Here is a 72,089-nt window from a genome sequence, read left to right on the forward strand (position 1 = left end):
GAGAACAACACCGACGACAACACCGCCGACAACTCCGACGACAGCACCGACAACGACGACGACGACGCGGCCAGACTTGAAACTTTTACCGCTGCCCAGTGAAGTAACTTGGGCGTACGCCCACCGCAGCCTCACTACTCGACGAAGCCGAGATCGGACACTTAAGACAACTTACAATACGAGAACGCGAACAAGTGACCTTGAAGTTACGGCAGACGGTCACGCGGTTACTGCCTTAGTCGACACTGAAGCTGACTACTCTGTCATGAGTGGCCCACTCGCTGTCCGACTCAGGAAGCTAACAACAACTTGGGATGGCCCGCTGATCCGCACCGCAGGTGGTAACCTGATTACGCCGTCAGGACGCTGCACCGCGAGAGTTACTGTAAATGGGAGAACCTATGCGACAACCTTCCTGATCCTACAGCAATGCTCGCGAGACGTGATTTTGGGAATGGACTTCCTGAATGAACATCGAGCGATCATCGACCTTCGATCTAAGTCGATCATTCTTTCCACGGACAAAGCCATACCTGTGCGACGAGCGCGACTCATAACATTGACTTAAACGTCCTCGACGAAGCATTGAGCGTGCCGCGCCGATCAAGTGTCCTCGCCTGCATAGGTACTGGAGACATCGAAAATGCCGAAGGCGTCATCGAGGGGAACACCCAGTTACTCCTGGATCGAGGATTGGGCGTCGCAAGCGGAGTTGTTGAAATCCGAAATGGCCAAGCCCAGGTGCTGCTAACCAACTTCACCGAAGAATACCGGCATCTAAACAAAGGTACGACGATTGCCTTTCTCGACGAGCTGCCAGACATCAGAGACATATTGCCCTCCCCGACCAACCCGCCGAACCATTTGACCAAAACCATCAACCCACGTTTGACATCAACCCGGCATTACCCCGGAGCAGAAAAGACCAAATACGCAGTCTTCTTCAAAGGTACAGCGATTGCTTTTCATCAGCATCGAATGTGCGACGAACCCGGCTTGCCAAGCACCGCATTGTAACAGACGAACACGCCCGACCACTCCGGCAGAGCCCCTACCGCGTGTCGCCGATAGAACGCCAAGCTATCCGCAAGCAAGTAGAGGAAATGCTACGTGACGACGTCATCCAGCCATCAAGGAGCCCCTGGGCAGCACCAGTTGTCCTAGTGAAAAAGAAAGACGGCACCCTTCGCTTCTGCGTCGATTACCGCCGCCTGAACAGCATTACGAAGAAGGATGTCTACCCCCTCCCCCGCATCGACGACACATTGGATCGGCTATGCAATGCTAAGTACTTCTCATCGATGGACCTGAAGAGCGGCTACTGGCAAATTGAAGTCGACGAAAGAGATCGCGAGAAGACTGTGTTCATCAGACCAGACGGACTCTTCGAGTTCAAGGTGATGCCATTCGGCCTCTGCTCTGCCCCAGCGACGTTCCAGCGAGTAATGGATACGGTACTCGCAGGCTTAAAGTGGCAAATTTGTCTAGTCTAGTTAGATGACGTTGTTGTCTTCTCCTCAAGCTTTGAAGGCCATCTCAGAAGGCTTCAGATAGTGCTGGAAACAATCAAGTCTTCAGGACTAACACTGAAACCAGAGAAGTGCCACTTTGCCTACGAGGAGCTGCTGTTCCTTGGTCACGTCGTAAGATAGGATGGAGTTCGCCCAGACCCTCAGAAGACGGCTGCCATCGCAGAGTTTCCACATCCTAATGACAAGAAAGCTATACGCAGATTCCTTGGATTGCGCGCTTACTACCGGCGATTCGTCAATGACTTTTCGCGCATCGCTGAACCTTTGACCCAAGTCACCAAGGCGGACGTGCCTTTTAAATGGGAAAGGCCGCAAGAGGAAGCATTTAAAGAGCTGAAGCGCCGCTTACAGTCCCCTCCTGTGCTCGGGCACTTTGATGAAAACGCCGAAACCGAAATCCATACCGATGGAAGCAGTGTGGGCTTAGGAGCGGTCCTCGTTCAGAAAAATGGAAGACAGGAGAAAGTTATCGCGTATGCTAGCCGTTCACTCTCGAAAGCCGAGGGCAACTATTCGACCACTGAGAAAGGATGTCTCGCCATTATTTTGGCCGCGTCGAAATTTCGCCCCTCCCTGTACGGACGACCATTCAAGGTTGTGAGCGATCACCATGATCTGTGCTGGCTAGCCAGTTTGAAAGATCCCTCCGGCCGCCTTGCACGATGGAGCCTGCGCCTTCAAGAATTCGACATAACTGTAGTCTACAAATCTGGCCGCAAGCATTCCGACGCAGACTGCTTGTCGCGAGCCCCCGTCGACGCAGCACCGGAAGAGGAAGACGACGACGCTTTCTTAGGACCGGTATCTCTGCTTCCACCCAGCGCATATATTACGGCGGCCAGGTTTCGCAGGTATCTGCTCCTGAAAGGATTCGCAGCACCAGCTCTGACCTCCTCTCCCGAATTCGGGCATCTCCTTTACCCGTGGTGCAGTAAAGGATGGCGATCACGCAAGCTTGAGGTTTCCTTCACGCGTGTACGTTGTCGCGTGCCTGACTTAAACTTCTACCTTTATAGATCTGGTCTGGCGGTCTCCCCATTGTGCCCGTTCTGCGGAGAACCCGAACAATAGATCATTTCTTGTTGACCTGCCGCCGTTTCTCCTCTTTACGGAGCCGCCTGCTGGAGCTTCCGCTACGACAGCTTGGTCTAAGTCTGTCTGCCGGGGTTGCTCTGTCTCTTGGGGCTTCCTCCCTTGGGCACAGCAACTGGAATGTGCTCTCCGCTATGCAAAACTTCCTTACAGACACTAAACGGCTGCCGTCTTAAACTCTGCTCTTTCTCATGATCAATATTTCTCTGGAACGAAAGCTTTCTGAAATGTGGAATATTTAGCCCCGTTCTCTAGTTCAGTCACCGATCGCACAGCATTTGTTTAGCCTATTTCAATTACACATCTGAGATCCTTTCATTTATTTCCTAATTGCTATTATTATCATAATTATTTTATTTTTCCCAACCATTATTTCCTTCTTTAACATTTTGTGCACCTATCAGTTGCCGCCTGTGTCTTGGCCAATCCCCCGCAGTGGGTACGCGCCATTATCTAGAGGACAACAACAACAACAAGCGCCAGCAGTTTCGCGCAGCAGCAGTGCTCGGATCCTGAGTTGCAAAGCCTAGTTGATTACCTGCAAGGCAAGACCGGATCGCCTCCCCGAGGGTTCAAGCGGCAACTGTCGTCCTTCGTCCTTCACAATAATGTCCTCCTGAAGAAGAACTTCGCGCCCAGCAGGACACTGCATCTTCTTGTCGTGCCCACAAATGTCAGGCAAGAAATTATGCAGGCATGTCATGATGAACCAACTGCAGGGCATCTCGGGATTGGTCGCACGGTGCACCGCATCCAGGAGAAGTACTATTGGCCGCGGCTAGCTACCGACGTTTCCCATTACGTGGAAACGTGCCGGGAGTGTCAGCGACCCAAAACGCCTCCGACTAGACCAGCCGGACTCCTGAACCCCATACCACCTCCAACTAAGCCCTTTCAGCAAATAGGAATGGACCTCCTCGGCCCCTTTCCGACTTCGTCATCAGGTAACAAGTGGATCATCGTGGCCACCGACTACATGACCCGCTACGCCGAAGCAAAAGCGTTGCCTAATGCCACCGCAACAAAAATCGCAAAATTTTTTGTCGAACAAATTATCCTGTGACACGGCGCCCCCGAAGTGCTTATTACAGACAGAGCAACGACATTTACAGCGGAGTTGACGCAAGCCGTTTTAAAGTGCAGCCAGACAAGCCATCGGAGGACAACTGCCTATCATCCGCAAACCAACGGACTCACAGAGCGTCTGAACAAGACCATCGCAGACATGCTCTCCATGTACATCGACGCCGAACACAAGACGTGGGACTCTATTGTGGCCAACGTGATCTTCGCCTATAGTACTGCCGTCCAGGAGACAACCAGGTTTACGCCATTTCAGCTGGTATACGGCAGGAAGCCCACGACAACACCCGACGCAATGCTCCCGCACGTTTCCGACGAAGACAACCTCGACGTCGCCGCCTACCTTCATCGCGCCGAGGAAGCCCGAAGACTTGCGCGGCTTCGCATTCATGACCAGCAGCACAGCGACGCCCGACACTACAATCAACGCCGACGAGACATGCATTACAAGCCAGGTGATCGCGTTTGGATATGGACGCCAGTTCGCCACCGTGGATTGAGTGAAAAGTTGCTGCGACGCTACTTTGGCCTGTACAGGGTTGTCCGCCGCATCGGTGACCTCGACTCTGAAGACATCACCGACGCACGACAGCATCTCAGCAACGCCGCATACGCCCGGAAGTCGTACATGTCGTACGCCTGAAGCCATATTATGACCGCCAAAGGACTCGGAGTTTTCATTTTCCGTGTTTATTTTCATTTTAAACCATCGAGACGATGCTTCTTTGAAGGGGGGTAATGCCACGTATCATTGTAGCGTCCGTTCGCGCGGGGCTGCAGGAAAAGGCTGTTATCATTTTTGTTCGTGACGCGAGAAGCGACCAGTCTATTCTCGATTGATCGCAGCCATGAAAGGCTGCATCTAGGTTTTTCCAGATTACTGTAGATGATCTTGCCCTGCTATCTGGAAGTTTCCTCATAGAGAAAGATATTGGTAAAGAGCGGACACTCCCATAGGGCCCAGCGGCCCATTTGACTGCAGCGCACCAAGCGGGCGGAGTCTCATAACATCCGGTTTCGGTTTCAACGCGCGCAGTTTGAATGGCTGCATGCGCTGCGCCTCGCTGCCTGGGACGACTTCCGGTTCCGGTTTCAGGGGCGCGCGGTTTGAATGTTAGCATACGCCGCGCCCCGCTGCGCCGTTGGCAGCGTGTAATTAAATAGATTTCGAGTGCTTTTGACCAGCCATGAACGCAGCTGCATCACAGCCTTTGCCAAATATTAGCACTCTACAAAAGACACCAGGTTTTGAGTGAAATGAGAACATTTATTTTGTGCAACATAAACAAAGCCGTGGGATGCGGAAGATGGTTCCTGGCCTCCTGCTCAAGGTGATCCTGTTGCGGCACCACGGCACACAGCAGGTGTTGCCGACGGGTGGCATCACCTGAAAAATTCGCAAGTATGGTCATTCTCAGTCACCTTATATTGTAACTCTGTAAACAGTGAAAAGGTGCGAAAGCGGCGAGGGAACGAAATTACGAGCGGAGTAAATATGTTTTTGCGAAACTCGCGTGCTGAACGTCGTTGCGCAAAGTACAATACACATACCGTACTACACGGCAGATACCAATCATCTTTTTGCAAGCATTTCTACATTCCCCGACGTTATTGTCTACCTTCTAAAACCTAGGTGGACAGCAGAGTACGCGGTTTGTTCGAGAATATTTCGTACAAAGACGGCCACAACACGGACTACGAACCAGAAGTACGCAATGTGTTAGGAGCACTGAGAAATACACGGGTGCAACGTATGTTTTAAGAAGCATAGAAAAATTAAACTATCGGCGCAACAGTTCTTGGTTTTCAAGCTCTTAAGAGTTTAGAAAGCCCGACGCGTTGCCTTTTCTTGCCGGTTTTCAAAAGCGCATCCCTGTGTTGTCAATGCACGGGCGAAATGTGCGTTTCCACGAGCGCAGATAACGGACTCTTTCACACGTACTACATACATACATATGTACTACAAGAGTAACGTTTTTGAGCTTTTCGTGCGTCATCTTTTTTTTCCACCAGTCTTGAAAACTACGGTCCCGTACTTGCTGCGCGGGAACGGTCGTCTTCGCCGTTCGCCCACTTTCAAAAAAGTACATTTTAACTTTACACCGACAAATGTCACCCATAAGAAGTTACATATTGTCGGGGGCCATACAAAAACGTGACATCCCGAGAAAGCGCGAAACCAAGCAAAACTAACCGCTAGGCACAGCGCGTCGGGCCACAGGCCGTGGGCAGGTTTTTTTTTTTTTTGTTTCTACGCACCGACCGGCGAGGCTGCATCATGCAGCATCATTCCTCCCGCCGCTTCCGCCACGGCGTAGGATGACACAGCGTGCGCGCGCCCTTCACAACTGCGCCGGCGTACTAAGCTAGAGTGCTCGAAATGCAGCGTAATTTTGCATAAAGTGCTTGAAATGTAGCGTACTTTTGCAAAAACAAAACATTCCTTCCTTGACGTTGTCACAAACTGCAAGAATGCCGTGAACAACAGCCGGCTGGCCACAGAGCCAGCGCGCCGCTTCACGAACTGCAGACAGGCAACGGCGTCCGGCGCGGCCGCCTTAATTGCATGCAATACAGCGCACTTCCACAAATAAACATTTCTCACCTTGCCGCCGTCATAAACAGGAAGAGTTCTGCGTCGAAGGGCAAGAGAGACGAAAAAAATTGCGGTCTGTCCGCACGAGCAAATACGCCGCACGCTTTCACGCGCACAAAACAGCCCCCACGAAGCTCCGTTGTCTGCCACTCGGATGGGCATAGAGTAATATAGAAGTAAAGAGCGGACACTCCCGTAGGCCCCAGCGGCCGACTTTTGTGCACAGCGCACCTAGCGGACCCGGGGAAACGCACTGGCCTCAGAGATGATAGGCCTAAGCAGGAATCTTGGAGGCTCTACTGTCAAAACCTGGTGGTGGGCATCTGCCCTTGACGCAGCTTTGTTGCCTCTTTGGAAGTGCTTAGGAAGAGCCGCCGCCGCCGCCTTTAAGGCCGACAGCTGCAGCTTCTTGTTGGACAGTTCACGGGGTGGAAGAAACAACCGTCGCAGCACCACAGCAGTACACAAAACGGACGTGCCCACGAAGCTTGCAGACGCCGCAAAAAAATACAGCCGCTCACACCGTCGGTCCGTCGCACACTGCCGCCTGGGCGTGCTTGCCCGTTGGCTTGACGCACTTAAAAGACGCCGCTGTTGCTGACGTAACTGCGGCCGTAGGCGCGCAGCGCACGTCACTGCAAGCCAAGATATGCCAAGACCATACTCTTTTTCCTTTTTTTATTTGCACGTTCAGTGCCATCTGGCGGAAACGGGGAAGCGCCGAACTCGGCCGCGAAAGGGCCCGAGTGTCCGCTCTTTACTTTTATGTTACTCTATGGGATGGGTCTGAGCCGCCGCGCCGGCTACCCGCCCGCGCGCGCGCGCGCGTTTAGAGACTGGTGGCGCCATCCTGGAGTTGGAAGATTATCTAGTGGAGGAGGAGGATTTCGCGTCATTTCCTGGGGCCAGATTTCGCCGAGTGTCCGCTCTTTACCAATATCTTTCTCTATGGTTTCCTTGCCGGCTTTATATTGAGCGATGCCGCGAGCAGCGGACATTCGTAGTTCGACGACCGACGAGCGCGCTTGTTGCTTACGCCGCCACCGAGTGAGTCAGTTCTTTTGCGGGCGCAAGTCAGCCGAAATAAAGAGCTTCGTTTCCAAGACTGGTTGGTGTCTTCCTGACCGCTGGACTGCCGTCACTACAACGTGACACTATTGTGACTACTTGTTGTCGCGCTGCCAAAGACGAACAAAAGTCCAGCCTCAGTTTCTGCTCTCATCCAAAACAACGAATTCGCATAAACCTTGTGTCTGCCGGCGTGAAGATCTTCACACTACCGCAGTTATTCACGCAAGTGCGGAAACTATAAACGCAGCACACAATAGAGAGCAGACAGAGCGAGCGCCTAACTAAGAATGAACGACGGCAAATGGTTTCAATTCCACTAGTGCATGTCCAAATTTTTCGCCGCTTCACGTTGCAGTACTTGTGCCTAGAGCTATACCAAAAGCAAGTTGCATTGATGTGCAGTAATTTGTAGCAAACCGTTTTATTTTTTCAGTAGGTAATCTACTTTAGCTAAAACGTATTTTATCTGAAGCCTAGAGTAAGTTTCAATGGTAGGAAAACAAAACTTGCCCTCATTCAGGCTCACGCATGGAAGGAGTGGAAGCTCAACCAAAAATGTAAGTCCCTCCCGTATCCATTCGTGAGGCAATGCGGGTACATTCTGCTGCGGAAAAAGGCGAGATAAAAACGGCCTAACGCTTTTTGTTAAGATGTAGTGTCGATGAAAATTGTGCTGATCGAAAAAAAATTACGTAAACCGTACTGGTCGTTAACCAAATATCTTAATAAATATAGCACTATTGTCCGCCGCATATTTAGCATCCTGTGAGTAGCGATGACTGCCCTCAGTAGCGTTCGAACACAATACCTTTTATTGGTCCAGTAAGTTTGATTTCTACAAGCTGCAACGCCTCCTAATTGGAAGCTCGATTGAGGTAGTGGTAAAATTAACAAAGCGCCTTCTTGGTGAATAAAGCACAGGAACTCTCAAAGAGTACAGAAGACACCTTTTCACAGGAGCTTCGAGTACGTGGCAAATCCCAAGTTTTCTAAAGTTCAGCAACAAGGAGAAAATGTGGCGAAGCAGCAGCAGCTGATGTTGGAGTTGAGCCCTTATGAAAGGCTCCGGCCGACGCTTAATCACTATACTAGCACTACGCAGTCATTTGAGTGTATTTTCGTGACACAGTGGTTAGCACGCTGTGCTAGCCTCCCGTCTGCCAACGTTTTGGTTCACTGACTGGTGTCGGCCCTTTACGGAACACTTAGGGCCCTGCGAGACCATTCATTTTATGCTGCTTCTTCTGTGGGGCTGGGCGCTTCCAGAACATACGCAAAGAAATGTTTCAATAAATTGCACTGGGATTCCCACCTAATAGAGATAAAGAAATGGAGAGAATTTCCTAAATATTCCAATTATAAAACGGATGAGGTAATTGTTTCGCTACTATGGTATGCAAAAAATCAAGAAATTTGAAGTGGTCACCGCAGCGGTCGCTTAGTGGTATCAGCATACTCCTCGCATTTGGGAGGTGCGGGTTTCGATACCAGTACCTTCGGGTACCCACCGGTGATGAAATGATTACAAGCTTGCCGCTGCCTTGTGCTCGGCCTCTTTAAAGGGATACGGGTCTTTGACCTCACCTTGTGAAATGCAGACTACCCTGTGCACTGGCGCACTTTGGCCAGAGCTGCTCTTGCGCCATAAAAATGTATCATAATTAAGAGCATTGAAAGGTAACACAAATATAATGCCTGCAAAAAGCAGTAATAATTATTTCTTTTGTCAAGTACCAACTATTTTATCACATTCCCCCCTCAATAAAAAAATAAACACACTGGAGACAATTTTATCGTAAAATTGGTAAACTCTCCCGCCGTCTACTCAATAATGCATCTAAAGCGTTTACCAAAGTTAATGTTCATTTATGTGACAATCAAAAAAGGATTAAGTGTTATTAAGCGTTACTAAGGAATAACGAACGCAATGACTCACCTGCTTGTTCTATATTTGCACCCTCATTCACTTAATCGTTTACCGCTATTACACCTCCCGTGTCTGTCCTCTGCACGGTCTTTTAATTCTTTCATGTTGGGAAATATTTCAGGGCTATATTTTAGAGCTGCTCGAAAAGGACTTTTAAAAGAGCATATATCTGGGGGCCTGATTTTGTTGACTTCTGTTCTTCTCCCTCACCCCATTGGGTACATAAGGATTTTTTTGGCGCCAAAACTCAAATTTTATTAAACAACTTTTATTAGCAAATGTAGATGTCTTCAAACTTGAACGCATCTCTGAAAGGAATTTCAACACGCTAAGCTGCATGCAAATCTTTTCAGGTTCAAGGTCAATATTAATATTTATCTCGATATATTTCGAGTTTGTGCGAGTAAGGCAAGTTTTTTTTATATGTGCAGTCTACGGGCACAGGACTCCTGATCCCTCACCTGGAATTGTCAATGGAAAAGAAACAATCCGGACCTCGATGCCATGGACACTAAGCTTTTGTGGTCGTGGTGTTAATTCTCCAATCAGCTTGCTGTTTAAAACTCCGGTAGTAAAGTACACATGACGGCGTAAAAAAACTTCACAGAATAAACCACTCGAAGCACGCTGCCCACTTTGAACTGTTAGTCGCTTTGCGTTGAAGATATTCATGTTATAAACAGTGTGACAAGGTTTTCCAAGAGCCAAGTAACTGCTCGGATACTGCCTTTCCCAGTCTAGGTGAGCGTTTCAATTTTTTTGCAGGCTTCTAATAATCTCGTAAACTCAAGCCGAAAGCAACACGTCAATAAGACAACTCGCAACTCATGGGAATTATTTTACAATTACGCGCTTTTATGCGCAAAAATATTTTGTATACCATCCTTCATAACATTCACTCCAACTGAAACGGGGCAATGTTAGCTATTTAAGCGAATCCATCATAACCCAGTGCGTTAAGCGTAGACTTACGAATGAAATAGTTCGGAAATTCAACCCCAACCTCCCGAGGCAGTGCAGTAATTATCGTTTAATCAAAACATCCTCTACGCAATCTTTTCAAAGCCAGCTCATGACTAGCATTTTTGTGTACATCTTCAAGCGCGCGTTCCCAGGTAAAGTTGACTGCATATGAAGGTAAAATACAACACTATGTTGGGCGCAGCTGCGAAAACTTCAGGCCTCTCGACCCTGCTGCAGCTAGATCTCAGTCGTGCATACGCGAAGATTGCGATCAGTGGTGTTCCTTCTTCACACAAGTCTTGCCTCACATGCGTGAGACGATGCAAATCTGCCCCAATGCTAATTTCTTACTTCGATGCAGGTGCAGCTCCATATAAAAATACACGTGGACGTGTTTTCTTTTCCAGCGGAAACATTACCACTAACTGACTGATCATAACAGTTGCTCACTGCTTCCGAGTGTGTTACGCAACCTCTCTCATCCAGCCGGAGAATTTATTTGTCTTTTTTTGCCTCTCCTCTATAAATATTTTACGCTAAACTGGGAAGAAGGTGTTTTAGGCACGGCATGCTTGGTCTGCATTTAGAGAATTCTCAGCCAACCAAAAACTGCTTAATTCTGGCTGAAGCTCATGCCGAAAGAAAAAACGAATTTTCATCGCAAAAAGCATACTTGATGAACCTGAGCTGTATGGCAGGCGTCTACCTTTCGGATCAAGAATTGAAGTTAAATACATCGGCATCAGGGACAAATGTGGGCTGGCGGTTGACCCGAAAGCTGAACTTTCCAATTGTGAACGCCTGAACAATTTGCCGAATTGCTATAGACGATCCTGCGGACTAGTTTTGCTTTGGCAAGAATGTTAGTAGCCATTATTTATGTCTTGACATGCAGCAACCACTGGTTCGCAGACACTGTGGCTCAGTCGTGTCTAACCTTTCTTTGAGAAGGAGAAAGCTTCCCGCGCAAATTCGAAACACTGATGTGCCACTGTAGGAAGGAATGATTCATGAGGGCGTGCAAGAAGTGTTATATCACCCTGCGTAAAAGTCACGGATATATTGGGAAAAATCGCGCCACTAAGTAGGAGTGGAGCGAAGTAGCCACATGTGCTATGGGGAGGAGGACCCAGCGCACTATAAAAAGTTCACCTGTGTACCTTAGGAGCGATTGAAGCAATCGTGACGAAATTACACTGATGTTCTTCTCTTTATAAAGGAGAATTATTTCTAAAATGATGAAATCCCCACAGGTAGATATTTCTTCGTCCCAAACGGGCTAAGCAAATTTTTAGGCAAGCCCTATGAACGTGCCTGCAAGGCGCAGCGGCCTAGCGGTAGCAGGTATGAATCAACCAAAGGCAGAGGGGTTCCACTTCCGACTAGCTAACACAATTGTTGTTTGTGCGGCATTAATTTATCTTATACGCCTGCCTGTCTGAATGCATTTGAGCCAAGTTGCTACCTTGTAATGATGTTTTCTGATGCTCAGGCGCGCCTTTCAACTCACCTGACTATCAGGTTGAATGGACAAGAATGGCGACAGCTTGAGCACAAAAACCAGTATATTTGCTCGTATTACACGACTTTCGTCTTCGTACAAGTGGACATCCCCTAGGAACTGTATGTCTGGTGTGAAACTAACAGCAGCGCTACAGTATATATGTCAAGGAAAGCCGTGCACAATGAAGTGGGGATGCAAAAAGGCCAACGGTCGTGTTTATTGCTTACGACGAGTGTTGCATCCTGGCTTTTCTCAAAGCATTGTCTACGCGAACGGCCGCCGCCTTCCATAAGGGAAGCTGCTTCTGTAGCTCCTGTGAGCATGTCGTGTTTAGTCTTCGGAGGCGTTCACTCAGAGGATGGATGAAATGATCCACGAGGCTTTCATTCAGTTTGTACTGAAACAAAAAAAATTGCTTGTTAAATACAAGCACTATTACGAACAAAATATTTCCACTTTTATTGACCTAACTACCCTTTTTCTCTCTAAGAGAATGGTCATATGTAGAATAAAGAAATATTATATTGATGGATGGATGGATGGATGGATGGATGGATGGATGGATGGATGGATGGATGGATGGATGGATGGATGGATGGATGGATGGATGGATGGATGGATGGATGGATGGATGGATGGATGGATAGGAGCGCCCCCTTTGAAACGGGGTGGTGGCAATTGCCACCATGCTCAGCTTTTCTTTATTTATTATTTTTTTTTGTTTACTGTGTTGGCAATTCTCATTAAGATTCTCCATCACCTTTGCCTACGGTTTCCTACTATTCTAACCTTATGCCACATCTCTGCTTTTCAGCCACCAATCCTCCAATCGCTTTTTGCTGACTTCCACTGCAGATTTATTTACATGACCATTGTTATCTTTAAACCCTAGGGCCTCAGAAAGAGTGACTGTGCCTGCATCGACATCCGGATGGATACCATCACATTTGATTATGAGGTGTTCAATTGTTTCCACAGATCTACCACACACTGCACATTGATTTTTAATTTCCCAAGCGCCATCTGGTGTTTATTGCTCAAAACGGATATTTCAGTTTTTGGGAGCGTACTTGGTCTGGGACGCAGACAGTACGTTCCGTACAACATCAGTCTGCTCTCAATTTTTTCACATTATCTAAACACGGCCTCAACCGTCCGCGGTGGCTGTGGTTACGGCGCTCGGCCAGTTGCCCGAAAGACGCGGGTTGAACTCCCACCGCGGCGGCCGAATTTCGATGGAGGTGAAATTCTAGAGGCCCGTGTACTGCGCAATGTCAGTGCACGTTAAAGATTCCCGGGTGGTCGAAATTTCCGGAACCCTACACTACAGCGTCCCTCATAGCTGAGTCGCTTTTGGACGCTAAACCTCAATAATTAAATCAAATATAAACACGGCTGCCATACATTGTTTCCTTTATTTAAGTGGTGTTTTGCATTCCTACCAGCCCACCTCTTATGACTTCGTTTTGCGGAAACTCTGATAAGCCGCATGTTCCTTCGAAGTGGTTATATAAATACCTGCCCAACGGTCCTTATTAGCGAGGCATGCGCTCGCTCTTCCTTCACCCCTAGGCGCAAAGTCAGTCATCACCAACAGCAGGGATGCCCTATTTAGGAATTACGAAGGAAAGGAAAGTGCATGCCAGGCGGAGGATTGTGCAATGTCTCATGAACTCGTATGCACCACAGCGCCCAACATAACTTCCCACAAATACATGACAAAACGTTTACTAAATGCCCGGAAATGTACCGAAGGATGTTCGTTGCTTCTCACTGATAAGTGTGAAAGAAGATATTAAATGCCGGTAATGGTAGAGCAGGCTGTCAGTTTACATATGGATTTTGCATAGGTAATCGAAATCATAATTGGAAATGTTAAGACTGCAATCGAACAACGGAAATGACTGGATTTAGAAACGAGTATTCGTCAGTAGCAAAAATTAAAATCATCAGTCTGTTTATAACGAAATGCACCGAATATAATAATCTCTTATAAGCTGCTTTGGTACATTATCAAAAAGTACATAAGTACATTTGAGTAGCCGAGGTCCACAGCACGACAATGCTGATACCATTATTAACAATAGCCCTGAACCGCCTTATTCCAACAAGTTACCCGACAGCTATTGTCTATATTTAAGTGTGATTGAGGCAGATTATCTAAATTTCAGGGACTCTGTGAAAAAAACACGTTTTCGTTTTAACCTTTTTTTGCTTGCATTCCACGCCTGTATGTCGCCGTACGCGCTTAATTCCCGAAGTTTTTTTTTTTTGTTTTGCATGTTCGCTTGTATGTCATGCCTGTAATTCTGTACTTCGAACTTATTATTTCATACCTGTACTTGTGTACTCCGAGCTATTTCTTCGACGTCCCATAGCACCACAGTGAGTATTCTACAGTCTATATCTACTGCTGCGCCATTCCGCTTCCTGCGCAACAATTTTTATGTTTTTCATATGTTTGCTGTAAAACTGTTCTCTTTTTGTTTTTTGTATGCGCCTCATCCTTGAGTTTTGTCCTGCAGTATTTCCTAAAAAAAAGAAATAGGTAAAACTAGAGATCAACAGGCTGGGAAGGAGACGGCAGGTTACCTACCAATGGCAATGAGCTGATGGTATAGACGAGCGATTATGCTTATAGTAAGGATGGTAGATAGGTAGAAAGCATTTGGCAGGTACTCTATGTTTTTGGAACAGAGAGGGTAGCTTTAAAACATCACTTAGAAAAGGCGATGGCAGGCCGGACTATACACTTACCACTGAAGAAATGCGAATGGGCTGATTAAAAAAGCAAACAACACACATGCGCTAACGTAAAAAAATTGCACAAACAAGCATGCAAACAAAATATAAAGGTCAACTTGTCGGATATTGAAAGGAATAAAAGCGCAAGCAGATTGTTGGCTGAACCCTAATGTCTTCGAGAAAGTTTCATTCCTTATACAGAATGTTTGCCTTCACATCTCTCAGTGCGGCGTTGCCAGATTCCATGCGCTCCCAAGATACCTTTGCCAACTGACCTCTACCACACCCCAAAAAATGCGTGGAATTTGGAAAGCGAAAGAAGTACTTGCAACACAGTCCGCGCATAAATGTTCACAGGTATTCAGACGTAGGGAAGAGGCATGGTTTCCAAGACGAGCTCAGGCGAGTAGTTTTAGCCCTCCTACATCAATTACAGGTGAAAGCAATGATAAGTTCTGGGAGGAAGAAAATAAAACAAATGCTGAAATTTTGTAAAGTTGTGCTTGAACTTGTGTACATTAGGCAGTATTTAACGCTTTGTTGCCTGTTTCCAGAAGGTTTTGGAGGGGTGATAGAATCTCATTTTTTTAGCTATTTCTCCGGATCCTTTGCGAACGCCACAAGTACATAAGAGGCAAACCCAGGCTTACGTTGCCAAAATTAGCTGCGGTTGAACTACTGCTGAAACAGCTTTGAGGGCGAAAGCTACTGCCTATCGATCAACTCTAAGCGGCTTGGCGTACGTAAGGTTGAGTGCGGTCAAGGCATTGGTTAGGCAGCGCACCCGCCCTGCCACCCTGGCAGATGTAGTTAATTGTTGATGTCGACAGTTTTCGTGTCTGCCGCAACATTGTGAGCGCTCACACATGCAGCCCATATCTCTCTCTCTCTCTTATCACCCCACATACAGTATACCTAGAAGCGCGATTCAGGCATCCACTGACCCAGCGAGCAAGTTATGCGCACTTGATTTCCATAAAATTATCGAAGTGTAAAACGTTGTCAAAGCTCACCCCAGTTAGCACAATGAACGCCGCTATCCTACGGATTCACTGCTGCTTTTCTGGTACAACGTTGTCAACATGTCACTATCGCATGTCACTAACATGTAACTACCGCCACATGTCACTACCGCCACGTAACTTAAAGCACCACTGAGGTGCCCACTGTTCCAAGAGGGCAGTTATTCCACTTTGCTTTGCTTTCCAAGCTCCGGTTTCAGTAGTTTCATAGCATAAATCGCGACTAAGGCTTCCACGGTTTCAGGAAGCCAGTTATGCGCCTGTCCTCTGCTCTCGAAGCTCAAGGTCATTCGAAGGTGAAAACCAGGCACCCGGCGATCGATGCACAAGGTCCCGAAGTGAAGCTCTCGCATAAAAACTAGTTTTTACTCCCAAAGCATAGAAAGTTAGTACTGGCGACATAAAGCAGGCTTATCTTTACGTCGTGTTTTTATGGTTGTTGCTGGAGTACTTTCACTTTCCCGCAATCTAAGTTTTCGCCTCTTCCACGAATCGATTCTCATTTCATTCAGTTGCAAATGTAGCATTCCTCCTGTTCCTGCATTTACTGTGTTATATCCGGAAGCTACAATATTTGTTTTCAAATATGGCTGTCCGAATGTTCCCTCAATGCTACATTGTTAAGGTACGCTAGGAACGTGAATAGCAAGGTGCCAGCGTCCTTAAGGTGCCAGCGTCCTTAACGCACCCTTTCACGTCAGCCTAGATTTTACCTTTGCATTGCCCTAAAATGGTGATCAAATATCGCGAAAATAAGAAGTATTGCTTTCCTTTTAAAAGCACATCTGCGTTCTTGCACAGGTTTGTATGCAGAGTGTTGAAGTTTTGACACCGGCCATTCCTTCGCAGTTGCTGGCTTGGTTGGGGAGGAGAAGCTTTTTTGTTGCTGTACAGTATGTGTAAAAATTGTAAATATCCGCCGCGATTTTTAGTACGATGCTTTTTTTGTAAGAAAAGAAATGTTCTTCAGGAATGAAGTCCTGCGAATCAAGTCCTCGGAATCCTGCGTGACTCGTATTTTTATGAAGATATTAGAGCGAGCGAAACAACTAACCTTCTGCTTTAATAAAGCAGAGAACAGAAGATATTGTTTGGGGGCAGGCTCCCTTTTTGGGGGCGGACACCCTGAAAAATATTTCTGGCTACGCCACTGGGCGAAACGATACGGCCAGGCTGCTGTCGAAAAATATCCCTTGCTGCGTAGTGACAAGCCTAGTTAATGGTTTTCCTTTCTCTCGCTCACCTTATTCATGCAGGTCTGGAGTGCTGTAAACGCGGGCTCCTGATTCTGTTTGAATACCAGACGTGAGCCATGGACCAGAGCTACAGGCCTGTCATAGCAGGGAGGCTTCCTCTTGCAGTGCTCGTAGCGGAAGTTCGAACGGCACGTCAGTGCGAAAAGGCGCTCTGCATTGCGCGCAAAGAAAACGTTCAGGATGTCCTGGTCTGCATACATCAACTTCCGCGCAAACTCTCGTTGAATCTCCAGCATGTAGCGTTCGAAGTGGAATGCGCGCATGCGCGTCAGGTTCATCAGCATGAAACCGGCGTTCACACCTGCGCAGAATGCAAGGGCAGCTTCTTACCTGAACCTCTCCTGTTCGGATAAAGACAAGATCAATGCTCTTATCCGCATGGCTACCAAAGCGGCGCTAAACCTACCAAAGAGCACTAGCACGGACAGACTCTTCAAATTAGGAATGCACAACACTGTACAAGAATTTATAGATGCACATCGCTACACACAGTACCTTCGTTTGGCTGGCACGGAAACTGGACGATATATACTGGATTCTCTGGGAATTCGCATACCGGTACACACGACAGACTTCATCTCTCTCCCTCGCGCCATACACACCGCGCTTATCCTGAAACCCCTTCCTAAGAACGTACACCCTGAATACCATCAATACCGCCGAGTCGCGGGAGCCAAAGCTCTCCATAAAGAATATGGCACTTCAGAGGATGTGCGCTGGGTGGACGCCGCGTGTGGTCCAGACCGTTCAGTAGCTGTGGCTTACCATCCAGCAGCCCCCCCCCCCCCATTTACCCATTTCATAGACCCACCTTATACCCCGGAAGAAGCAGAGCAAGCAGCTATAGCAATATCCATTGCCCAAACCAATGCGGCTTATATACTAAGCGATTCCAAAACAGCCATTCTTAACTTCGCCTGCGGACGCGTCCATCCCCCCGCGTGGCAGATATTGAGAGTGTACACCCTAAATCCCGATAGGCGTATTGAGCTCGTGTGGGTGCCGGCTCACTCTGGCAATCTCAGAAATGAGGCCGCCGATAACATAGCCCGAGGACTTATTTGCCGGGCAAATGGCGACCACAGCCGGGATTTCTTGAGGGAGCGGGCACACACGTTCTCAGAATTAACTCAACAAGCACGCCTTGCCCGTCGACTCTATCCCCCTCCCCACCCCCGCCTATCCCACTCCCAACAAATCCTCTGGAGGCGACTCCAGTCCCGAACTCTTCCTACCCCTCAGCGTCTCTCCTACTTCCGCCATGTTTCCCCAGAGTGCACTCTCTGCGGAGAACCGCACGCCACCCTGGACCACATCCTCTTCGGCTGCCCTGCCGATCCTCCCCCGCAGGGATAGCCCACCATCGGTACATGGGAGGAATGGGAGGCCCTCCTTGCGTCGCAGGACCCGGACGCACAACTTCGCTGTGTGAACCGGGGTGCCAGTGCCATGGCCCTACGTGGCCTAGACACATGCGCGTAATGTGAGGGCTGTGCGGTGGCCCTGAGACCTTGTACGGTCCAAACTCACTTGCTTAATAAAGTTCTCCATCCATCCATCCAATTAACAAGGCAAGTAAGGGAAAAGGGTGACTCTCCCACTGATCTTAGTTCAACCGGCTCAAACTATAAGCCCATCTTACCCCTTTAAATTTTCTAATGTATCCTCGTTCCCTGTTTGTCCAACCACCAGCCATTTTTCTTTTTTCTTGCTTCCTGCTCTCTCAATATTTTTTTTTATTTCAGATGGCAGGCCATTTTTGCCCCACGTTGTCTCTCCCCCCTTTAGTAGTGGCGGCATACAGCGTTCAGCGGAAAGTCCTCACAGTTGATTGTTTTTATTTTAACCGGAGCTGTAAACTGTGAATCAGCTGCACTACTACGATATCGCAGGCCCAATCATTCGAACACATCTCCATGCGACCATTTCTTTCTTTCATCCTTGCTTTCTACCTTTATTCAAGTGACTCCCTTATGGTGACGGATGGGAAATAGTTCCATGCTTTATCGGGGCCAGCAGAATGTGCATAACATGAACGTATGTGTAGAAACTACGGCTCCTTTAGCAGTTCGCGTACTTACAGTGGCTGTTTGCGGCTGCATCGTTTACTTCCGGAGAGAACAAAGAAAGTGTACTTAGTCGCAAAGCTCCCCATGAGGAGCATGCGTTGCGGAGGTGTGGTGATAATGCTCTATGGTAACAGTAGAGAACAGCAAAGGAAAAAACCGCACGCTTCACAACAGCACACAAAATACGGACCAGCGACAAAGCTGTAGGGGAAAAATAATCAGGAAAAAAAAGCCTATGATTTAATGGTAAGCTTTCCCAGCTTCATTTCTTTTCTAGTGCTATGATAACCTGGCATCCCTCGGTCGTACTTACCGGACCTGGATTCGCTGTTCGCATATTTTACAGGGGCGTCGAAAAGGTTATACAATATGTAACAAGTAAAAAAAATTAACACATGAGTAAACAAAGGCTAAGGAATGAAAAAAAGCAAGGACACTTGTCTGTATCAAGCACAACATATAACTGAAAAGATTGCTCTCACGAAAAATGGTCCTTTAGCATTTCACGGAATGATTTGCGATTAGTGCATGATACAATGGTGTTTGGCAGGGCATTCCATAGAGCTATTGCGTGCGGGAAAAAAGAAGAACTGAGTGCTAACGTGCGACAGTTGATGCGAGCGATGCTATGATTATGGTTCAAGCGGCTAGACGTCCTATGGGGGGGGTTCTAGTTTTGCGTGGCGTGAGCGCGTATGATAATAGAAATGATGCAGAAGACAGAGGCGAGATATGATGCGACGTGACACGAGCGATGGAATGGAGACGGACTGTTTCAGTGCAGTGATGCTGGTTTTTCTAAAGCGGATGGCGCGGTTCTGTACGGCTTCGAGGTCGGCGGCGAGATAAGCTTGAGATGGATGCCAAATGGATGACGCATATTCTAATTTCGGGCGAATGAATGTCATGTATGCTAGTTTCTTTATTTCAGGGGATGCGGCCTTCAAGTTACGTCGTAAGTAGCCGAGTGTGCGTGAGGCTTCTGCGCAAATCTTTTGAATGTGGGTTACCCATGATAGTGATGGTGTTAGGTGGAGGCCGAGATATTTGTATGATAATGTGGGGTCGACAAGAAGTGAGCCAATGCTGTACTGATGCGGATTCACAGTGCGTTTTCTAGTGAAAGACATAGATTTGCACTTGCTAATGTTTAAGGAAAGTAGGGACTTATTACACCATGAGGCGAGTGTGTTAAGATCGGTTTGTAGTAAAGATGAATCATTGGTCGCCTTAATAACTCGCTGAAGCTTTCGCTGAATCTTGCATTAATCAGTGGTAACTGTCATGTTAACATATTAATGGATTTATCCTCAAAGAACTTTTGCAGGAAGATATTAAGAACACATTTGAAAACTTGAAACCGAGAGAAAGCATTTTTTTCCATACCTGATCATCTCTGCAGCATAACTTACCAACTGGTTCAACAATTGGATGACGTGAAGCATGGAAGTATACGTTGAGAGCAGGATCCTCGGTTTCAGGTGCAATGGCTGCAAGCTTCAGTTCATCCATGGCATAAAACAGCCTCCACACATCTTCAACACGATGCATAAACATCGTATCAGTGTCCGCGTACATCGCAGCATCAACATCTGGAAGCAGTGACTGCAGAAGCGACATTAGTTGCTACTTTTCTTACCTACCATTAGAACATGAGGATCGAAAACATTCTTCTTACACTCAAAGAATTTCAGCTCCACCACAAAGCTGCTTAAACCTTTCAGCATGTAGGTTCTAAACGCGCCCAAATGCGAAGTAAGGTCGGGCACCTACCGTCATGCGGTGTGACGCTTCGTAATTTGGGCTGGAGCTCATAATATGGCCTTTCTCGCAAGGAGGGTGTTAGTGCGCTCCTGATCACGTGATCAACAGATCTCATTCCAAGGTTAAATATTGCTCAGCATGGATGGACTTCGCTTGATTAGAATCTCAGTAAGAGTTTCATTGATTTGAAAGTTTATGTTCAGTAAGCGTATAAGAGAAGAATAAAAGGAGGAGAAAATCTTAGGATGCCTGACTTGTACAAGTCAGAATAGTTCGGGCAGAATTTTTCCACCTCTGTCAATACCTCTGTGAACACAACGTATAAAACGTTTTTGTGTACAGAAGAACATGAGGATATTCATGGGTGGACGGACTGAATGTTCCTCAAGACATGAAAAAAAAATATCTCTACCTTACTGCGCTCTTGATGCGAAATCCCTCAGGCGTGGCTTATTGCTTAAATTAGCCTGAATTCCTGAACGTCAAGAAATTATCTAAAAAATCATATTCTGAAACGGAACGTCTCTAAAACGAAAACTTCACTGCGAGACATTAGGTCTCGCTGCAGTGGAAGTTAATCGCAGACTACATGGCTAATGACATGAAATGTTCACAGGATTCACAGGCTCATTCGAAACCATCCTTATGACTTGGGTGACGTCAAGCAATCGGCCGAGCTTGGGAGTGATGCGACGCTGCTTAAATGCCTGAAATGTTCGGCAGCGCTTGCTGACTTTCGTGGCAGAGTCCAACTGAAGAAAACTGTGCATCTTTTCCGCGATTCCCTTTAGATAGCCAATTCTCTCTGTGGAGATCCTCTGTGTAAGTCACGCACGTGTCAACATGGCACTTCCGATCTCTGGAGCAAGGTCTGCTGTGCGCCTTTCCCTTTTGGAATGGAATTCCCGAAGATGTTCCGGATCTCGAAGCAGTTCCGGTAGCAACTCGTTAAGGACGGTTGGTGATTTATAAATATTATTAGCGCGGCACCGCTAAGAAAGGAAACAGAACTAGCGAATTTAACTGTGGTATCGCAGTGGTTTTAATTGCTCACTCTCTGGTAATTGCCGATATGGTCCGTTGCTAGTGATATGACTGCCAATTGGGCACTGCCGCACCAGGCTGGCGTGTGTCGCTGTCCTGGGTTATTTTCGCGGGTAGCGATGACACTCCAGCGAGTCCGGCTCCAAAGATGTCGAGAGGGTTCCATGGTGATGAACTCAACACCTGCTCCCCACTAATACAAGTTACATTTACAGAAGTGAGTCGGCCAGAGCTTGGTGCCCCAGAATGCAGATGCCGACCTTCTTCTTCGGCGTCCCCACTTCATTGTTCCTTCATAGTTCATATGTTCTCAGTGGTTTGTTATGTCTTAGTGCTATCTTTCTGCAGTTCGTAATCAGTGGCCTCTTAATATTCTTCAACAAGCTGCAAAATTTAGGTGCATTTTACGACGGAACCTGCTATGTTCTGAAGAGATGATCGCACTGGCCAGCCTTGACGGACAGCCTGAGCAACGATAAATATCATGGAACAAATAGTTCCCCAATATAAATGGAGGCTAGCAATGCAGGCCACTTACCGGTACGAAAAGCCTCTGCGTAGTGCACGGCCGAAACATGCTGCTCCATTTTTTCTCGTCTCCTTTTGGGAAAGCCGCTGGCAGCACATCAACACGAACCCTTTTAAGGACGCTGAGTGGCCACGATGAGCACTTGTCGCATGTGAAGAAGGACCAAATTTGCCACGAAGGCGCACATAGAAGAAAAAAAAGGCAGTCAGCACAGCGGATAGACCTGGAAATAAGTCTTGACAGTCAATGAAAATAAACACCACCAGGAGAAGTAACAGCACCCAAACGTGATCATCATCATTATTTTAAATCCCAGCAGCCAAGGATCCAGACACCAAAGGATGAGCTGAGCGATGCCTAGCAAGTGTTTCTTTTTCAACGACCTCATTTATTTCGATTTCTGTTAGACAGTTGCACACATCGTATGACATTGCGCCTGTCCAGACAAAGCCCCCTTAGACTAGTCACGTTCGGTGCCAAGGGCAGAATACATTAATGTACGCGACATGTACAGTGGTGAGCAGCCTTGTTTAGAGCGCTCGGGCGGTGCACTTCCTTGCAAACAAATCCAGATTTTGTGGCAGCCTCTAGGGTCCAGCTGCAACGCTTGCACGGAAGTAGCGCCAGATAGCTTCGTAAACAAAGCAGGCACGAAAACTTTGCCCTGTAATGAGGGGCTGCTCTCTAATTTCGGTTTTTGTTACCAAGTGCGCACTGCTCAAGCGCTCTAGACAAGGCTGCTCACCACTGTACGTCTTGAGTTCTACTAGGACGCCTGGCAAAACGGACTGAAGGCAAAATCCCAAGTGCATTGGTGTCCGAGATAGAGTGCGGCAAATCACGTTTAAACGACAGCCCTGCTATGCACAATGTATGCAACTGCTGAACAAGGAATCCTTTCAGCTGGCATGATGGCAAACGGTCATTTTTCTAATGACCTTTATTTTCGGATGCTCTAAACTACTTTGCCCGAGCCGCATCCCCTCACGCAGTGTTTTCTAACTGGCAGTCTCAAGAACTGCGCAATGAATACCCTCGTCTTCCCTTCCTTTAAATAATTCATTTCACGCTTCCGATCGGTAGTGTTATGGCTGCCTGCACACCCGTGCGATTGAGCCGGCTAGGTTGAGAGACAGATAAAGACAGCCACGTCTCCAACAACTGCACTTTTTAGATGCATATGAAGGCTAGAAGGAGGCCAAACGCCTCTCTAAGGGCGATAAAAGTGGGCTAGCGTTATTACGGAGCAGAAGAGCGAAAGCGGTCAACGACGCTTCGCGCCCTAATCGCCACATTAAAGAGGAGCGGTCCAACACGTGGAACGAAGGCAGCCGCGCTGTAGACATACGAAAGCGCTCGATCGCGGAGGCAGTTCTAGCGGTGGAAGCAGCAAATTTGATGTTGATCAAAAATACACTATCGGGGAAATAAGGTTATTCCGTGTGCACAAACAAAAACCAATGTGTGATCTAAATCTTGTCATGAACTGCGCAAAACAAATGCAGATAATGAAGTAATTTTCTCGCGTAACTGCCGAACCAGTGTCACTGTCACTGAGCGAACACTTTCTTTCACGACATCAAGCGCAGTGGCAAAGAGTTATCTCTTTATTATTTTTTGCCCTCAATGGCCTGTGAAGGCATTTTCTGAAGAATGCATTAGACACGCGTTGAGAGCGGCAGGAATAAAGGCGCACTGCTGGCTAAATGAGCCGTAATTCGCATGCAAAAAGAAAAAAAATCAGTGATCAGCGAAATTGCGGCCAGTAGCAATTGAAGAGGTTTGTAGCTTTTAATACTCAGAAATCTTCGGATTTATTGCTTCCGACGGCAGGTATCTAATGTGATGGCTGGGAAACGTACGGAAAATTCTAAACCAATTTCCAGCTCCAGTTTAGAGATTAAGCGGGTCGACTTACCTATCGTCTGAAAAACGAGGCGTAAACAAGAAGCCGAGCACATGGTGCCGTGTATTACTCGATAGTAGTCAGCGTGAATTCAATGGTGACAATGCTTTTCTTTCTAAGCAGAGCGCATCAGACATGATGGTCATAGAGTGAGCTGAGCGGAAATTCGATGGCGCATGGAATACCTGTGCAGCATGACACGTCTCCACATCGAAAGTTTTCTATGGTCGTGACAAGATATCTTCACAATTAAAACTGCGCGAAGGACAGGACCCAAAGGAGAAGGCACCTGAAACGCTAGCTATCAGCCGTCGATTACAATTTCGTGAAGCTGAGAAACACATTGCTAGGCGGCGGTCAGATTTATCACCAAATGTCGTTAAAACCGCCACGTATTTATACTAGGTAACGCTGCCACTTACAACCGGTGAAGGCAGTGTGTACTGTGGTGTCTGTTCGCGCCGCTCACAAGACACTCTGCGAAGTGCGCATCCGCCGCCGAACAGTTAAAAGCGGAGCGTTGTTTGCGAATGGTCGCTGTTCCTTAGGCATGGAATAAACGGCGTCGTTTTGCCTGGTACCTGTCTGCTCCTTGATACAGCTGTCGGACATGTAAAATGCATCGTGCGGTGAAATGTGGCAGGCGCGCAAGACAGGCGAAAAGTAGAACTTTTCAATTCATAAAGGCTGTCTTCTCACGTTTCGTTCATCGAACTCAGTCTACCAGTAGCCACTTTGTAGGTAGATCGACGAAAAATACCGAGCACGCAGGAGGCTTCAGAGAGTTGCGAATATATGGTAACTGGAAAGCTTCCTTCATGTTGACAACGTTCAGGTTCCGGTATTTGACTCAAAAATTTTGCAAGCAGTCTTCCTTTTTAATGAGAACGACTGGAGAGGACCGTGGGCTCTTGGAAGGCTGGATAACTGAATCTTCGAAAATCTCATTAACCTGAGACTGAAGACGTCACGCTCTCTCGACGAGACGCGTTACGTGTGTTGATGATGGGGTGTACGCCGCTGAATGTCATGGTGCGGTGCTTGGCAGTGGTTGTTCGTCGCAATTTCGACGAGGGGGCGAAACACTCTCTGAACTCGAGCAACAGTACACACAGCTGTTTCTTTTGATGAATGGCACCGCGAAGGTGACTATGAGACTCCCGAGCAACAGAGAAGTCTGCAGCGTTTCAGAGTAGAAACACTCCGAAACTTCAGACATGCGTTCGGCAAATACTACGGAAGTGCCGCAAGAAAGATCCCGATGAAAGTGCGTAAAACTGGTAGAATGTACAGCCTTTGTGGAAAGTATACAGCTTGAACGGTATGTTTCTGGGCTCTGCAACACTGCTCCTCTTACAACCTTGGGGACACTAATCTCACGAAGGCGGGAGGAACTTAAGTCCTCAACGATACGAACCTTAGCACTGTTAAATATGCTTAAAAGCCCCGCTGCACGGCTTGGAAGAAAACTCCTCCGGTTGTATATATTTGACGAAGATTTCACATGTGACTGGCCGTTCTGAAGTTGTTCAGACTGCGGAACACACAGACGACTGCGTCAACACTAATCAAATATCGGTTTCAGTAATGGCCTCATAGTCTGGAAGTGCATCACACTCGACAGTAAAGAGACCATTGGTTCGACGAGGCAGGGTGACAGTGTCCGCTGAAATTTGAAGCATCTGGATTGGTCGCGCCGCATTACTGAGGGCGGCAGACTTCTCATTTGAAGACACGACTTTGCAGCCTCTGAAGTCAACAACCCCTTGTTTTAGCCTCCTTTTTATCAGGGCTCTGGTGTACTGATATGAGGACATGCTGGCGCCACAAGAGCAGGGGATGGACGTAGTTCATCGGTGGGCAAGGGCGGCCAGAGGGCTTGCTGGACCTTCGCTCGGATGACCCTCTCAATGGAGCTGGCAGTCGCGACCGGTGCGCCGTATAGCAGCCGGAGTACGTCGCACACTATCGAGTGGTTCAAATCTCTAATAAAGCGTAAAGCGGCATCGGTGCTGTGCAATGGTAACGCGCGGGGAACGCTGCCGCCCGCCACAGTAGCATCGTACTGGGACGCTATTTTCCTGAAGCACAGTCTGAATGGTGGAAAACTCCGTAAGAAACTCGGCGACAGTTTTTGGGGGACTTCGGACAAGTCCAGTAAAGAGCTGCACATTGACGCCACGCATGAGGTCGAGCATCTTTTATGCGAAGCATATTGCTAGAGCTACCACTCACGCCGTCGGCGTGGGACCCCTAGACGTCACACCACGTGACACCGTGACGTCACACGACGTGACATCGGATGAGAGAGGCGGCCTCCACCTCGCGCCGTCGCCGTGGGACCCCTAGCCGTCACGCCACGTGACACCGTGACGTCGTCGTGACGATGCCATCACACAGACGCCGGAATGTCCTCGAGCGGCATTCCCGCGCATTTCGAACGCACGTTCACACTCGGTGTAGGTGAAACGCTCGCTCCACCGGGCAGGCAGACGCGGCTTCCGTGGCAATCCAGGCGCTCACCCAACGCGCGTCTCGGGGTTAGTCGGCGTTCCGCTGTAGCCATGCCGTTGTCTTCCCCCACGACGCAGGCTTCTAGTGGTTGTATTAAAATGACCAAGTATGCAACCAAGGAAAGCCATGTATTACCAAGCCTAGCCACCAATATGCTTCGAATCTGACTAGGCTTAACCTTAGCTAAGCCTCAGCCATAATTTTTTCCTTTGTACATTGCACGGTTCACGCGCTTGAAGAGGCGTGTCGTGTCCTGGGCGCACGGTGCGATATTCTCGTTTGGGAGCTGAACGCGAGATTACAGACCACGTTCAGTCCGTTCGCGAAGCTATGAGCTACCGTAGTTTTCCTGGAGACGGCGCCAGTACGAACACCAAGAAGCGAGCTGCGCTCCACAGCTTTCGAACCGCTTCCGAGCGCTGTGATCAATTCTTGTCAAGACGTTTCTGAGCTAGTCAGTGTCGACCCAATCTTTGAAGGCGGCAACTCTTTCCTAGATTTTCAACCGTTCTATGATGTCTTCTCAGATGTCGCCGTGGAAGCACTAGGGGGGGGGGGGGGGGGGTTCTGCTGCGTGAAGTTGTGGGTGGTTGTGTCAGGCCGTGTTCCGCCTCCCATACGGCAGATAGGTTCACTCGAATCTAGACGCAGTGTCGCCTTGCTAAACTTATGACCAGCTCTCGGGCCAAGCTGAGCAGTTTGCCGAAGATTCCGTGCAAACTAGTCAACAAGCACGCCACCTCATCGCACAGCACCGGTACAAGCTTCACACAGGAAAGTAAAGCTCATACCGCAAGTATGGGTCTCCTGTCTCCTGCCCGGTTTTGCGACAGACGCACATACAAATTACGGTTGTGAGCTCAGCTTAGTCGCTGGATATGAGAAAAGGTCTGTCGTGCTTTATGCTAACTGGAGCATAACAAGGCAGTCTCAATTCATTAGTGAGAACTTGCATAAATATTAAAAGAGAAACCAGCTTTTTTTAATTCTGTGCTCTGAAGTCACGTCTTTGATGATTGGAAGATCTCGGCATATATGAGAGCGTCAGGTAGCCCTTTGGCCAAGTGTCATACAATGCAATAAAAAATATTGCGTATTTTCCTAGGGCTCAGGCAGATACCTATCGCAGAAAGAGCCTTTTACCCTGCTTCCCCCTCTGGCACATCGAAATACTAACTTGAGCAGGTGGCGGTGCTGCTGTATTCCCGTGCGCTAGCTGTGTTTTATTCGAACGTCAGCGCATGGATGTCGATTAAAAATTACTGAGAATCAAAAACACACGTGCTGCCTGAACATCCCTCAGTGAACTCCTAAATCCGGTTAGCTCTTGCTCATCGCTACCCCGTCAGTTGGATTACAGTCTTTGTCAAAAATATATAGACCGGGGATGAGCTTCGAAGCTGCGTGCCAGATCTCTTTAGCACATCGATAGGTCTAAGCTTCGGAGGATCGAGGACTTAATTTAAGTACTCAAGAGGGGCCGCACGACAGGGCTCCGAAGGTAGACCATTGAGGTGTATACTTTAGATAAAGACTTCTGAGCACGACAGGGCTCAGAAGGTAGATCCTTGTGTTGTATACATTTGATAAAGGTTGTACATCCTGATGCATACAACTGTAATCACTCACGGCAGCACGCGCAGAAGGCAAGAAACTAATCAGCAGGGCAGAAATATTTTGTAAATACCGGCTTTAAGTCTGTAACCTACCTGGTCAACTGCGCTCTAATGTCACCTTAAGCAGTAACAATGCCATCAGATAACCGTAGCATGTGTGGCAGAGGAAACATATGAGTTGCGATGTACAGATAGGGCCATGTACGTTAGATGACTGAGCTCATCAACGACTGAAGAAAGAACACGTCCACACTGCTCGCGTTTTACGTATGGCGCGCGCGCCGCCCGCTGTGCACTCGTCCACGAGCGCCGACAGATGGCGCCTTGTGTAGAAAGAAAGAGCGCACACACAGACTTTGTGCGAGGGTGAAAATATAAGGTCTGTATTGTTCCCGTGAAGTGTTCCTGCATGCATAGGACATATTTCTAGCCCGGGCTATTGATTGTTTATGTATACAGGAGAAGAAACCCATTTTTACGCCATTTTTAGACATCCAGGAAGTGTCGTATAGTTCAGAAAAATAAATCCATCCTAAATCTATTTTACTTTTTATACGGCCGTAAAGCAATTCCGAGAATTGCTTGATCATTTGCCAAGACATAAGATGTGTGCCCATACTCACCGCGTTCTTAACTTTGTAAATATTTTTCTTGTCTGCAAAGATGACTATGCGTATCGGGGACGAGGAGTAAGCCACAGCAGATTTGACAGCAATCATGCCGAGATCAAAGTTATCCACACAGATGGCGTACACCAACGTGATGCTGCATAGAACGGGAAAAACGAGAACGTAAGAGTAAAGGCGTCAAGAATAAACCTACGACCGTAACACATACCCTTAACATAGGGGTCCGGCACACTGAGTCGTGAGAAGAAATAATGCAATATTATATGTATAGAGTACAAGCAAATGAGCGAAAAGTAAAACCCTGAGATATATAAACTTAATAATTGTGCCTGTAGATAATTATGGTCATGATTTGCTGTGCTAAGACAAATTAGCGTCCAAATGTCGACGATCACGATCTTCCGCCCTATAACAAAACAGGAATGCATTTAGCGGCTACATTTTCACATTTACTTATCCGTGATACTATCTCAGCACGTGCTCTGCAAGTATGCGTCAGGCTGTCCGCAAGGGATGCGCTGAGTGCGAACATGCCCTCGTTGCCTACTCTCGCGCAAGTAGCAGTTGCCCCAGATTTGCCCCGGCGCTTGAGGTGGAAGCACCAGTTTCACTCTAATTAGAGAAATTGAAGTGAAATCTGTGCTGATACCCCTTATTAAGTGGTCTATAGACTTTATATAGACTTTATATAGACTCTATAGCCATCCTATAGACCTTTCCTTTAGTTTATAGACAGTTTATATAATATCTATAAAATAAAGTCAATAGCTGCCTCATTTTCCATTTGTCTATAGCCTCTCTATTGACTAAGGTTTATAGGTGCCTCAATTTCCTTTCTTCTATAGACCGACTATCGTCTGTCTATAGACAAATTCTATAGCGGCCTCAATTTCGTTTCGTCTATGGATGGTGTTAGACTCACTATTGACTAAGGTCTATAGCTGCCTCAATTTCCTTTCTTCTATAGACAGACTATAGACTGTCTATAAACTACGGTCTATTGGTGCCTCAATTTACTTTCGTCTATAGACGGTCTGGAGACTCTCTGTAGACTAAATTCCATAACTACTTCAATCTTTCGTCTACAGGCCGTCTATAGATTCTCTCTAGGCTATACACTATTGATAGTCTACTGTCTATATACCAGTCTATAACAATCCTCGTTTTATCTAAAAATGTTCTGTGCACTGACTTTCTACTAAGTCCCGTGCAATGTCAATTTCTTTTTGCAGTGCATGCTGAGGGGACCTGCATCTGGTGACCACAACTATGTCGGCAGTCCTCCACCTCCTTCGCTATAATGGAAATTAAGAAGTATTGTGTGAGCACATTACAACACCCTCCTGTATATTGTTTTCAGAAGCCTTGATAAGCTTGTTTTCGTGATACCATGACATATATACTGTCAATACAATTATGGATTTAATGCTACCAAGTAAGCTGAGGAAATTTCCTCTGCTTACTTGCTAGTATTTGCGGGCGCTCTTACTTGAAAACTGCCTCCCTTAAGGCAGCCATTTTTGAAGTAAGGGCGCCCGCAATCTGTACTACATCGACCGAATACGCTCTCCCTTAAAGGAATCGCTCGAGGCAATTCGATTTCATCTTTCAATCGTTACTCTCCAACACGCTGAAATAAGAAACATTTCATCAGCGGTTCTACATTTCGCTTTAAAACGTCCTGAAAATAAAGAAGGAAAGAGGGGTGTGAGAATTCAAGGATGCGCCCATTCCTTAGAAGCGCCTTAGAATAGTCTCAAAGAGGATGATCCTCTGTGGGATTACCATCTGCCATTTGTACCTTTGCAGTTTGTATTCACGTGAAAAAGTGCTGCGACGCAACAATCCCAAAGCCAGTATTTTTTTCGTTCCAGCCCTTGCACCTGTTGCTTCGCAACCGGTGACACGCTGATGTTGCGCATATCAGTTTACTGAACACCAAAACACGCAAAAACGACGTTATGCTATGCAACATTATAATTATTCTTTAAGAAGTGTACCACATACCATTCAGTGGGAGATTCGGCGCGTATGGACAAGCAATTATATTTGGGTTCTGTTTTCACAGAGTAAAGAATTTAAGCTTATAAACCAAATGCCTGGATACCAGGTCAAGCTGCACACGGCAAGAGTGCGAGCTATAAAGATACAACCGTTAAATGGGTTTCTATTTCACGTTTTGCCCGTTTAACCGCGAGACGGCGGAAAATCATTCGGGATGCAAACAACTGTGTGCGTGGATGCATCGGCAGCGTCGGCATGTTTTCTCGCGGATTATGTTTTCTTCAAAATACAACTTGATCGTCCGCTTACGGTAAGTCTACACGATTATATTTTAATCATTTGGTCTCTTAAACCACTCTAAGCAAATCTGTGTGTGCGGAACAGATTATGTGCGCAGCGACAAACGTCTTGTGTTCGTTTCTTAGCGTAGGATGTCATCGGGTTCTCGACTAATGCCGCTTATCTCTGTGCCGCTGTGTTGACTATCGCGCGGAAAGGAAGTCTGTGCGACACCCTTGATGCCGCTCCTCGCGAGCTGTCGAACAGATTTTTCGTGCTTCAAGGTAGATGCGCGGCCAGAAATGTCGCTTAGCCTGTGAGTGAGGGCTGAAATGGAACTCTGAGTTAGCGCAGTGTGAGCTCGATTGCCTTGGCACCTCCGAAAACGTACGTACACTTGCGTTCTTAAGTGGATTAGATTTATTTTATAATCTTTGTGTTATCGCCTGTCCGTACCATCGAGTGCTGTTCTTGGCGAGGTGTGCATTGCTTGCTACGTGTGGATGCTCACTCGGTGCGCGTCGTGTACGCCGACGTTTCAGCAAATGTGTTTTGTAACGCTATAGTCTGGAGAACGGGTCGTTTGTCAAAGTTGTAGTCAAGTGGCGCTGGAGGAATGCTTATAGTGTGATGGGTGAATGAAGTTCGTTGCGCGCGCGAATGGGCGGCGTCCACAAACACCTCGGAAGAACCTACGAGCTGCATCCCGCCTCCCCGTATGCATTCGTCCGCGTCTCTCATCACAGCCGTTGGCCGCCGCGCTGGCCTGCGAGCACATCATTTTGAAAGCTGATTACAGGTCGGCTTGGCAAGAGATGGTTGACATTTCGTTCCGAGTGGCGCCTTCATGAACCCCACACACGCGTGAACAGATTTCTCGAATAGCATTTGCGCGAGAGCGAAAGTATGTGTTTCTGATTTCGGATTGCTATATTACAAAAGCGCCGATGTAACTCGACCCTTGTTTGCGCCACAAATGTAATTCAAGCCTCGCTGTGTTATTACAGCTGCGCCTATTGGTGCAGACGTTAATTGTTTCATTGAAACATTCCCTACTTTGAGCGTGTTCAATGCTTTCGCTGATTTTTCTAGCAGTGTTAGGTTAGATTACCTCTATGCAAGAAACACCTCTTTAGTGCGTTATTGGGGTTGCTCTTGAAGGGAAAACTAAGTCAATTTCAGACTGTATTTCATCGTGACAGTAATACGTTGTCTCAAGCTCGCGACTGCATTTGAAACGGCGCAGCTGCAGCTACTATGTGCTGTATGAGATTTCTGATTAATGAGCGCGGCATTGAAGCGAAGCAACAGGCTTGTTTCTAAGAGCGCGCGCTCATGTATGCTGTTCCGTCTTTGTGCTTCAAATTATAGGCGCAAATCTGTGGTGAACTGGTTGCTTCTGCCTGCTGGTTTTGCATAGCTTGTACCCGTTTGAAAATCGGCTTCCGTACCAGGCTTTACGCAGGGCATTTTAAAGCGCTTGTTCAATAGCGGGTATAAAAATAAATGCTGCAATATTCTCCTTTTTGGATACCTGTGTAAGGCGCACTGAATCTGTAATTTATGAAGGTGGCATTCTCAACACCTCGTAGCGAGTCAATGAGGATATGTGGCACTATTCTTCGAGGTCTTCTGCTACAAATAATGTAAAAGAAATGCGATAAAGTGATCAGTATTGGCTGTAACAGAGAGAAATCAGTATCAGTTTTGGATTCAGGGTAGAGTGCTCCAGGAATTATGGGTTTTTGTTACAATGTTTTATGAAGGTACTTAGAATCTGTCATGTGTATTTGCTGAAATGATGAAGCCGGCGTGACAGCTCAGTGGTTATCCCGTTCGTCTTGCGACCATAAAGATGCAGGTTAGATCCCGGCCTATGCGGTCGCATTTTAATAGAGGCAAAATGCTAAAGGCCGGTGTACTCTGCACAGGTGGCCAAAATTATTCAGCAGCCTTTCACTACAGCGTCTCTAGCCTGTGTCAGCTTGGGTCTTTAAATCCCATGAAGTCAACCCGAAAGATCAAGACTGCCTTTCTAGAGTGGCTTAGCGAGGATATGCTTTGGATTGTAAAGATGTGTAGAGATGGAATGAAATTTTTTTTGAAGTTCGTCTTATATTATTTTTTTTTCCTTTGGGCTGTGCAGGTGAACATGCCCGGTTGATTGACCGCAGACAACAGGCCGGAGGGATGCTTCTGAGGAAACTAGCCGGACTGTTAATTTGAACATTTATTTTACAGTGGTGCGATCTTATGGTGCATGTTTTTCATATTCCCAGCCTGGATAGCTTGAAAATAAACTGAATTTGTTAGTATATTCATCGTGTCATCTATGAACTCTGTCTGGTGACCTTTTTCAACGGTTGTAGACTGTCTGTCTATAGGCATCTATAGATAATTGTCTACCAAAGGTTTCGTAGACAGACGTCTATAGACTGTCTTCAGACAAAGGTCTATAGCACTGCCAGGCCACACACCTATGGAATGTCTATAGACAGTCTATAGACATATGTCTACTGGACCAGTAGAATTTTGTCTGTAGACTGTTTGTAGACAGTAATCTACAGGAAGTCTGTGTCCATAAGTCTATAAGTCGTCAATAGTCCGTCTATAGAGAAGTGTCCATAGACGGTCTATATAGAACTCTATAGGAAATCTGTGGCTATATGTCTATAGATCGTCTATAGACTGTCTGTAGACCAATGTGCGTAGACTTCCTATAGATCTATAGACTTTCAGTAGACATTTGTCTTGAGACTGTCTATAAACAAAAGTCTACTAAATTTGTATCACCTTAAATCTATATTTTGTCTAAAAACCAGTCTACAGGGTCTGTCTATAGACAGTCTATAGACTTCATAGCGTAACATTTATCGACAATATATGGACTGTCTAAAAATTTTTTTTAAGGGACGAGCTAAAAACATTCATCAGCAGACATGCATTCCTCCACTTGGGCAGTCCAAGCATAGCACAGAGTACACGGCTGGTTTTTCAGTAAGTAGCACGAGTGCAAAAGTGCGCAAAGAGCGAAAATATATCTTGCATGAAGTATTACAGCGACCAAAGGTCTACAAGTGTGAAGCGCGGTACGCCACCGGTGGCACTCTCCGCACTATCAGTCTACACTGTTAACGGCGACATTTCGCGTTCTGTTGCACACAGATAGGATATGAGGCCAATAGTTTCAATTCCGGCTTGTTTCGCTTCAGCGCAACATTTACCTTAGCAATCTGCTCAACCATACCGCTCAATGCGGCTTAGAGTTATCCTTCCCATAGGGCAGGTACGAATAAGACACTAAGCTAGGCCGGGACGATGGGAAAAATTGGATGCAACATACCCTCAGATTTCGTCAAGCTGGATATTTGAAATACTTGCTCAAATGTTGTAACTAATGCCGATTTCTCTGCGTGATGTAACAATAGCACAAAACGAGCACGAGGGGCGGAAAGGAAACGACGCAGATAAGCACTAACTCTCAACTGAGGTTTATTGCTGAAATACGCAATTTATACGTCACTTCCTAAAAGCATTGGGTATAAAACAAGCAGCCCCCTCCTCGAAAGCGAAAGTCCAAGTCAAAAAGATTTGTAAGCAGCGGGCGCCACTCATCGCTATGGAAGAGCCAGTTCAGCAAAAAGATCCGTTTTTGAAAAGGATGTCAATGCAATGCGGAGGTTAAAAAAGATGCCCTGGCTTAGCTTGGTTAAGCCAAGAATGCGTTGCATAATGCGCGATCTTTTTGCGCGAGGTATTGCTTGGCGGCACTCGATTTTCTCAGCAGCTTTTCCTCCGTGACGGACGGACGGACGGACGGACGCACGGACGTGATGGATGGATGGATGGACGGACGGACGGACGGACGGACGGACGGATGGACGGATGGATGGATGGATGGATGGATGGATGGATGGATGGATGGATGGATGGATGGATGGATGGATGGATGGATGGATGGATGGATGGATGGATGGATGGATGGATGGATGGATGGATGGATGGATGGATGGATGGATGGATGGATGGATGGATGGATGGATGGATGGATGGATGGATGGATGGATGGATGGATGGATGGATGGATGGATGGATGGATGGATGGATGGATGGATGGATGGATGGATGGATGGATGGATGGATGGATGGATGGATGGATGGATGGATGGATGGATGGATGGATGGATGGATGGATGGATGGATGGATGGATGGATGGATGGATGGATGGATGGATGGATGGATGGATGGATGGATGGATGGATGGATGGATGGATGGATGGAGGGATGGAGGGATGGAGGGATGGAGGGATGGAGGGATGGATGGATGGATGGATGGATGGATGGATGGATGGATGGATGGATGGATGGATGGATGGATGGATGGATGGATGGATGGATGGATGGGAGCGCCCCCTTTGAAACAGGGCGTTGGCAACCGCCACCATGCTCAGCCGTGCCGCAATTAAAAATTAAAAAAGACCACCGCAACGTGAATTATTCACGAAGGGCCAGGAATGCACTGCCAGAATATTTGCGTTAAGGTATTAAAGCCGTGTATTCATCGGGGCAAAAAATGCTGTTTTCAAGCAATGCTTCGAAGTCGCCATCAATTATAAGAGCACCTCTGAATCTTAACACTCGACATCAGTTATTAAACAGGATTGATGTTATTGAGAAGTGTACACGTAACAGATTAAGGAGCTGCACATTTTAGATTGTAACGGCATACAATATTCTAATGAAATAGAGAATAGCTATACAACACGAGTATTGAGAACAGATGATCCTTGCTTTCACTCACAAACGGCCTTTCGGTGGGAACATTAGGCTGTCACTTACTTGTGAACTGGTCTCTTGCTTGAGGAAGCACTAAGCTTCGTAGCCTCTTGAGCTTTGGTAGTATTAGCCTCAGCAAGGGCGATAAGCTTCGTCTCCACTTGCTTTAAGATAGCAAAGATCTTAGCACTTGCCTCCACGTTTGCAGAAACGAAGCGCAGCGTACTGTCATTCAAGTCAATGCCAGGAATGTATAGGTACGAAGGCATGTGCCGCGGCTTCAGAGTAGCCAGTCCAACCACGATGCACAGCAGGCTCAGGCATAGGAATGTCCTGAGGGAGCCCGGGATTTTCACGGAATTCATTTCAAGTTGGCTTCACACTGGAACATAGTGCGTCAAATACTTAAGATCGGATGAGTTTTGCATGCTGGAGCTTCAGCAACAAACCTCTGCATCTTGTGGCGGGAAAAATACGGTGAAATATTACAGTGGCTTTCATTAGGACGCTACGCTCAAATGTTATTTTTTTGCACAAATGGCGTACAACACACTGAAAACCCTCGCCCGTTCAAAATTTCTCCAGATAAACATTCCTCTCATGAGGAAACGCTATATTTGAGGGGTACTACCCGCGATATCTAGTCAGATTTACCTAAAAGCATTTCGCTCTGTCAATTCACCATCGACATAGGCGCAGGCATAACTAAAGCAACAAACAGGCACTAACCATCACGCCGTGCGCCCGTCTCTCTGCCGACCTGTATGCCGCCAAAACCCCAGAGTCGCATTACGGCGACCACTACAAGATTAACAAAATATCCGAAGGGAACACCTTCTATCCGATGTTTTTTCGCAGCATGGGGTGCTATGAATTTTTTTTTAAGAAGTTGTAAACTTTATATCAATGTTAATGCGCTCTTGCGGCCAAATAAAAACGTGAATTCTCTCTTATACTTACGCTCCGGAATGATCCCTAGTAATGTCTTCACCGTGTGGGAATGCTACTTCAGTATTTTTTTTTAGCTATTCTTTCCGCACTCGACAGGTAGATTTTGTTTCCCTTGTGCTCTGTGCTGTAGAGATCTCTGGCGCAGTGCTGAGAAGTATATCGCGTGTGAAAGTGAGGAATATGAGTAGCAACTGTGGATAGACACCGCATTTTTCTCAGAACCTATTTTAAATTCTTTACACTTCTTTATTTTGTGTATTTTAGAAACAGAAAATAAGCGGCATTGCTTAGATGAAGTACCAGCCGTCCCGCATTTTTTGAAGCTGTTTCAGAGCTGGCTTTTTCTTGCGCCATTTGCTTCACGACACTGTTACGCAGCATACGAGAGCTAACCCATTATAGCGGCTCCTCCAGTTTTCAATGTTAAATTGTTGCCGCGACTATATCACTGCTTTTCAAGTTATACAAGGTTAAACCCAAGCATCTACTTCGCACCTGATGTAAAAACAGAAACAACACATTTTCCGTCGCGCAATCCGAAGGCGAGTGCGCCTGCCTGCTTGGCAGGGAGAATGTTCTTTCCGTACTCAACCAGCGACATTGGCAATGTTAAGTAAGAGATATTTTTGAACAATAAGTCGAAAATCGACGAAAAAGGTGCAGCCAAGGCGGCTCTGTAACTGTCAGCACCGCCGCTCGCTTCGAGCATTTTCGCGCAAACTCTTTTCCGTTCTGTGCGTACAGTGAAGTACTCGAGGCCCGGCTAATTCCACGCCATCAATGTTTAGTCGGGAGTTCAGCCAAATTTTGTTTCATAGATCCAGAATTTAAGAGAGAGAGAGAGAGAGAATAGACATTTTATGATTATCATGACGTGATTGTGAAACAATGCTATGATTTCTCCTGCGTTCTTAAAAAAAAAGCCAGCAGGATCGACCAGTTCTATGTCAAAAAACGACCACGCACGCAGTAGCTCTCCGTGAGGTAGGAGAGTTTTATACCACATGCGGGATCTATGCAACGTGCTGATCATGTTTTGTTATCAATCTATTTATAGGATGCCATTAGCGGCGAATCGTAATGAATGATCTCTTGGTAAACCAACAAGAGCGGGATATTTTTGAGCCCCTCTTCCCTAGGAAGGTTTAGATATATGGTGACCTATCCCACCCTGTCGTGTGCAGCCTAAAGTGCATCGAAATAGCCAGAATATTAGAGACACTGCAAAGTCGAGCATAGGGATCCAGACAATTCGAGGTCCCATGCAAGGCACTATATTTTCTATAAGTTGACCATGTCCTTCAGCATTATGTCCATCCTATGTCCATTATGCCCACAAAATTTCCTTCCATTGCAAGCAAGCGGCGCTGAGATTTTCGCGACGTCTCTGCACAATTGCTCGATTCCTCGTTCCCACCACAGTATAACCATGACCTTGACACCGAAGAAATTGGTAGCCGTCCAGAACTGTACTCCGCTCCTAAATAAAGCAGATACAGAGGCGGTAGCTCTACCCACATTGTGCGCTTACACTCACACTGTCCGCGTTACCAGTGCCTAGCATTGTCGCTACGACATCTCTTTCCTTTTGAAAGGGAGATTACACCTCAGATATATTCCTTCTCTTCTTCGATCACATAGGGATTAGTTTAAATTCTCTCTATTTACCCTGTACTTTTCGTTTCGTTTAGTTTCATTGATTTTACGGCTCCTTTGAAGTGTTGCATAAGTGGTGGTGGTACTTGTAGGTGATAAATAAAGATTTTTAATATCATATATCACTGATAAGCCTCGTAAATACCTAATAAACCTAAACACGCTGATCGTGCGATATCAGTGCATGTTAAAGAACAAAGTTGGTCGAAAATTCCGGAGTCCTTCACTACGGCGTCCCTTAATACCTTAGTCGCTTCGGGACGTTAAACCCCTATAAAGCAAAACAAAAAAATTATAAAACACAGCGTTTCCAGGAAGTGCAGTAATCCGAAAAGGATGCGCAGTGTGGTGGGATAAACGTAAAGATCGGGTTGCCCTCTGCATCACCTGCCGGTCATCGTGGATTCTTCGCCGATCACTTCTGATGACAGCCTTATCAAGCAGCAGGCATGACTTTTATCATTTCTCTTGAAATTGTACAAGATTGCTATAAAGAAATCTCAGTCTGTTTGTTCATAGGGCACATGTGGATATATGAGCTCGCATGGCGTGAATTGTCGTTTGGAGCTACGACCTAGTAGATGGTAAGTAAAATATGCTCCTCTAAGAGTTATGACGTCCACCAGAAAGTATTGACGTTGATTATAGAGTAACCTTACTTTTCAATGCCGTCGTAAAACTCATGATGTTGTAAGACAGACCTTCGGCTTTCGAACTCTCGGCGGCCGGCGCTTACGGAAGACGACGACGACAAGTGAATATCGTGCCGATGCTCGTGCGTGTGTTGGACTGATCGCTGCCTCTGGTTTGTACCGGGACAGTACCGCCAGTCGTTCGCGTCGCAGCGCCTTGGAAGGCGTCTTTCGCTTGGTGTAGGTGCCAGCGATCCCCTCACCCCGGAGCTTCGCAGCCGTGGATTGCCTCCCATTTCCGCGATGCCTGAGACCACCACCCAACCTGCGTCACCGCTTCCCTCGGCTGTCATCTGTTCCGGCGTAACGCTGCAGCCTGACCCAGCGTTTTTCAGCGGCACGGATGACACGGATATGGGGGATTGGTTGGCCTCCTCAGAACTAGTGTGGGCGTATAATAAGGGGGACGATAGCGTCAAACTCACCAACGTTATATTTTATTTCAGCGACGTCGCCAATCTATGGTTCCGCAACCACGGGGCCGACAGCTCCCGCTGGGCGGATCTTAAAACTAGCCTCCCAGAGGTCCTTGGCCGCCCGGCTGTGCGCAAGCTTCGTGCCGAGGAACGCTTGCGCAGTCGGGCACAAAATAGCGGCGAAAATTTTACCAGCTACATCGAAGATGTCGGGGAACTTTGCTAGCGCATCAACGCTTCCTTGGGCGAGGCCGACAAAATAAATATTATGAAAGGCATCGACGACGATGCCTTCCAAATGCTCGTCGCCAAAAATCCCCAATCTGTGTCCGATGTCATCAGCTACTGCCAGAGCTTCGATGAGCTGCGGAAGCAGTGCCTTTCCACCCGGCGGGCCGGATTTAAAGACGCCGCAATATTCAGCATGGCTCTTTCCGGGGACGGTGCTCTGTACCACCCGTCGCTCCTCCAGCACATTCAGCTGTTTGTCCGTGAGGAAGTCGGCCGCCAGCTGTGCTTCTCTACCTGCCCACCTACGCCTGCGCCGCCACTCACTCCCAACACCCAGCGTGTCATACAGGAGCAGGTCGCCGAGGTACTGCTCTCTCCTCCTCCACCTCCTCAGCAATCACTGATCACGGCTCCTTTAACGTACGCTGATGCTGTGGAGCGGTCGCGGCCTTCACCTGCTGCTCCTGTCTACAGGCCTCCCCATCACCTGTTAGAACCCCAGAGACCTGTCCCTCCCACTTACCGTCCGGTTGCCCGCCCACGATCGCAGCCGCAGCCTCTCACCACTGGCGCAAGCAAGACAATCGCCCTATTTGCTACGCCTGCGGAGTCGCTGACAACGTAGTTCGTTTGTGCCGCAGTCGCGATCATCGTCCGTACATTTATAGGCGTGAACCCACCTACGACCTTCCGCCGTCCTCGTCGCCTGTGTCACATGAGCCGCCTCTAGACTCCTATTCTCCTAGCTACCGTTCCCGCTCTCACCGCTCGCCGTCTCCTGGCCGGCGTTCCCGCGCTCCGATGCTCCGCCGCCCAACCGCCCCGCAAGCGGCAACCTAACGGCCACAGTTCTGGAGGTAAGAACTGCGCCGCCAGCGACTCGCTCAAGACCTGTTTCCGTTCGCGCCTATATTATCTCCGTGTTCGTTGAGGGAGTCACCGTCGAAGCACTTTTTGGCACTGTCGCTGCCGTTTCTCTTCTCAGTCACACTCTCTGTCGAAGACCCAAAAAAGTGGCGACTCCTCTTCTCGCCGTTTCTCTCTGCACCGCCAGCGCTCAGCACATTCGACCATTAGCCGCTTGCACCGCCCGCCTGCTTATGGAGCTCGTCCCCTACACAATGGAGTTCATCGTCCTCGCCCGCTCATCTCACGACGTCATCTTTGGTTGGGACTTCCTTTCCACACATCACGCTGTTATTGACTCCGCCCGTGCTCAGCTTGAGTTATCACCCTTCTATGACGCTCCCTTAGACGTACCCGACGCTGCTGCCGCTACTGTGATCGTCTCAGAGGACACTGACGCTTCGCATTTTTCTTCAGTCTTTGTGCCTATTTCTTGTGCTGCTCTCTCCGACGCAACTGTCACATATACGTCCTCTGTACGATGCACTAACGAGATATCTGTTTTGGTCCCTCATGCCGTGCTGACAATTATTCGTGGCTCAAGCGCTCTTTATTTCTCCAACCCGTTCTCCTGCCTTACCACTTTGCTGCGTGGCAAATCGCTTATGTTGCCGTGATCGATTTCTCCTCAGCATAACCACTTGTCGATAGCTGGGCCGTTCTTCACGTCAGCGCCATTACACCTGTTCCCATCGCCAATCTGTCTCCTACCGATGTTTTTCACCGTTCCGTCGACGCCGCCCTGACGCCTACCCAACGGGCCCAGCTTGTCGCCGTCCTGCACCGTTTTGCAGCTTCGTTTGTCTACCAGCAAAATTCACTGGGCCGCGGAACCACCGTTACTCACTGTATTGGTTCTGGCACACAGCCCCTTTGCGCCAACGTGCGTACCGCGTGTCAGCCGCTGAGCGCCGGATAATTGACGAACAGGTGACCGACATGCTCAAGCGCCACTTGATACAGCCGTCGCAAAGCCCCTGGGCATCGCCGGGGGTCTTTGTTAAGAAAAAAGACGGTTCCATCCGGTTCTGCGTCGACTACCGTCGTCTGAACAAGATTACACGCAAGGACGTTTACCCTCTCCCTCGTATCGACGACGCCCTCGACTGCCTGCAGGGCGCTGAGTACTTATCTTCCTTGGACTTGCGCTCCGGTTACTGGCAGCTGCCGATAGCAGAAGCCGATCGCCCAGAAACTGCATTCGACACACTCGACGGGCTTTATGAACTTAATATCATGCCCTTCAGCCTCTCCAATGCTCCCGCCACATTCAAGCGCATGATGGACAACCTACTCCGTGAACTTAAATGGCACATATGCCTTTGCTACCTAGGTGACGGTATTATCTTTTCACAGGATTTTTCGTCTCACCTCCAGAGCCTTGAGACTGTTCTTCGCTGCCTGGCCGACGCTGGCCTTCAACTCATTTTAAAAAAGTGCCGCTTCGAAGCTAGGCAGCTCAGCATTCTCCTACATGTCGTGTCCAAGGATGGCGCTGTCCCTGACACGGCAAGGTTGCGAGCTGTAGCAGAATTCCCGAAACCCATTTTTGTAAAAGACCTCCGAAGCTTCGTCAGCCTCTGCTCCTATTTCCGCCGTTTTGTCAGCAACCTCGCCACTATCATCGACCCTTTCCGGCCACGACCTTTCGGCCTGGTCGCCACACTTTGATGAAGCCGTTACGACACTCCGTCACCTCTTGACCGCTCCGCCAATTCTGCGTCATTTCGACCCTCGTTCACTGACAGAACTCCCCACCGATGGCAGCGGCGTCGGCCTCGGTGCAGTCCTCGCGCAGCGCAAGCCTGGCTTTGACTAATATGTTGTCGCTTACGCCAGCCGGACACTGACGAAAGCTGAAGCAAACTGTTCCGTCACCGAGAAGGAGTGTTTAGCCATCCTGTGGGCGATCGTCAAATTCCGCTCTTACTTGTACGGGCGCCCTTTTGACGTTATAGAAGCTCTTCTTAAGGAATGCCACATCGTTCACAGCACCGCCTCCGCGTACGATACGCAGAGAAATGGCCTGGTTGAGCGTTTAAACCGCACTCTTGGCGACATGCTGGATATGTATGTAGCTTCCGATCACTGCAACTGGGACCGCATTCTGTCTTTCGTAACAGACGCTTATAGCTCCGCTGCTCAAGCCACCACCGGATTCTCTCCATACTTTTTCCTCTACAGCCTTCAGCCTTGTTGCACAATGAAAACTATTCTCCCTTACTGCCCTGATGCTTCTGAATTTAGCACTCTTTCTCAAGGCGAGCCGCCAATTATGCCGAAGAATGCCACCAGCTTGCCCGGTCTTTCGCCTCACGCGCCCAGCAGCAGCAGAAAAGCACCAGTGATCCCTCTGGACTTCTTCTGCCTTATCTTCCTGACTCTTTGGTATGGCTCTGGGTCCCTTCCTCAAGTCTCATCTTTTCCTACAAACTGCTCAGCAAGAGGCGCCGCTACCGCATTCTTAAGCAGACCTCCCCCGTCAATTAACTCATCGAACCCCTTACTCCGTACACAAATCTTCGTCGCTGAGGCCGTCAAATTGTGCACACCGACCGCCTCAAAACATACTACGACCCTGCCGTCGTCACATCACCCTAACCCGCCAGGATGGCGCCTTTTCGCCCCGGGGCAGTTGTAAGTCAGGCCTTCGGCTCCCGAACTCCCAGCGGCTGGCGCTTGAGAAAGACGACGACGAAAAGTAAAAACCGTGCCGATGCTCGTGCGTGTGCTGCACTGATCGTGGCCTCTGGCTTGTACCGGGACTGTGCCGCTAGTCGTTCGCGTAGCAGCACCTTGGAAGACGCCCTGCACTACAATGTTGTCAAAATTTTGTCGCCCTCACCGCTCTCTTGGCAAACGTATTCAATACATCAGCGATGATACATTACCCTATGCTTTACATTATTTTAGTCAGACTGGATGCCTTTTGGCGCCCGTAAAGTTGACTCACTGCATACCAGTGAAGCATGGGCCTTGCAACCTTCTCTACTTGACCAGCGCTACCCCGGACAAACAACCGTGACCCTTTTTATTCAAGACACGCGGGCACCATACACGTCGCTGTTTCTCTCCCTCGACGACGTCAAGACCTCTAAAGATTCTTTCTTTTTCATTGTGATGTTTTTCCTTGTGAAATAAACAAATTAAACTGTTCCAGTGCTGTCATTGTTGCCAGGGTGGTTGGAGATTTGTCAAGCTGCTATTCCGCAGCTTTTTCTCCTACCCCCCTTTTTCGCCATGTATACTTTATTTTGGTGAAAATAAAAACTGATTGATTGATTGATTGATTGATTGATTGATTGATTGATTGATTGATTGATTGATTGATTGATTGATTGATTGATTGATTGATTGATTGATTGATTGATTGATTGATTGATAAAGGCAGAGCGACCTCCACCACTGCTTTACAACCTTCTCCACTCCGCTCGCGTGCCGGCAGTAACAGGTCGGATAGAATACACTCGAACTATCTGGAAACATGTCTTCTCGAGTTAGGAATGGGCAAGCGTGCCCGGAGCGACGGTGAGGGAGCAGCTGTACGATTAATAGTGCGTGTATATGCGCGCCTGCCTTGCCGCCAAGAAACGAACAATTGCTTTAGATGCTTATGCGCCACTAAACCCAACACAACACAACACAACTCTTTCATTTATATATAATTTGGTTCTTTCCACAGAAAAGTTTCCTCAGAAAATGCAGGCATCAAAAGTAGTCGTTCTGTACAAGGGGGGCGAAAAAAACAACTTGTCGAACTGCCATCCGATATCTATACTACCTGTTTTTTCTAAGGCCTTAGAAAAATTAATACAATCTAGAATCATTAAATTTCCAGAACAATGTAATCTAATTAATTCAGCACAATACGGTTTTCGTAGAGGCCGATCCTCTGAACTGGCCGTCCTGGCACAGAAACAGTTTATCCTGAAAGGCTTTGAAAGCAAAGAGACTAAAAAAGTTAGAAACATGGAATTCGATGTATACCCTTGGACTTATTAGGTTCGTACCTGGAGCATCGCACACAAAGAGTTGTAATAGGCGAAAATCTTTCTTCTTCTCAGCGTGTTACAACAGGCGTGCCTATAGAAAGCATCTTAGGGCCCCTATTTTTTAATGTTTATGTCAATTACATTGTAAACATTAGTACAAGGCCAGCATATATAATATACGCTGATGACACAGCACATTTATTTCCAAACAATGATCACAGCCAGCTTGTAAATAACAAAAATCAATCATTAGATAAATTAAACGCTTGGAAGAATTTGAATTCACTGGAGATAAATGTAACCAAAACAAAAGCCGTGTTTTTTTCCACGAGGCAGTCACCAATGCCTATCATGGCTTCAAATCATAACCTAATTTTTGGCCACGCTCCTATCGAAGTTGTTGATGAAATGAAAACCCTAGGCGTTTATTTCCACAAAGATATGTCCTGAGATAGGCACATAAATGGAATAATTTTACACCTGGCATAAACAGTAGGTATTTTCGAATTACCCTATTTCTTCCTACCGCCGAAAATTAAGCTACATATATATAACTCGTTATTCTTCTCTCAACTAAATTATTGTTTCTTTGTATGGGGTACAACTAGAGAAACAAATTTAACTCGAATATATACACTACAAAAAAAGGCTATTCGCCATATAGCTGGGAAAGACTACTACACTCATACCGCGCCGCTTTTTAAGAATTGAAAGTAATGTCAGTAGACTATCTCTACTCGTATAACTTAGCAGTTCGCTACGAACAGCACATAACTACCTCTGAGAGTGCAATGCTGTCGATCGCCAGTTTAACAACACTTACACGAACATATCCTTCGCTCTCTGCTCATAACTGGACGGTACCTTTCGTACGAACGACGTTTGGTCAGAAAATGCTCGCACATACTCTCCCTACTCTGCTAAATTATTTTCGTCAAAGTAATGTTAATATTGAAAATGTTAATAAGAAAACAATACATTCATTCTTTCTCTCACAAATGTAATTTTTTCTGGTTTCCTGCAGTGTGTTCCTCCTATGTCTTTTTTGTATTTTTTGGGTTCGCAACTATTCACAATTGCTGTTATTTGCTGATCATGTTTATCCTTCACATTGTGCCTTTGCCTTTAACACACACACAGAAACTGAACTATGTGTAGTAAAAGCTACAATGTCCGTAAATGTACTCGTACAACTGTTACTACCGACACCTCGCTGTCTTGCCATGTAATGGGGCCCGAGCGTCGTCAAGTAAATTAACGTTCACTTTTTGTCTCGGGTCCCTCATTTTTTACTGAAATGGAAATAAACTTCAAACTTCAAACTACCGGGTCAGCGAGACTTGCCCAACCACGGACCACCGAGGCACCGCACGACTGAATTCGGGACGGCCCCGTCGTGGTCGTCCACCCATCGGAACATCGCAGTGCCCGGTGAACAAATGGTGCTCTGTTTTGTTTGCCTCATTTTCTCTTAGGGCACATTAAGTGCATTATCTCTGCTGTATTGTAACCGCTGTTTTCTGTAACATTGCTCGTATTGCATTGTTTTGTTAGTCCCATGGTATGTGTTATTAGGAGTCATTATAAAATTGTCGATATGGTCTCTTTGATCTATTACGTCTGTGTTGTTTGTGAACCTCTGGTTCCGACAAATTCTTTCTTTAGCGACCGGCGAATGCTGGGCACGAAACGACCAACCTCCCGCCCCCCCCCCCCCCCCCCTCCCCCTGGCACTCAGTAGCTGGACTACGGATGAGCTTGCACGCTGAGTCGGCGGCAGCTTTTTTTGAGTCGCGCGCCGCCATCTCCACATGCTGTAAGGGGATCTGGGAGTGCACACACAAGGCGCGACGGTGGCGCTTGGTTACAGCAGTCTGGATCGCACCAGTCCCCCCCCCCCCCTGGCATGGCCTGCAATCAAACGTCACTTGCAGGTGGCGGTTAAAATAATAATTTGCCGCGCGAAGCTCCTCGGGAAGGGCAACCTGCATCGCGCCTGGATTAATATGAGGACTCAGAGACGTATGAATGTGAATTTGAGATTGACCTCACGCAGACGGTCGGCGCTTCCGAATGCAACCTGATGAGGCAGCTGGTGGGGGAGAAGGGAGTGGGCAGCGGTACGGCGGTCACTGCGATGATGACGTAACAGTACTGATCATAAAAGCTACGGCGGTGTCGCGGCGTGAAGCTATGCAGATGTGCATTTGCGAGCTGCGTGGTATCGGGTTACGTCACGCCTGTTTCTGCAAATCAGTACCTATGAAAACTCTTTCTATGCTCTCTAGCGCAGTCCTTTGTCGCTGGCCAAGACGGTTGCTGCGGAAGAGCCGCTTCAGGCGTTGGCGGAATTGGGAGGCATGTCGGCCTCCTTTCTTTCAACCCTCGACACAGTTGTAAGGCTGAGACGACGAAGAGACCGCATAGCATGCGCGCACGTAACGTGCAATACTTGCCACTCCTGCTTAAACGCTCGAGGAGAGCATTCGACTTGAAATGAATAGACACCTCGCGGCGCGCACTAGTTTCTCCCAGCCACTTTTTGCTTAGCTAGAGCCCCATAGGCCTTAAACTCACGGTAGAAATAGCGCATTGCCAAAAATGCACCCGGTAATGCCTGATTTCAGTCTTCATTGAATGGTGCGTTTTAACTCGAATGCTTTGCAAAATGGTTACACAGAGATTTCCGTCTGTGCTCTCCATGCACAGGACAGCAGAATAGAAGGTGCAGATGCGATTATGGAACCAACTCATGGCGCGTGACCTGATGGCCATTATAATGCAAGAAACTGGCCCGTATCCGACTTTTAAGGCGGAAGCCTTTAATGTCTCATCGTTGTAAGCAGCAGTTGTCGACAGAAAATGTCACGCTTTTCAATTGGTGGAAACGGTCGTGACGTCACAGTGCGCGAATTTCAAACGGGGCCAATTGTACTTTGGCTAGTAACCATGCAACCAATTGAAGGGATCGTATAGTGATGCTCCAAGTAAGTGGGACTGAGCTTAGTTAATTGCTTAATTATCCAATTAGCCTAATTAGCCTTACTAGTCGGGCCATATAAATAAATAAAACCGATTAAGAAATTGGTCGAGCTCAGGAATCGAACCCCGGTCTTCGGCGTGTGAGACGAGCATGCTATCAACTCCGCCATGCCAGCTTTTTTTTTTTATTTATTAACTCCGCCATGCCAGCTCGAAGGTTTGGAATGAACAAAGGCGCGTCTAGTGAATACGGTGTCTTCACTCACTCTCATCCTCCTCCATTCCCTTCCGGCGAGGTTTAGGTGTCCACCGACAAATGAGAGACAGATACATTTCCTTTCCTCAAAAACCAATTTACCGACGAGCGAGGCGTAGAACCGAATGGGCGATGGCGTTCTATGGACACCTTGGCAGGGTTGCAAGACGCTGTCGCGTTCCACTCTTAGGGGCGAAGCTTAACATCTTAACCACACATCAGTGACCACATTTTAGGTCAAAAAAGTGCCCCCTGAATTTTGTGACACAGTTACTGCGTAATTTCTTTTCCTCAAATACAATTTTCATTTTCTTCATTACGGCTCCTCTTTATCTATCTTCTTTCACTCCCACTTCCTCCCTTCCTCTACGGTGCGGTTCAGGTGTCCACCGAGATGACAGAGAATTACTGCGCCATTTCCTTTCCTCAAAAAGCGTCGCGTTCAAAGGGCAAGGCATCGCACCGAACGGGTGGTGGCGTTCCGTGGACTCCCTGGCAGCGCTACAACGCGCTGTCGCGTTCCACTCCTAAAGGCGAAGCTTAAGCGTCATTAATTAGCAGTTAATTAGTATTCAGGCATTAATCAGTAATTAACCATTAATTAGTGATTTATCATCACTTAGTAATTAGTACTCAATTACATGTGACGCCACCAGTGCCACAGAAACAGCGAAGGTGGTGCGGAAAACGCTTCCGCCTCTACCCACTTTAGACAGTCAAAGTGACCCTGAATTTTGATTCCTCTGCCTTGAGCTCGGAACGCTTTCCCAGAAGGCATACACACACGCGGCGGTTGACATTGCAGCCTGTCTATGCACATTTCACCGGCGGTTAGCTTCAATGTCAATGCCGCCTGTTTATTCCTTTTCTTTTAGTGAACACTTTATGCAGATCATAGTATCCTGGAGAAACTCTTCGGCTGCAGCGCTCGTCGGTAGAGTGTTTCTCGACTCCGGGGACGAGTTCACTGTACGTCCCCGTTTGTTACACCGAGTAGCATGGCTGCGGTTTGTTTTACCTCAGACACATTGCCTAGGTCACTAAACATATTCAGACCGGTACACCACGATCGTTCCATTGAGAGAGTTAATAGCAGCAATTCACCGGTACTAAGGGGAAGAAGCGTGGTTGCTAAGAAAAGGAATGAGCTTAATTTAAGGACCACGAGCCGAGCTATAGAAAGAAAAAGGATACGTATAACGTTAAGACATTGAAAGCGGGCATATTGGGTTAGTTAAAAAACGCCAATTAATGACATCCTATTCGGATTCTAGAGAAGAAGCGAGTTCGGGTAAGGCATGTAATGCGAAGGCGATATAACCGTGGGTCCTTAAGCGTAAACGATTGGGTCCCAAGACAATGCAAGCGCAGCAGGGGGCGGCAGAAAGCTAGCTCGCCGGATGAGGTTAAGAAGCTTGCGCGGATACAGTGGCCGCAGCTGGCAAAGCACAGGGTCAATTGGAGAGACACGGGAGAGGTGCTTGCCCTGCAGTGGGCGTGGTCAGGTTGATGAGAGCAACCGCGATCGTTGCAAGAAGGCTGGAATCTATTATTTCCCATGGCCGCAGTAGGCATCGCGCCCATTTTCCCGCAGCATCGCTCCTCTGAGTTCAAAAGTTCAAAAAGTTCAAAAGACTTTCGTTTCCTCATTGATATGACGGCCAGCTAGATGCGATCGATTGGTCTCGGCTGTTTTTTTCTGCTCCCAACATACACGAGTGGAAGCTTTCCATCACCTGTCTCAAAACGCATTCATAATTTTCGCGCTTCCCCTGTACACATCAAGTATCCGCATCCTCCTCGCTTCTCTCGTTAGAATGGGTACTTGATTCTCGTCGGAAGGCACACAAGGCTTTGCTCCAGCGCTTTTTACTGGGTATTGCATCCTGGAGCAAATAGGGTCCCCCGTCAACAGCTTATTCAAATTTAGCCTCCGTTGCATATTTAGGCTGACCTGAAAGATGTTTCGGTCGACTGAAACCCTCGCAACATTTCCGCAATAGAAAACGTTTGTGGCAGAGAGTCGCGCGCGGCCCCTTCCTTCTGATTCCATTTATCGCACTGCAATCTACACGGAGGTGTTGCTCAGATGTATCTCCTACCGCACTGCCGTACTATCGTGGCGTACGATTGCCGCCCGCGGTTTTACACTGGCCTCCCCGGCCAAAATGGCACCGAGCTTCATGCCATTACAGCTGGAGGCGAGTTTTGCTCTATTGTCCCTGGCCTACTTCCCCATTCGCACGGATAGTGAAGAGGTCTACACCGCCTCTCTTCGGAAATCCCTCCCGCTCACTGCCTACGAGACAACGCGTCGTGAACACCATTCCTACCCAACAAGGCATATTGACCTGAATGAATTTCATTACACTTGCAAAATGGCAGGAAATGACTTGGATACACATTTATGAACGGATACACTTAAGAAAGTTACGCATGAGCTGACCCAGAGGAGGTCAGCCCTAACAAGTACTAGGTGGAGGTCCCTAGTTCGGGGCGTCAACGGAGTCGGCAGCCGCCCAGCCTCGCCGGACGAAGGCTCGTTGGGCCTGCAGATCAGAGCGGCCGAGCAGGTACGCCTACCAGTCCTACCGGGTTGGGCTGAGATGAGGGGCGATAGCATGGTTAAAGGGGCAGGCACACGCCATGTGGTTGATGTCCGAGGACATCGCACAGTGCGCATAGCTGCCCGAAAAAGAAGGGTCGAATTTTTTAGAGCTGCAGGGCACAGAAATATTAAGGCGGAAGCCTTTAATGCCTCATCGTTGTAAGCAGGATTTGTCGACAGAAATGTCACGCTTTTCAATTGCTCCAAATGGTAGTGACGTCACAGTGCGTGAATTTCAAACGGTGCCAGTTGTACTGTGCCTAGTAACCATGCAACCAGCTAAAGAGATAGTATAGTGACGCTCCAAATGAGTGGGACTGAGTTTAGTAAATTAGTTAACTAGCTCTTTGCCTAATTAACCTTCCAAGTTAAACCAGCAAAAACAATAAAACGGAGTAGAAATTTGGTCGAGTTTGGGAATCTAACCAGGGTCTCCAGAGTCATGCTAACCACTCCGCCATGCCAGCTCAATGGTTTGGAATGAACAAAGGCGCGTCTAGTGAATACGGTTCTTCGTTCACTCCCATCTTCTTCCCTTCTCGTTACGGCAAGGTTCAGGTGCCCATCGAGGTATGCGAGACAGATACATTTCCTTTCCTCAAAAACCAAATTACTGACGAGCAAGGCCTAGAGCCGAACGGGTGATGGCGTTCTGGGGACTCCCTGGCAGCGTTGCAAGAAGCTGTGGCGTTCCACTCTTAGAGGCGAAGCTCAACATCTTAACAACTCATCAAAGACACAAGCAGCAACAGCGCGCTTAAGGCTTTCGCCTCAGCGCACTTTAGGTCAACAAAGTGTCCCCCCCCCCGCCCACCTCCCCCTAAATTTTTAGCATACAGGTGAAGCACAAAAGACCTTTGCACGGGCGGGGATGCAGACCGTGGCCAGATTGATAAAGTAAAACAGTGACTTTGAAGGAGTAAGCTGGAGCCAATTCGAGTTCATGATCGTCGGGGTCGGAGGCTGTTTAGACAGCACGCGGGCGGCGACGTCAGCTGCATCATTACCCTCAAGGCCCATGTGAGCAGGAGCCCAAAAGATACACCTTTCAGCGGGGTAACCATTGTAGACGCTGTTTTAGAGAAGAGGGTAGGCTGTGTTCGGCACCCAGCCCTGCCCGACGTTGTACAGACCACACGCGAGTCGGAAATAATTGTTTTCGAAGTGGGATCAGATGCAGCCAACGCAATGGAGACCTCCTCTGCGCGTGTTATGTTACGTGCTCGGAAAGTAAGGCCGTTCACTGTTTTGGATTATTGGACGACTGTGGCCGTATATCATCTCCTATGGTGGGGGCCGCAGACATCGACGTAGAATACGGCGGGTTTCGATCCATAGTGGTAGGCAAGGGCTTCCGCCCACGTCAGACCCCGGTCAGTATGGTCCTCACTGTTCATGTTCGCGGCGAGAGGGCGCACGTGAAGGTCGCTTCTCAACTGGGATGGAGTGCGCACGCGCTCTCCTATGAGGGTGGTGTGTTGGATGTGTAGCTCGTCGGCGATGCGACGATGTCTTCGAGAGACATGTGTTTTTATTGCTCGTGTGGGCTTCCCGGTTCACTATGCCCAGCCCCAGAAGGCGCTTGTTGGGGATGTTCGCAGGGAGGTCCAGAGCCCGCTTAATAATTTTGCGGAGGATAACTGCGAGTGCATCCTTATGTTGCTTCCGCATGTGGAGGTACGGAGTCAAATATAGAATTTGACCGGTTACAAATGCGTGCGCCAGCCGCAGCGCATTCTTGCGTTGTAACCCCCCGCACTTGTCAGAAATCCGGTGGACCAGTCGCCCACCTGGTCCCCCACAAGATGGAGATTGGCCAATGTTGTTTCTGACCGTCTGTCTTGATGTATAATGAGCTCCAGTAGCCGTACTTTGATATTTTTACGGACTGGACATGACTGAAGGGACAATTAACTTTTGGCTCTGCACATTGGTTAGGGGCGTATGTGCACAAATTCAAGCTTTTGGGTGTAGCATTGGAGGCCGCAGCGGCGAGCATAATGGTCTACTACGGTCACCACTTCCTACCGGTTGGCCTCAATGTCTCCGAGAGAGCCCTGTGTGGCCCACAGGGTGATGTCATCGGCGCACAGTGCATGCTGCACACTCGCGATACCACCCAGCTGAGCCGGTAGGTGCATCTTAGCAAGATTGAATAACAGGGGTGGGAGCACTGCCCCCTTGTAGCATACCGCTGGTTCCTAAATGAAAGGAGCCACGTTGCTTATCCTGGATTCGAATTTAAGACTGCCGAATGTATTAAAGGGTGTTGCTGCCGCTGTTCGTTTGAGAGAGGTGGGTGAGAATAATCTCGTGGGTAACGTTGTCGAATCCTCCCTTCAGATCGAAGGCGAGTACGACCTTGTCTTTGTGAGGAGTTGTAGCGGGAAATCCATCATGTGCGTGAAAAGGAGTTTGGATTACGTGAACCCGGACAACCTGTCGCGTACCACCGCCTACGTGAGCTTGCCCACACAGGAAGCCAGGGAGATGACGCGGAGGTTGTTCGTGTTAATGGCCTTGCCAGCTTTAAGAATGAAGGTGACCTGGGAAGTCTTCCATCCCATGGGGAGTGGCACTTCTCCAAGCCCGATTTATTTATTTATTTATTTATTTATTTACAATACTGCCAATCCCATCAGGGACCATAGCAGGTGGGCGAACAAAAATGACAAACATGATAAAAATTTGAGCAGTGCACTCTGGAATTAAAAAAAAACAAACAAAAAACAAGTGAATACAAATCAAACACAGGTGAACAGAAAGGAACAAGCAAAATAAAAGAAAAGGTAAACATTAGCAAGGAAAAAGAAAAATACATATCTAGGAGACGGGTGGAGCATTGCCATAAGGAAGTCAATTAGAGCACATGGGAACACAACAGTGGAAAAAATAAGAGAGACTTTCTTCACGATTAATTAACAATCTAATGAAGTGATGAGAGGCGGTTGAGTATGTCAGTGAAACTGCATTATTCGTTAATTGATAAGGATTCTCCGTCTGGCGACGCCAGGCCAAACTCGACCACCTGACGCCGTCGCCGCGTCTTCAGCCGCGGCTGCCGCCGTCGCCAGTCCACTCGGCACCTTCGTTTCATGATGACTCATGTCTTCTAGGAATTCTTCCCAGATCCGTGTTCGCATTCTTCACAAGTGATAATAAACGCCATCCACCCAGCTTAACGCGAACATGGCGCCTAAATAAGTAAAGGACTTTCAAGCATATTTCAATGTCCTGTATATTGCCGCCCTACCCCTATCCTTTCTTACTATCGCTGCTCCCTTTCTTTCCCTCTCCCTGACCTTTTACTCCCGCTAGAAGCAGTTCAGGCGGATCAGGTTTCAATGGCAGATGCCACGGCTAGAAACATATGTTCCTTTTACATTTATTTTCATTTTATAACATTTCCTGTGATTATAAATACCCACTAGCACCAACTTTATAGCACTGATATTTTGCAGCCATTTGATGCCATCCAGGTAGGATCTGCATACTCCGCTATAATGCACAGCATGCTGTTGCCGAAATTCTCCTGGTAGGTAAAATTATGGTGGGTGCATAAGCTTTCTTACGTGCCGTGTGGCCAAAGGCATAGTCTTTTTTTTAAAACAATACATCTACATTAATCCTTCCTTAATGAATAGTAATTCCCTAGTGCACCCTGATTTAACTCATGTAACCCACTGTTGTTTCTCCAAATTCAGCTAGAATTCACCCGAAATACATCATATTCCTATGCAAACCTATTTCTTCGTTTCCACTCCAACTTAATCCAAAGTATTCAACTCAAATTTTAACATGGACAAAGTATTTCTAAACAATACATATCTATCGAACGCGATCCACAGGGATCTAGCCGTGTTTTACACCAATCCACCCTAATCTAATTGATGTTGGTGTACTAAAACTTAGCGCATTGTATTCTAATTTTAATCCACCAAAATTTAACGTAATCTACTGTATTCATCCTAAAGCAAATTCATTCCATTCAATCCGGTGTTAGTCCCCAGGACACGCAGTAATTTAGCTTAATACACCGTATTCCAAACTTAATGCAATGTTAATAGATCTTAACCAATCATAATCTACCTTAATCTGCGCTATATCCACCAATTTAAACGATACCAATTTTTAATCGACCACTATCAAATGTACTCCAACAAAATTCAAGGTAATCCTCTCAGAACCAGCTTCAATCCGCGAGGCGCCACACATAATCCGCTACAAATATACCGTAACCCAAATCAATGCTACGGAGTCCACTCGGACCATCTGTTATCTACACCCTACTTATGTACCATCTCCGAACACTAACAAATGCCGCCGTCTTTTCTCGTGATGGAGCTAGTAAGGTGCGTGCCATGAAATTCAGAACCGATAAGGCTAATGATTTAACGCTGCTTGTTCCAGCTAAAAGCCGCTCACATCGGAGTCTTCACCATGGTATTCGTCGGTCATCTTCATCATCATCAGCCTGACTGCAGGGCAAAGGCCTCTGCCATGTCTCTCCAATTAACCCTGTCCTTTGCCAGTTGCGGCCATCATATGCCCACAAAGTAATCTTATGCGCCCAACTAACTTTCTGCCGCCCGCTACTACGCTTGCCTTCTCTACGAATCCTATCTGTTACCCTTAAGGATCAGCAGTTATCTTGCAATCGCGTTGCATGCCCTGCCCAAACCCATTTCTTCATCTTGATTTCAACTAGGATGTCCTCAACCAGCGTTTGTTCGCTCACCCACTCCGCCCGCTTCCGATTTTTTAACGTTACACCTATCATTTTTCTTTCCATAGCTCGCTGCGTTGTCCTTAACTTAAGCTGAACTCTTTGTTACCCTCCACGTTTCTGCCCCATAAGTACTTATCGGTACCAGTAATCAATTTAGCGGCAACAACAGTGTACCAGAGTAAACTACTGAACAGCTGGGACTTTTTTTGGTCCGCCTATGCCCGTTGTGTGTGTATGTGAGCGGGTGTACGAAGTAGATATGCTCTTCGAAAGACCCTAAATGGGCCACTGTTACTGCGTTTTGAGAAGATAGGAGTGAAAGTATGCGAACCCAGCCACGGCGGCCACGTTTTTCTGGAGGCGGAACGCAAAAGGCGCCCGCATGCTGTACGATCTCTGTGAACGTTAAAAAATTGGCAGAGGCTTAGCTTCGTTAAGCTCGGTAGGTTGCAAAAGCTCGTTGTTTCTTCCTGGCTTCACACTGTCGAGCTGCCTTCTCCTTCTGTATGGCAGTAGACGGCATGGCAAACTATCTTTGTACACAGTGAGAAAGATCCACCCTGATTACCCGCCGCGCTCCGCCGACGGATCGAGCTGGGGGTCCTTTCTTTATGCAGCTGGTATGACCTCACCTCGACTGTAGCGCCACTGGTGACAGGAGCGCGAGGCTCACCGCCGTGAATACCGCCGCCACTCGCCGACGGATCGAGCTGGGGGCCCTTTTTTTTCACAGCTGGTACGACGTCACTCCGCGAAAGTTCAATCGTAACTACCGCCGTGCCACGCTGAAGGCTCAAGACCTAGCGTAGTATTGCTTTCGCAATAAAATCCCCAGGTGGTCGAAATTATTCCGGAGACGACCACTACGGCACCTCTTTCTTTTTTCTTACCTTGCCTTACCTTCTTCTGATCCCTTACCTTACGGCGCGGTTCAGGTGTCCACCCACATGTCAGAAAGATACTGCGTCATTTCCTTCCGTCAAAAACCTATTCCCAAAATTCAATTTTCTTCCCTAAGTGGCAGCGATTGTGAGTCAGCTCGAGCGTGACGCCATAACTCTAAATCTTGCGTCGCCCTGTAACGTCATCTCGGTCGCCTGCGGCTCGAGTTCCAGTCCCACTTAGACCCCAAATTCTCTGTTATTAATTTTGTAGCACGAGCTACATTACCCGCAGTCTCGCCGTTTTTCGCTGGGGGCATTCGGCGCTATTTGCGCGCATGCGCTACTAGCCGAGTGACGTCACAGCCGCGCAGCTCGCAGCTGACGCACGCCGCGCCGCTCGCCTGCGACCGAGAGAGAGACTGCGCATGCGCGGCAAGGAGAGGACGATGGTCGCGGTGTATAAATGATGGTATGAGGCGGTAAAAAAAAGTGAAAAATAGGGGGCACTGGGGTATCTGCTACAGCCCGCGTGGTCGCTTCGGCGGTCGTGGTGGTGGTGGAACACATTTATTTACAGATAAACTTCGGGAGGTGAGGTATGAGCTGACCCAAAGGGGGCCAGCCCTCACAAGTACTAGGTGGAGGTCCCTAGTTCGGGACCCCAGTGGCGTCGGCCGCTGCCCGGGCTCGCGCGACCAGGGCCCATTGGGCCTGCAGGTCACAGCAGCCGAGCAGGGTCGCCTCCCAGTCCTCCCGGGTTGGGTTGGGGTGAGGGAGGATAGCAGGGTTGGAGGGGCAGGCCCACACCATGTGGCAGATGTCCGAAGACTTCTCCGCACAGTGCGGACAGCTGCCAGAGAAAGAAGGTTGGTTGGTTGGTTTATGGGGTTTAACGTCCCAAAGCGACTAAGGCTATGAGAGACGCCGTAGTGGAGGGCTCCAGAAATTTCGACCACCTGGGGTTCTTTAACGTGCACTGACATCGCACAGTACACGGACCTCTAGAATTTCTCCTCCAAAGAAATTCTAGCCGCCGCGGCCGAGATCGAACCCGCGTCTTTTGGGTCAGCAGCCGAGCACCATAACCGCTGAGCCACCGCGGCGGCAGAGAAAGAAGACAATAGAGCTGCCAAGACAAGAGGTATAGAGAAAGAAGGGTCAAAGTGTTTTAGAGCTGACGGGCACAGCAAAGTATTTGTATATAGGCGAAGCAGAAGCCGCTCCTCCGCCTTTGAGAGACCTTTACACGGGCGGGGATAAAGACTACGGCCAGATTGATAAAGTAAAGAAATGTCTTTAAACGAGTAAGCTGGAGTGAATTCGATTTCCTGATCGTCGGGGTCGGAGGGGAATGTCCGGTGAGAGAGCGCGCGGGCGGCGGCGTCAGCTGCCTCATTTCCCTCAAGGCCCATGTGAGCAAGAGCCCAAACGATACGCCGGTGAGCGGGGTCCCCGGTATAGACGCTGTTTTCGAGAATGCGGTAGGCTAGATACGGTATCGAGCCCTGCTCGACGGTCCGACATGCCCCTCGCTAGTCGGAAATAATTGGTTTTGAATTGGAATGAGATGCAGCCAACGCAATGGCGACCTCCTCTGCGTGTGTTATGTCACGGGCTCGGAAAGTAAGGCCGTTCACTGTTTTGGATTCGTGGACGACTGCGGCCGTGAACAATCCCCCATGGTGGGGGCCGGAGGCATCCCCGTAGAATACGCCGGGTTTCGATCCGCAGTGGCGGGCCAGGGCTTCCGCCCGCGCCAGGCGCCGGCCATTATGGTCCTCACGGTTCATGTTCGCGGGAAGAGGGCGCACGTGGAGGGCGCATCTCCACTGGGATGGAATACGTACGCGCTCTTCCATGAGAGTGGTGTGTTGGATGTGTAGCCGGGCAAAAAGGCGGCGACCCGACGATGTCTTCGAGAGACGTGTGTATTGGTTGGTCAAGTGAGCTTCCCGGAGCTCCCGAAATGTGTTCACCATGCCCAGCCTCAGGAGGCGCTTGTTGGAGGTGGTCACGGGGAGGTCCAGAGCCCGCTTAATAATTTTGCGGAGGATGGCTTCGAGTGAATCCTCGTCTTGCTTCCGCAGGTGGAGGAATGCAGTCGAATATAGAATTCGACTGGTTACAAATGCATGCGCCAGCCGCAAGGCGTCCTTACATCGCAACCCCCCGCGCTTGTTAGAAACCCGGCGGACTAAGCGGCCCACCTGGTCCCCCACCTGACGGAGTTTGGCCAATGTTGTTTCTGACCGTCTGTCTTGATGTATAAAGAGCCCCAGTACCCGGACTTCGATTTTTTCAGGGATTGGACCTGTCTCAAGAGACAATGAAATTTTGGCTGTGCACTTTGGTGAGGGACGTATGTGCACAAATTCAGATTTTTGGGTGGAGCATTGGAGGCCGCAGCGGCGAGCATAACGGTCCACCATGGTCGCCGCCTCCTGCAGGTTGGCCTTAATATCTCCAAGGCAACCCTGTGTGGCCCACAGGGTGATGTCATCGGCGTACGGCGCATGCTGTACACCGGCGACAGCGCCCAGCTGGGCCGGTAGGCGCATCATAGCCAGATTGAATAAAAGGGGAGAGAGCACCGCGCCCTGTGGTGTACCCCTGGTTCCTAAATGAAAAGGGCCATGTTCCTGATCCTGGATTCGAATGTGAGATTGTCAAAAATTGCCGAATGTATTGAAAGGCGTTTCTGCCGCAGTTAGTTCGAGAGAGGTGGGTGAGAATGATCTCGTGGGTAACGTTGTCGAATGCTCCCTTCAAATCCAAGGCGAGTACGACCTTGTCATTGTGAGCGCATTCGACGGGGTCGAGGACAGCCCGATTGAATTGTAGCAGGACATCCTGTGCAGATCTGTGTGGGCGAAACCCGAACATGGTGTCTGCGAAAAGATGTTCGGATTCCATGAACTCGGACAGCCTGTCGCGTACTATCGTCTGCATGACTTTGCCCACACAAGAAGTCAGAGAGATGGGGCGGAGGTTGTCCGTGTTGATGGCCTTTCCAGGTTTAGGAATGAAGGTGACCAGGGCGGTCTTCCAGTCGATGGGGAGTGGTACTTCCCCAAGCCAGATTGAGTTAATGTAATTCAGTAAAGACAAGTATGTCGGGTCGGGGAGGTTGGCTGACAATTTGACTGTAATTTTGTCCCGACCCGGAGCGGTGCCACGTTTCATTTTTGCTAGGGCCGCCCTCAGGTCATGGAGCTGGAACGGTTGATCCAGCTCAACGTTCTCAGCACCTGCATAAGAGTACGCCGGCCCGCAGGAGTCCTGGGTGGTGCACAAGTACTGGTCCCGGAGCTTGTGCGCCAACTGAGTTGTGTTGCCCTGAACGCTGTGTATGGCTCTTTGGAGGTGTTTTTGAGTTTGACCAAAATGTTTTAGAGGAATCCCTCAAGGTGGAGAAGATTTGTAATAAGGGAGTAATTACTCATTGACATCCACCCGAGCGCAGCCATACTGCTACAAAGGAAAGCTATAAAGCTTTCTCTGAAACTTCGTAGTTAAAGAAAAATTCGTCCTGGTCCGGGGATCGAACCCGGGACCACCGCTTCACCGGAGCAGTCGCTCTACCAATTCACCTAACCGGGACGGCAAGCTTATGGTAGGGCGAGAGCGAATTGATCAGTAACTCGAAGTGGGAACAGTGTTTTGACCAAAATGTTTTAGGGGAAAGTTTCCCCCGTGTTTCCGTGCGTGTTTGCGTGGGGTCAATTAGGGCGCGAAAAAGTCGCCATGTGTTCCGGCTTGACATTTGCCGCGCGGCCGTGTTGCATCGTGCCACCCAGTTGGAGTCGGCGAGTTGGGCCGCATACTCAGCCGCTCGTTGAGTGAGCTCGGCGATGCGAGCTTTAAGTTTCCGGTTGTGCTTCTGCCGGCGCCACCGACGGACGAGGCAATGCCGGGCCTCGCAGAGGTGGAGCAGGTGGTTGTCCACATCAGAAACCGCCTCTGAGAGCTGAATTTGAGTTTCGGAGGAGCGAACGCTAGAGACCAATTGTTCTGACCAAGACTGGTAGCCTTGTTCATGTATTGGTGTGGCAGTGTTATAATGTTGCCTGAACTTGGTTCAATCTGGGAGTCGGGCTTGTGTTGTTGGTCGCGCGAAAGGATAGGTCCTAATCGTAATGTTCAGGAGGCAGTGGTCGCTGCCGAGGGTGTTGACCCAGTCTGCATACTGAATGTTGTGGGTGAAGGTCAAGTCCGGACACGTATCCCTTGTCACGGACTTGCCTATACGAGTTGGATGGATGGGGTCAGTGTGAAGAGTGAGGGCCAGCGTTGACGCAAGCTCCGCCAACTTGCGTCACTGCTTCTCTTCACGGCAGTAACCCCACATCCGAGAGGGAGCGTTGAAATCGCCCACAATCAGGAGGGGGTCCCGACCCGCAACTCTCAGCGCGCGGCTAAAGAGGTCCGCGAATGACACATTCGGCAGTTTCGGATTGCAGTATATATTGAGTATGTGTAACGGTGGGTAACGGTATGTGTAACGGCGGACACGTTTGCTGCGACGCGCGCTCGTTCTTTCAATCTTTCTTCTGACATCGTTCAACTCTCCTCTATATGCACGTGGCAGCGATTGTGGCTCAGCTGAGATAGTGAGCAGGCCCGTGCACTTTCCTCTTCATTCTTCCATCAGTCGCAACAACAACAACGAAAAAAAACGGCAGTTGGTTCGCTCGGCTATGCCAGGATATAACGTAGCGAAAGCGAGTGCAACGGCAAGGCAAGGGCGGGACGTCATAACAAACGGTAGCGGCGGCTCCGCGGCGATCGCGCGGCATCCGCAGGCTTCGGCGGTTACTAGGAAACGGCTCAAGGTCGGTCTCTGTGCCTCCTCGGAGCAGCGGAACAGCGAAATCGCAAGTTCGTGGCCAATGTAGATTTCGCTACGAAACACTGTCATGGCAGCCAAGAAGAGGGAGGCTGACGCTGTGCGGCGTAGATTTGGCACACCAAACACTAACCGCCAAGTCACAGTACTCTCTCGGAACCATCGAGATGGCCGCGTGTTACTTCATGGATCACCGGGTCGTCTTTCTGGCAGTCATTAAGTTGAATAGCACGTGCCGCCTTCACCTTATGTCTCGGCTTTGATGTCTAACACGTAGCCATGACGATATGCCAAACAGCTAAAGTAGCCAGGTATATACCGCACCTCTCGCTGTGTACATCCTGGCATAGATGAGCTAAACCACTGCCTATTGTTTAATAAGTTTCTTTTTTATTCTCATGTATTAGCGAATGATCGATGACCTTACAAGGGACTAACTTCCGCCGACACATATTGCGGACATATCCGGTATCAACACAGCCTTCTATTGCTTTCGCATTAAAATTCGACCCCTTGGGGTTCATTAACGTTTGCTTACACCCCACAGCGCATGGACGGCTTCTGCGTTTTGGGTATATCGGAAAGCGACCGCCGCATCCGGACGCGAATCCTGCTACTACGGATCAGCAGTCGAGGTCTCTAACCAATCAGACAATGTTGCAGATCGCACTGCTTTCGACGGCCGTGGCGGTACTGGTTAGGTGGAGGGAGAACTCACAAGGCGCCCGTTTGCTACCCACCGCAGTGGCTCAGCGGTTAGTGCTCTCGGCTACTGAGCTGGAGAGCCCGAGTGCGAACCCGGCCTCGGCAGCCGCGTTTCGATAGAGGCGAAACGCAAAAAGGCGCCCGTGTGTTGTGCGGTGTGAGCGCACGGTTAAGATCCCCCAGGTGGTCGAAGTTATTCAGAAGACCTCCACTACGGCACCTCTTTCTTTATCTCTTCGATCACTCCCACCTTCTTCCGTTCCCGTACGGCGCGATTCAGGTGTCCACCGAGATATGTGTGACATAGCCAGCCACTTCCTTTCGTCAAAAACGAATTTACTTATTTCCCATTTTTATTGCGAAAACAATATGGATGGAAAACTTTATTAAGCAAGTGAGTTGGACCGTACAAGGACTCAGGGCCACCGCACAGCCCTCACATTACGCGCATGTGTCCAGGCCACGTAGGGTCATGGCACTGGCACCCCGGTTCACACAGCGAAGTTGCGCGTCCGGGTCCTGCGACGCAAGGAGGGCCTCCCATTCCTCCCATGTACCGATGGCGGGCTGTCCCTGCAGGGGAGGATCGGCAGGGCAGCCGAAGAGGATGTGGTCAAGGGTGGCGTGCGGTTCTCTGCAGAGAGTGCACTCTGGGGAAACATGGCGGAAGTGGGATAGACGCCGAGGGGTAGGAAGAGTTCGGGTCTGGAGTCGCCTCCAGAGGATTTGTTGGGAGTGGGATAGGCGGGGGTGGGGAGGGGAATAGAGTCGATGGGCAAGGCGTGCTTGTTGAGTTAGTTCTGAGAAAGTGTGTGCCCGCTCCCACGAGAAATCCCGGCTGGGGTCGCCATTTGCCCGGCAAATAAGTCCTCGGGCTATGTTATCGGCGGCCTCATTTCCGGGATTGCCAGAGTGAGCCGGCACCCACACGAGCTCAATACGCCTATCGGGATTTAGGGTGCACATTCTCAATATCTGCCACACGGGGGGATGGACGCGTCCGCGGGAGAAGTTAACAATGGCTGTTTTGGAATCGCTTAGTATATAAGCCGCATTGGTTTGGGCAATGGCTATTGGTATAGCTGCTTCCTCTGCTTCTTCCGGGGTACAAGGTGGGTCTATGAAATGGGTAAATGGGGGGGCTGCTGGATGATAAGCCATGTGGGGATTCATGTTGCCCCTCGCCCGCCGGATGCACTCTTCTCTCTCTCGTGGCCTACCGCGGTTCTTCCTCTGGCGGCCCCCGACATGGCCCCCGACTAGGCGCAGCAGCGGAGGGAGCGGAGGGGAGGCGCCCGCGACTACGCGTTGTCACGTGGGCAGCCCTCCTTACCCACCCCTCTCGGTTTCGGCGGCCGCGCGGGCCGCGCGCACGGGAGAGTCTGACGGAGAGTTGACGGCGAGCCTCGATAGAGAGCGGACGCGACACCAGCGGCGGCCCAGGTGACCTGAACTGCTCTGTGCCTGTCTCCTGTGCCTGTGTCCTGTGCCTGTTGCCTGCCGCTGCTGCCTGCGCGCGACCGAGGAAAACCATTGGGAGATCCCAATTAAAGGTTTTGCCTGCGGGCTTATTCCTCGGAGGTGTGTTACTCGCGGCCACAGGTGTGGTCGAGCTAGCGGAGTGGCGTCGGCCCTGAGTTCAGTGTCCGAACCGTGCCAGTAACCCCACATTTTGGCGCCCAACGTGGGGCCCCTCTGGAGTTCCAGGTGGGGTGCTAGCTCACGAAGAACAGCATGACAAGCCCGCGCTACGGGCTGCCGGACCTAATGATGTTGGCTGATGTATGCGGCGAAGCACGGGAGATCTCGAGCATCGTTTCCGTGGCCACATCTAAACCGACCGCCGATGCGGATACGGTAGCGCAAGGTCCGTCGGGCGCTATGCATGAAGCCGCAGGCGCGGCTGGCATACTCCGAGCTGGAGCAGCCAGATGGCTGTGGCTACAGGAGTTCCGTTCTGCTGAACGCGTCCCCAGGCGCTCCCGCAGATGCGGGTCGCGCAACTGGTTACGCGCCGGGAGATCCCGGCCAGCAAGGAAAGCCAAAGTCAGGTGTCAGTGGCTTCCAAACGCTCTGCTACGTCTCAGGCGCGTCCGCAGATGCGGTTCGCCAACCGAGTTTCCACCCAGGCGATCCTGGACTGCTCGTAGAGCCATTGCCAGTTGGCGCCGGCTACTCGCTCCTTTCAACTCCTGCGCACGCATTCAGTCCAGGTGGTCTAACTGCGTCAACGCCCGCAGATGCGGGCCGCGCTCCCCGCCAGATGGCAGAGGGTGACGCAGCGCAACTTGGTCCGGGAGGTCCCGAGCACCACTACAAGCCACCGCCAGTTGGCGAAGGCAAAGTTCACGGTCGAGACCGACCATATGGCCTTAACCTGGCTGAAACGCCTGCGTGAGCCCAGCGGGAGGCTTTCGCGGTGGGCCCTGACACTGCAACGCTTCGAGTTCGAAGTGCGTTACCGCAAAGGCACTGCAAATGTAGTCGCCGATGCGCTGTCACGGGCGCCGGTCACTGACACCCAACCGGCCGGCCAGGACGAGGAGGAGGCAGAGTGGCAGCTGTCTCCCCCTCTGCGGAAGGAGCTCGTTGCGGGGAGTGCCCCGTTTTCGAAGCCCCGAGAGCACTTGCACCTCGTTGGAGCGGGGATCCCTCTCGAGGTTGCGTTCAGCAGAGAAGAGCTTGACAAAGCTCAGCAGGAAGACTCATTCTGTCAGGAGTTGATCAATAGTCTTAGTGAAGAGACAGACACTCCGACGAGTCAGGCCAAATTGCGCTGTGAAGCCACTGGTAGTGTGGTTGGCGCTAACTCTAGTGTCGCTGGTATTGCGGCGAGTGAGTTGGAGAACTTCCTGCTGGACCGTGATGGAGCTTTGCTAAAATACGTGCCAGGCAAAGAGGCCTCGGATGAGAGTTTCAAAGCCGTTATTCCGCGCAAACTGCGGCGCGCCGCTATGCGGCACTATCACGACGCAGACGGTCACGGTAGCGCTCCAAAGACATGGCAGAAGCTTTGTCGGTTTGCTACCTGGCCGGGAATGAAGGCTCACGTATGTAGATATGTACGAACATGCCACGTCTGCCAAGAGAGAAAGCCTAGAGGTGGAAAGCCACCTGGCTTACTCCAACCCATCCTAAGCACCAAGCCCTGGGAGATCCTGGCGTGCGATTTGATGGGGCCGCTGCCGCGCAGCAAACGAGGGTACAAATACGTGCTGGTAGTCACGTGTCACTTCAGTGGGATCGCTGAATTGTACCCGCTGCGAAAAGCGACTGCCCGGGAGATCCTGGAAAAGCTGTGTGAAGTGTTTTGCCGCTACGGCTTCCCAAAGCGGCTGATCACGGACAATGCCACGTATTTCACATCGAAAGTTTTCCGTGATACGTGTGCAGCAATGGGTGTCCGGCAGCTGAAAACCACGTGCTACCATCCCCAGTCCAATGTGAGCGAGCGCCGAAATCGAGATATCAAGCCGCTCCTGGGCGCATATGCGAGATCGCACAATGATTGGGATGAGCACTTGGACGCCATCTCCTTCGCTCTGCGCACGAGCACAAATCGCTCGACCGGCTTCACGCCGGCCTTTCTCTTGTTTGGCAGGGAGCTGAACACGCCTATGGACACAATCCTGATGGAAGGGTCGGAGAGTGTCCGCGAAGTCACGGCAGATGTTGACGACTACGCTAGGCGATTGCGCGAGCGTTTGGCAAATGCCATTAAAGAGGCGAACCGCAGCCGCGCGAAGGCCAGGGCAAGTCAAAAGGCCAATTATGATCGCGCACACAGAGACGTGGACTTTCAGATGGGAGACCTCGTTCTCAAGCGCAATCACGCTCTCAGCGATGCAACCGCAGGTTTCGCGGCCAGTCTAGCGCCCAAATGGGTGGGACCCTTCCTGATCGCTGAGAAGCTTTCGCGGCTGAACTACCGGCTGAAAGACCCGAGATCGGGCCGAATCAGCGGACCCATTCACGTGGGAGAGCTGAAACAGTACTTCCAGAGGGAGGTCGCTGTGGAAACAGAAACGCCACCCGCGCAAGATTGCGCAGAGGCGAGCGAAGCCCAGAGAGATCTCTATAGGCATCGCTATGATACCCGAAGCCAGCGAGCTCGCTTGGGGAACGGAAGAATGCCGAAAACGTGAGATCACGCACACGGCGGCGTCGGTTGGCCAAAACAGCTCGAGATCGAGCAAAGGGCGAAGGTACGCCAGACGCGCGAGATCGCGCACGGTGGGCCTAATGCAAGGAGGTCCTTGCCCCCGACGTCACAACATGCGAACTCGGCGAGATCGCCGAATGTGACCCATGCCGACCACGGCAAAGCCTGGTGCTAGAGGTCTCGTGCCCACCCTGCCTGTGTGGATACACAAGCCGGTGTAGTTCCTGTACCCGGAGCACTGCAAGACGCCCGCTCGGAGGAGCCGAGCCCCCTCCGGCTACCCTGATTTACGGCCCTGGCTTCAGCGACGTCACGGAGAGCGGCGCGCGGCCGGGGTCGAGCCGCCGAACTTCGCCCCCACACCATCGCACGGGGCATCGGCGGCGGTTCCGGAGCAGCGCGGGGCGAGCTGACGATGGGCGGCCTGAACGCGGAGCAGGCCGGCTTTCGCGGGCGCCATCCTGGTCTGGGCCGCGCCCCAGGCGCAGAGCTACCATCCCGGGGCCCAGTCTCCGGAAAGGCGGCATGGACCTGCTGATCCGCCGAGTTCGCTTCAGCGGGTGGAGGTCACTATTCAGAGAGGGAGGGTGTGGGGATTCATGTTGCCCCTCGCCCGCCGGATGCACCCTTCTCTCTCTCGTGGCCTACCGCGGTTCTTCCTCTGGCGGCCCCCGACATGGCCCCCGACTAGGCGCAGCAGCGGAGGGAGCGGAGGGGAGGCGCCCGCGACTACGCGTCGTCACGTGGGCAGCCCTCCTTACCCACCCCTCTCGGTTTCGGCGGCCGCGCGGGCCGCGCGCACGGGAGAGTCTGACGGAGAGTTGACGGCGAGCCTTGAGAGAGAGCGGACGCGACACCAGCGGCGGCCCAGGTGACCTGAACTGCTCTGTGCCTGTCTCCTGTGCCTGTGTCCTGTGCCTGTTGCCTGCCGCTGCTGCCTGCGCGCGACCGAGGAAAACCATTGGGAGATCCCAATTAAAGGTTTTGCCTGCGGGCTTATTCCTCGGAGGTGTGTTCTTCGCGGCCACAGGTGTGGTCGAGCTAGCGGAGTGGCGTCGGCCCTGAGTTCAGGGTCCGAACCGTGCCAGTAACCCCACAGCCACAGCTACTGAACGGTCTGTACCACACGCGGCGTCCACCCAGCGCACATCCTCTAAAGTGCCATATTCTTTAGGGAGAGCTTTGGCTCGCGCTACTCGGCAGGATTGATGGTATTCAGGGTGGACATTCTTAGGAAGGGGTTTCAGGATACGCGCGGAGTGTATGGCGCGAGGGAGAGAGATGAAGTCTGTCGTGTGTGCCGGTATGCGAATTCCCAGAGAATCCAGTATATATCGTCCAGTTTCCGTGCCAGCCAGATGAAGGTACTGTGTGTAGCGATGTGCATCTACAAGTTCTTGTATAGTGTTGTGCATTACTAATTTTAAGAAATAGTACTCGCACTTTCAAGCTTTCGTGTGACCCGGCCGTAGTTACGTTTGACCTTTAGCGGAGTGAATATGGGCGACCAACTCACTTCTTCAAATAGTCCGGCTGCAGTTACGCCGCGCCGCGTACCTGTGGCGGGCCGCGCAGCTGTGGCGCTACTACCGCAGTGACTTCATACCAGCTGCTGATTATGGGTTACCAACTCTCTCCTACAGAGAGCCCGGCTGCAGTTACGGTGTGTGTTTGCCGCGCTGCGCACCTGTGGCGCTACTGCCGCCGTGACGTCATACCAGCTGTAGATTGTTTTCTTTCTCTCAGACGCAACAACATCAAGAACAAAATATATATAAAATTTCCTAAGACGCTTTGAGTCGTCGCGCAGCTGCGGCCGGTACACTCTTAGCAAAAAAACACCCAAAAGGGAGTAAGTGGCTTGTCCTCTATTGCACACCCAAAATGAGGTTTTTTTTACTCCATATGTACGTTTTTTATTTCCTTCCTTATATAAGGGAGTTATTTTGGAGTATAAAGGGAATTATTTTGGAGTATAAAGGAGCAAATTCTCTACAACCCACGATTCCAGCGCAAGTACGGACACCGCGATCATGCTTGCGGTGTCCGTCCGTGCGCTGGAATTGTGCTAACTGCGGCCTATCCTCCGCGCAGCGGACGAAAACCGAACATGGTGTCCGCGAAAATGTGCTGTGTTTCGAGATAATCAGAGTCTGTACGCACCATCGTCTCCATCAGCTTGCCAGCACAAGACCTGAGGGAGATGGGGCGAAGGTTCTCCACATCAATAGGTTTGCCGGCCTTCGGGATGAAGGTCACGGGAGCCGATTTCCAATCGAGAAGGAGAGGAGTCTCTCCGTCCCAAATGCTATTGATGTATTTCAGGAGCGCGGCATAGGCTGCATCGGGAAGGTTGGCGAAGAGCTTGACCGTAGCCTTGTCGCGCCCAGGTGCAGTGCCCCGCTTCATCTTGCTTAAGGCAGCCCGGAGGTCGTGGAGCGCCCACGCACTCTCTCCCCGGGCTATCTCGCTGTCCTTGGAAGGGTACTCCTAATCAGACAATCTGGCCGTTACATTCAAACAGATCACCGATTACTACAAGGAGGAGCACCGGCGCTACCCGCCCCCTTGTAAGGGTCTGGATCGCGCTGACGAGCGCCTCCGCATCAACATTCTTACTAACACTGTACTGTGCCCGGCGGTGCTTAAACATTTCAATACATCCTTTGATGGCGCGTGCTAGTTCTGTGGGGAGGTGGCTGACACCTTCCACATGGTTTGGGCGTGTCAATAAAACCCATCTATCCCCCCAACCCCAACCCCATTAGAGAGGACTGGGATTCGACCCTGCTCGGCTGTCAAGACCCAAAGAGCCAAAAGGCCTTGGTTCAACGGACGCGGGCGGCATTGCTTGCCAATGGGGCACCGGCATAGGGGCTCCACCTTGTATTGTAAGGGAAAGGGCCAATAGGGTTCTACCCCAATTACCTTTCTGTAAAAATTTTACTGCCCATAAATGTTTTTCACCACCACCATCGCACAGCGGCGCAACCTCCTGCGTAATTTCCTTTCCTCTAATTCATTTTCCTCACTACGGGCCCTCTTGTGTTCCTTCTTCCACTCCCACTTGCTCCCTTCCTCTGCAAATGGATGACGGGCGTCCACGGAGAGATGCGAGACAGTTACTGCTTAATTTCCTTTCCTCAAATAGAATTTTCATTTTCTTCACTACGGCTCCTCTTCGTCTTTATTATTTCACTCCCAGTGCCTATCTGTGGCATTCGGTTTGCAGTCTTCGGGCTGCGGCCATGTATCTGTATTTTTCAGCCAGCGTCCGTTCCGGCGGACGCGGTTATTGCGACGCGCGTCTTTTTTACTGTGACTTTTACTCTGTCTTCTTATCTTTCAACTCTCTTCTATCTGCACGTGGCAGCGGTGGTGGCTCGGCTTGAGCCAGTTGGCAGGCCCGTGCACTTTCCTTTTCATCATTCTCTCAGTCGCAACCGCAACCAACCTAATTGTACGGTGCGATTCAGGTGTCCACCGCGAAGGTTGCTACGTCAGAGGCCGTTCTAAAGATGAAACGTGGCTACCGGCCACCGCTACGCGAAAGGCCGTTAGTGAGCGTAGTATTGCTTTCGCAATAAAAATTGCACTGGCGCAATAAACATTGCACCAGTAACTGTCACTTCTCAGTGGACACCCCGACCACACCACGAAGTAAAGGAGGCAGGAGGTATTGAAAGAAGAAAGCGAAGAAGAGGCACGTTCAAAGAACACATCTGCGCGTTCGCATTTCGCGTGCAATGAAATGTCACGAGCCCAGCTGAATCACAATCCCAAGAACTTGAGGATGAATGATTTTAGTGGTTTTCGATGTTCAATGTCCGAAAGCGACTCAGGCTATGAAGAAAGCCGTAGTGAAGGGCTACTGAAATTTCGACCACATGTTGTTCTTTAATGAGCGCTCTTATAGCACACTACGCGGGCGTGCAGAATTTCCCCCCCATCGAAATTCGACCCCCAGAGCCGGGTTTTAACCCACGTATTTTGGGTAAGCAGCCAACAGCCATAACCACTGAGCCACGGCCGTGGCTTCCTTCAGGATGAACACCCAAAATCCAAAATTAGTGAGCCATCTCGGAGCGTTACTTCCGCAGACTCACTAGAAACTGAAAACAAAAAACAAACGCTTCCGCGCTAGAAAATATCTCCTTCAAAGAAAAAGCAATGTGATAGAGGAAAGGAAACAGATACACTCACCCTAGTCGCCGAAGAAACAGAACCTTAGAAACGTCTTCCAGAAACTCACGAGAGTCTATTCTATAACGAGTTAAAGTCAGCGATAATCGTCTTTGTCGTCTTCGGAGGCCGTCTGTATAAAGTTGGATGAACAGGTTCCAGTCTGATGATACCTTTTCGCTGAAAAACGACGCAGCCGCCGTCGATCTACACCAGCCAGCCCTGTCAACGAAGCTAGAATCGATTGCTCAAAAATCTTATTTAAGAATAACTGTGAAAGATTACAGATGATACTAAACGTAGGACGAAGCGCGCAGAAGCAACAGGCGTTATTTTTTTTTCGGAGTAAGCTAACCCCTGAGGAGCGCAGAGCAGAGTTGTGTCAACAGTTACTGGATCTCTATGCGGCTAAAAAGAAACCTCTTTATTATATATTCTGACTGGAGATAAAAATGGCTGAGGCTTAGCTAAGGTTAAGCCTAGTCAGATGCGAAGCATATTGATGGCTACGCTTGGTAATAAATGGCTTTCACCGCTCCGCGGTGGCTCAGTGGTTATGGTGCTCGGCTGCTGACCCGAAAGACGCGGGTTCGATCCCGGCCGCGGCGGTTGAATTTCTTTGGAGGAGAAATTCTAGAGGCCCGTGTACTGTGCGATGTAAGTGCACGTTAAAGAATCCCAGGTGGCCAAATTTCCGAAGCCCTCCACTATACGGCGTCTCTCATAGCCTTAGTCGCTTTGGGACGTTAAACCCCATAAACCAACCAATACATGGCTTTCCTAGGTTGAATACTTGGTCATTTTAATACAACCACTAGAAGTGTAGCAAGGATTGCCGTGACAGCTATATACGGGATCATCGGTGAATTCAATGCAGAGTGTACAACCGCTGCCCCAGCACCGGCTACAAAAGCATTCTTGGCACCCATGGAAAGTACTTTGGAAAGCTGTTGTTGTTGTGACTGAGAGAAGGATGAAAAGGAAATTGCACGGGCCTGCTACTGGCTCTAGCCAAGCCACCTCCGCTGCCAACGTGCAGATAGAGGAGAGGTAAGAGACCAGAGGAAAGAGAAAAAGGCAAGAAAAGACGCGCGTCGCAGCAACAACTGCGTCCGCCGGAGCGGACGCTGCTGAAAAAATCAGATAAGCGGACGAAGCCGCGCTCGCCGAAGCGAGATCAGATACTCATCAGATCAGATCTGAGGCAAGCTCAGCTTTATACCGCTGCTCTAGCGTCACGTGGTCAGCAGCAGCGCCTCTGATGTGGAGCCTCCACCGCCGCGGCCGACCTCGCGAGCCGGCAGTCCATCTCTCCTCTGCTGTGACGTCATGTTGTCACGTGATCCGCCGCCGCACCTCTGATGTGGAGCCTCCACCGCCGCGGCTGACCGCGCGAGCCGGCAGCCCATCTCTCCTCTGCTGTGACGTCATGTTGTCACGTGGTCACGCTAAAGGTCAATGGTAGCTCCACCGCCGCGCTCCACGGGCTGTAGTGTAGCTCTAGTAATATGCTTCGCATAAAACTTGGGCAAAACGTTATGATCCAGACACTCATTGTAGCGAGAGCTACATTGGCCGTATTCTCGCCGTTTGGCTGTGGCTGGTGGTGGTGGTGAAAACTTTTATTTTGTGAAATAGAATTTGGGAGCCACAGAGTGGCCCCGCTACATTTTCGGCGTCCCTAGTCCGGGACACAGCATGACGAGGCCCCACACCGCGAGCCGAGCCGTTGCCTAGCAAACGCCGGAGCTGGGAGCGCCGCTCGCCGTGCGATCTGGCATGACGTCAGTGGAGCAGCCGGTGAAACTACGTTGCAACAACAGAGGAGGAGACGGCGTTGCGTTGTATACATAAAAGAGCGCCTCCGTGGGATTCCTTGGCAGATATGGAAAGTGAGTCGGAGAGGCTGAAAGAAGCCATCCTTCGTCGTCGAAGAGAAACCAAGAGGAGAGGAGAGGGAGGAAGGACG

At 49.3% G+C, this 72,089-nt stretch overlaps 1 protein-coding gene and 1 long non-coding RNA gene across 2 annotated transcripts; both read right to left on the reverse strand.

Annotated features, from left to right (window-relative positions):
* Positions 1-4,953: 4,953 nt before the first annotated feature.
* LOC149328506 (uncharacterized) lies at positions 4,954-6,450 on the reverse strand. Its single transcript, XR_016285656.1, has 2 exons — positions 6,313-6,450; positions 4,954-5,094 (listed from the first exon to the last, which is right to left on the reverse strand). It is a non-coding gene; the product is annotated as an uncharacterized LOC149328506 (long non-coding RNA).
* Positions 6,451-11,991: 5,541 nt separating this feature from the next.
* LOC149328507 (glucoside xylosyltransferase 2-like) lies at positions 11,992-36,287 on the reverse strand. The gene is made up of 7 exons (XM_089559003.1): positions 35,986-36,287; positions 34,757-34,762; positions 28,857-28,998; positions 22,207-22,338; positions 20,273-20,465; positions 16,779-17,092; positions 11,992-12,165 (listed from the first exon to the last, which is right to left on the reverse strand). The coding sequence occupies exons 1-7, from the start codon at positions 36,285-36,287 to the stop codon at positions 11,992-11,994; spliced, it is 1,263 nt and encodes a 420-aa protein (XP_089415129.1).
* Between the last annotated feature and the right edge of the window lie 35,802 nt (positions 36,288-72,089).

Source organism: Amblyomma mixtum, chromosome 9 (assembly GCF_055824585.1).
Source record: "Amblyomma mixtum isolate Tamu chromosome 9, ASM5582458v1, whole genome shotgun sequence".
Classification (NCBI taxonomy): domain Eukaryota; kingdom Metazoa; phylum Arthropoda; class Arachnida; order Ixodida; family Ixodidae; genus Amblyomma; species Amblyomma mixtum.

Coding starts and splice junctions, on each gene's coding strand:
- LOC149328507 (XM_089559003.1), bottom strand. CDS start 36,287: ATGAATTCCGTGAAAATCCCGGGCTCCCTCAGGACATTCCTATGCCTG. Junction 22,339..28,856: donor TTTACAAAGTTAAGAACGCG/GTGAGTATGGGC, acceptor ACATGCGACAAG/TGCTCATCGTGGCCACTCAG. Junction 20,466..22,206: donor CGCAGAGGCTTTTCGTACCG/GTAAGTGGCCTG, acceptor TCGCTTCTGCAG/TCACTGCTTCCAGATGTTGA.